Here is a 71,578-nt window from a genome sequence, read left to right on the forward strand (position 1 = left end):
TCAGACAAAACAAGGGAGGGTACCCCCTTCTCAGAAGGTGGCCATTCAGATGTCCGCCTGACTGCCACCCCACCCCCCCACCCCCACGCTCTGGGGAGTTTACGTGCCTCTTAGCAATTGGCTAGTTCGTATAAGCCCTGAACTTGGATTGGACTCGCAGGGAGGGAAGAGAACCCTCAGAGTCTGCTACAGCCGTAAGCTGTATGAGGTCACCACGGAACTGCAGGTTAGGGAACTGCAGGTTAGGATCCACTCGGACTCCGTAGCCACTAAGACCGTGGAGCCACAAATTCGAACCTGAAGCGCAAGCAAATCAGGCTGCTCATTCACTCTCGCACACACTCAGATGCCTCCCACTCCCTGGGAGTCCCTAACTATTAGCTCAATCAAGCATGACTTTCAATAGGCTACGCCCAACAGTTGCTTCACCCAAGCAAGAGGTTCCTCTGTTTCCAATATGGAGTACTAGGACTACTGCTCCGGTCAGGTACAGCTTCAACCCGGCAGAGTCTCTCTAAGGGCATGATCAGTCCCCTCTTCTGCCCTCTGTGGCAGGACCTGACTGGGGTTTGCCCTGGGGCCTTACCTTGTCCGGATGCCTTCCTGGTGAATTGGTCATCTCTCCACTGAGTCCAGTCGGGGTTCCGTCACCTGGGAGTTAGGAATGCCACTCACGAAGGAGGACCCGGAATACCGTTGGGTGGCATGCTGCCTCATTGGGTTCCAGGCTCCCCGGCTCCCAGGCGGCCTTGCCTCCATTCCGGTGGCTCAAAGGGCCAGAACAGTTGGGATCTCGCTGGGGCCTCCAGAAATGTTATGGCAGCTGCCCAGCAGCCCTGCACCACAGCATATCAGCTCTAGCAACAGCCCTGTGACTGTAGTGTACCAGCTCCTGCAGCTCTGTGGCTGCAGTGTATCAGCTCTTTTACCCCATGAGAAACCAAGTGAGCACTCGGAGAGTTGGAGAACTGAGCCCGCTGGCATAATAAACCTGAGTTCTCCAACTCTTCGAGTGCTCACTTGGTTTCTCATGGGGTGAAGGAGCTGATACACTGCAGCCACAGGGCTGTCACCAGAGCTGATACGCTGCGGCACAGGGCTGCTGGGCAGCTGCCTTAACAATACCACAGAATCAAACAGCATGTTCTCTTCTGTATCTGATTTATGTTCTCCATGGATTGTGAGATTTATCCATGGTGTGGGTAGTTCTTTAATTTTCACTGTTATATGAAAGAACCTCAGTTCCCCATTCTACCAATTGTTAAGCATTTGGGTTGCACTCTGCTTGGGGCAAAAATGAATAATGTGGCTATGAACATTTAAGTGCTTGTTGGTGCACTTGTGAATCATACTGTAGCTTCTGAGTTATCTCTTGCTTTCCCAGAGCCTTTCTGTGGCTACTTCCTTACCTCCTACCTCCACCACTCAACACGGTGATATGAAGACCTCCATAAGGCCCCCTCCAGTGACTCCCTTCAATTACACAGACTGAACCATGGGCTGGGAACTACCCCTTATGGTGGCTTCTCCAGCCCCACCTTCCCGTGCCATCCTAGCTACATCCAGATTTCAGTGCCACAGCACCTCAGACCCAGTCTCCTCAAACACTCCTTGAACACCCTCAGTGGACACCACCATCCTTACACTAATGAGCCCTAAATCTCTCTCCTGAGTGCCAGTCCCAGACAATATACAAGCACAAAACTGAGCTCATTGAGGATTTCCTGCCATGGCGCAGAGGAAAGGAACCCAACTAGGAACAATGAGGTTTCAGGTTCAATCCCTGGCATTGCGCAGCAGGTTAAGGATCCAGCATTGCCGGAAGCTGTGGTGTAGGTTGCAGATGTGGCTCGGATCTGGCATTGCTACAGCTGTGGCATAGGCTGTAGCTCCAATTAGACCCCCCCTAGCCGGGGAACCTCCGTCAGCTGAGAGTGCAGCCAAAAAAGAAAAAAACAAAAAACTGAGCTCATTGAATTCCTAGAACAGGGTCTCCTATTGTTGAAAAGGCTACCCCCACCCAGGTGCTTAGGTCATTACCTAGGAATCATTCTAAGACTCCTCCCTTCTCTCCTTCAACTCTGTTATCAAAACCAAGAGTTTTTCTTCACCTTCTCCCAAAGTCACTCACTCCTTTACTCCCATTGCTGAGCCCCCCCAACCCCCTTCCTTCCTGGGTTTAGGATCTCGCAATTCCTCACCGGACTATGTGGAAAGCCTCCTCCTTTCTCCTCAGGTTCCTCACTCTCCCCCACAGACGCACCCAGCAGCAATTCTGATCCACCTTCCACACCCTCCACACCCTCCACTGTCCAGAGTGGCCAATCCCTTCAGCAAGTTCTATATCCTTCAAAAATTGTTCCCTTCCTCCCACTTGGGTCCTTATTACCCTTCCCACGTGCCCCTTCTTCCAGAGCAAGCAAAGTAGTTCCCAAAAAGCGCTATTCTAATCTTCTGGCTTCTGAAGGCTCTTTCTTCTCCTTAGAAAACACCCCACATCACCTCATCTCCAATGACCCTTTTCCAACAACCTACACATCCAAGCTTCAGTGGCTTTAACCTATTTTGGGAAATCTACCCCACCTCCATACCATGCCCAAGCCACAACAGCCACAGACAGCATCATTATCATGACAATGCTTTCATCACTGCAGGGATCCCTTTCTGAGAAGGTATTAGGCCCGTGTAAGCCTCCTGAGGGTAGGGATTGGGGCATTTTACTTCTACAAGAGTTTGTCCCAATACCTACTGAATAAACATTTGTTGAGCAAATGCATCCTAGAACAGGAATGTTGAGCCACATGACAAAAAAACTACACAAGGAGTTTCCATCGTGGCTCAGAGGAAACAAATCTGACTAGCAGACATGAGGACACAGGTTCGATACCTGGCCTCACTCAGTGGGTTAAAGATCTGGTGTTCCTGTGAGCTGTGGTGTAGGTCACAAACATGGCTCGGATCCTACATTGCTGTTGCTGTATTGTAGGCAGGCAGCTGTAGTTCTGATTTGACCCCTAGCCTGGGAACCTCCATATGCAGTGGGTGGGGCCCCAAAAAGACAGAAAAAAAAAAAAGCTGCACGAAATAAAATAAGGGGAGAGGAAGAAATTTTTCAGAGATTTAAGGAAAAAAAAATTTGAAATAGTGGACTGGTCAGGGAGTGCCAGTGCTGATCCCAGTGTTGATGTCGGAGTGCCTTCAGGAGGAAAAGGCGGCATAACTTTTTTTTTCTCACAGCTTTTGCGATGAAAGGAGGCCTGACAACATCCTTAGCAGTTTACTGAACTTGCCAGCCACTGCTTTTCAAATTGTATGTCATAGGTCAGCATAACACATTACTTTTAGGGACTCACAGCTAGGATTTTAAAAATTTTTTCATAGGTAAGATTTTTTTCTTTTTGGTCTTTTTAAGGCTGCACCCACAGCATATGGAGGTTCCCAGGCTAGGGGCTGAATTGGAGCTATAGCCGCCAGCCTATGCCACAGCCACAGCAACACCAGCTCAAGGCCACACCGGATCCTTAACCCATTGAGCAAGGCCAGGGATCAAACCTGCGTCCTCATGGATGAGTCAGATTCATTTCCACTGAGGCACAATGGAAATTCCCTTATACCTAAGTGACATAAAATAGAAAAGAAAATAGCTCATTACAAGTAGTATTGAGTAAATGATATACTGAAAATTTTTTGATTTGTGTGTTCCAGGTCACAGATCCAAAATATATGGGACCCCCTGCATTAAGCAATTGGGGGTGGGGTTACAGGAAGTGCTTCAAAAAGAGGGTGAGAGGAGGAGATCAGATTTGCATTTAGAAAGCATTTAGAGGTCAAGAGATTGGGAGTCTGGCCTGATCCAGTCTGCAGTAGCGGGGTGGGGGGGCGGAAAGGACCTGCAGGCAAAGGTGTAGTTTCCTGCCAAGGGCACTAGGAGGTCCAAGAGTTCAGTTAGGAAAGAGAGGAGGTGGACTTGAGGCAATTGAGGCAAGTAGAGTTCGAGTTGCTGGACGGGCCATTCTAGGTGAATTCAGATGAGGGCCTGGAATTCAGGAAGAATACTGCTATCAGTAACAGGGATTTGAGAGTTCTCTGTGATAAGACAGGAGGCTGAAGAAGTACTGGGGGTGTGGGGGGACTGTTCAGGAAGCACCTGTGAAAGAATGGGGGTGGGGGCAGTTCTGCTAGGAAACTGTCATCCCAGAACATTTAGCCATCAGACAGGACTTAGCTTGTGCTCAGAAGACCATCTTACAGAGCTTGTTACCCAGCACAAGCCAATATAAATACAAATAATGCATTAGAATAACATGTGTGGGAATTCCCATGTGGTGCAGTGGGTTTAGGACCCGGCATTGTCACTGCAGCAGCTCAGTCCACTGCTGTGGCTTGGGTTTGATACCTGGCTGGAAATTTCCACATGCTGCAGGCAGGGCCAAAAAAAAAAAAAGAGTTCCTGTCGGGACTCAGTAGTAATGGACTCGACTCACACCCATGAGGGTGCGCCTTACTCAGTGGGTTAAGGATCCCCAGCATTGCCATGAGCTATGGTGTAGGCAGGCATCAACAGCTCTAATTCGACCCCTAGCCTGGGAACTTCCATATGTCACAGGTGTGGCCCTAAAACAACAACAACAATAATAATAATAATGTGTGTGATCTTTAAAATTCAATGACCTTCAAAATCATTCGGTTAAGTGGTTGCCAAACATGGCCGTGCTCCAGAGCACCTCTCATAGCATTTTTCAGATTCCAGGCAGGGTGCCACACTAAGCCTATGAAGTCAAAATATCCAAGGGAGACTAGAAGATCTGTATTTTCAAACAAGTTCCACAAACTGGTAATCATTAAAAAATAAATAAATAAATAAAAAATAAAGAGGTACTTTATTTGCTGATATTGAACGAACTCCAAGGTACATGAGGTGAAAAAAACTAAGATTCAGGACAGTTTTTGTTTATTTTTTTATTTTTAGGGCTGTTCCCATGGCATATGGAGATTCCCAGGCTAGGAGTCAAATCAAAGCTGCAGCTGCCAGCCGAGCTACAGTCACAGCAACCTCAGATCCTAGCCGCATCTGTGATCTATGCCATAGCTCTTGCCAACACTGGATCTTTAAATCCACTGATGGAGGCCAAGGATTGAACCCACGTTCTCATCAATACCAGTCTGGATTCTTAACCCACTGAGCAACAGTGGGAACTCCAGAACAGCGTTTGTAACATGTTATTGCTATCTGAAAAAAAAAGGTATTTGTGGGAGAATATGTACATTCACTTGTTGTCCACAGACACAGACTCTAGGAGATATAAAAAGAACTGGCCACGGTGGTGACCAACAAGGAGGAAAACAGGGTGGCTGGGGACAGGGATGGGAGCAAGATTTACTCTAGGCCTTTTTTGGTATCCTTTGAAGTTACACCATGTAAATGAATTACCAATTCAATAAATACATACATACATACATACATACATACATAAATGTCAAAGCCCTACAGATAATTATAATGTAGCACTAAGGTTTAGGGACCCTTGATCTAGTTAGGTACTCCTCACCCCCACAGCATCTGCGACACAGGTTATACAAGCCTCCTGGCCTGCTCATTCCATCTTAGAAAGCTCCGTTAGTTCTGACTTCCCTTTTTATTTTTATTTTGTTCCTTTATCTTATTTATTTATTTATTGTCTTTTGTCTTTTGTCTTTTTGTTGTTGCTATTTCTTGGGCCGCTCCTGCGGCACATGGAGGTTCCCAGGCTAGGGGTGGAATCGGAGCTGTAGCCACCCGCCTACGCCAGAGCCACAGCAACGCGGGATCCGAGCCATGTCTGCAACCTACACCACAGCTCACGGCAACGCCAGATCGTTAACCCACTGAGCAAGGGCAGGGACCGAACCCGCAACCTCATGGTTCCTGGTCGGATTCGTTAACCACTGCGCCACGACAGGAACTCCTTATTTATTTATTTATCGGTCTTTTTAGGGCCACCCCCGTGGCATATGGAAGTTCCCAGGCTAGGGGTCAAATTGGAGCTGCAGCTGCTGGCCTACACCACAGAAACATCAGATCCAAGCTACATCTGCAACCTACACCGCAGCTCACAGCAAAACCAGATCCTTAACCCACTAAGTGAGGCCAGGGATGGATCCCATGTTCTCATAGATACTAGATGGGTTTGTTACTGCTGAGCCACAACAGGAACTCTTGACTTGCCTTTTTCTTTTTTTTTTTTTTTTTTCCATCGTTTTGCCTTTTCTAGGGCCACTCGTGGCATATGGAGGTTCCCAGGCTAGAGGTCGAATCGGAGCTGTAGCCACCGGCCTACACCAGAGCCACAGCAACATGGGATCCGAGCCGGGTCTGCAACCTACACCACAGCTCACGGCAACGCCGGATCCTTAACCCACTGAGCAAGGCCAGGGACCCAACCCGCAACCTCACGGTTCCTAGTCGAATTCATTAACCACTGAGTCACGATGGGAACTCCTTGACTTCCCATTTTAAACTGAAACCTCGTCACCTTCAGGGAGGCTGATGCTGCCTCAGGTAAATCAAGCAGAATAAATCCAATCTGGCTACCAGCACAGCTGGGTGAAAAGAGAACCAGGCACAAGTAAAACATTAAATCAGCCAGGGTTATCTTTTCCAAATATAAATCTAAACCTTTCAATTATTTCCTATTGCCCTTGAGATAAAGTTGCAGAATGTGGTCTACAAGCCCCTGCAGAGTCTGGGCCCCTCCCAACCTCCCCTCCCAGGTCTTCTCTGCCACACACAGGGAGGGGACTCCTTCCAGCCTCAGAGCCTTTGCTTAGAGTCTGTCCCTCCACCCAGAACATGCTCTCTTCCACCTCCTAAAGACTTACCCTCCCCGACACTTCCTCAGGAATCCCCTAACAAGCCAGGCCACATTGATCCCTTCTTAAACACTCTCAAAACAGTCACACTTTTTCTTCGCAGCATGTATTCAATCTATGAGTACTAAGGGGTTTTCTGAATCAGGCACTGGGATGGTACTATGGCAGGGAAAAGGAAAGGTGGGGATCTCTACTTTTCTGAGTTTGTAATGATTTGGGGGATGGGATGGGGGAGATGCATCCTGATTAAATTATCACAGAAACAAATATAAACTGGTGGTGCCTGCAAGGTGGGTGGCAACAGAGGAATGCATCAGTAAGGGTATCTGAGGATAGAGCATTCCTGAAAGGGTGGGTGTTCGCCAGGTGAAGTGGGTAAAGGGGTGAGAAGGTATTCCAAGCAAATTTCCAAGGAGATATTAACCCTGTCTGTTAGAATCTAGCAAATTTCTTAGTCAAGACTGAATGAATGAGTGAACAAAAATCAACTTGTCCCAAAGCAGAGCTGGATTTGTACTCAGGACTCTCAATTGACAGGAAGGGCTCTTCCCTTCCCCCAGTGCTGCTCCAGGACTTTGGAGAGCATGGCTGAGGCAGAAAAGGTTTGGTTAAATTATTCTTTTCCTTATGCTTTCGTTTCTCAATCCATGGCCCCAAACAAAGAAAAAAAATCATCCTCAACACTTCATCAGTTTTTTGTTTGTTTTTTTGCTTTTCTAAGGCCACTCCTGCAGCATATGGAAGTTCCCAGGCTAGGAGTCCAATTGGAACTACAGCCGTCAGCCTGCACCGAAGCTCATGGCAATGCCGGATCCTTAACCCACTGAGTAAGGCTGGGGATCAACCCCCATCCTCATGGATACTAGTCAGATTCATTTCCACTGCGCCACAATGGGAATTCCGACCACCGTTTCTTTTAAGATGGTAGAATTAAGAATGATTGTTTAAATTATAACTATATTTTCTAAGGATGTAATTATTTTGCATTATTTGCATAATACAAAACTTTGAAAACAAAAGCTTTTTTTTTTTTTTTTTTTGGGCAGCACTTGCAGCATATGCAGGTTCCCAGGCTAGGGATGGAATTGGAGCTACAGCCGCTGATCTACACCACAGCCACAGCAACATGGGATCGGAGCCGAATCTGTGACCTCCACCATAGCGCATGGCAACGCCAGTTCCCCAACCCACCAAGTGAGGCCTGGGATCAAACACGCATCCTCATGGATCCTAGTCAGATTTAACCCCTGAGCCATGAAGGAAAGTCCTAAAAGCAAAAGATTTTTAAAGAAACATTTAATGAATTTAATGGTAGCCTCTAAGCAGAGGTAGTGGTCCAAATCTCCACCAGACCCTTAAAATAAATATACAATCTAAATAAGCAGAGTGTTTGCTCTAAACAATCTATCTAAAGATCTCTGGGAAGTTCCCTTGTGGCTCAGCAGGTTAAGGATCTGGTGTTGCTGCAGCTGTGACGCAAGCTGCAATGGAGGTGCAGGTTCAGTCCTTAGTCCAGGAACTTCCACATGCCGCAGGCCCTGCCAAAAAAAATAATAATTAAAAAATAAAATAAGTGTTCTCATTGTGGCTCATAGTGACCATGTTGTTTAATCCCTGGCCTCACTCAGTGGTTAAGGATCCAGCATTGCCACAAGCTGTAGTGTTGTTTGCAGATGTGGCTTAGATCTGGTGTTGTTGTGGCTATGGCACAGGCCTGCAGCTGTGGCTCTGATTCGACCCCTAGCCCAGGAATTTCCATACACCATGGGTACGGCAGTAAAAAGACAAAAGGAAAAAAAGAAAGTAAGAATTAAAAAATAAAATAAAGGTGTTCCCGTCATGGCGCAGTGGTTAACGAACCCAACTAAGAACCACGAGGTTGTGGGTTCGATCCCTGGCCTTGCTCAGTGGGTTAAGGATCTGGCATTGCCATGAGCTGTGGTGTAGGTTGCAGAGGAGGCTCAGATCCTGCATGACCCCTAGCCTGGGAACCTCCAATACGCCGCGGATGCAGCCCTAGAAAAGACAAAAATGAACAAATAAATAAGTAAATAAATAAGACAAGACCTCTTTTTTTTTTTTTTTTGTCTTTTTCTAGGACCGAACTCTCGGCATATGGAGGTTCCCAGGTTAGGGGTCTAATTGAAGCTGTAGCTGCAGGCCTATGCTAGAGCCACAGCAATGCTGGATCCAAGCTGCGTCTGTGACTTATAACACAGATAATGGCAAGGCCAGATCCTTAACCCACTGAGCAAGGCCAGGGATCCAACCCGCAAACTCGTGGTTCCTAGTCGGATTCGTGAACCACTGAGTCATGACGAGAACTCTTTTTTTCTAATTTTATTTATTTATTTATTTATTTTTTGGACAAGACCTCTTAAGGACTTATTGCTGTACCTCTGCCTCTCTCATAAAATCATTCATTCTTGGAGTTGCCACTGGTGCAGGGGATATAGCAACAAATATGGTCATCTATGGAGTTTCTGTAGTGGCACAGTGGAAACGAATCCGACTAGGAACCATGAGATTGTGGGTTCCATCCCTGGCCTTGCTCAGTGGATTTAAGGATCTGGCCTTGTGGTGAGCTGCCGTGTAGGTCATAGACATGGCTCCGATCTGGCATTGCTGTGGCTGTGGTGCAGCTGTAGCTCTGATTAGACCCCTAGCCTGGGAACCTCCATATGCCGCGGGTGTGGCTCAAGAAAAGGCAAAAAGACAAAAAACAAAAAAAGCATTAGCTATTATTATATTTATGGTATTGTTATCTAGGAGCTCCTAAAGAAGTAAGAAAGGGTGGGAGAGAAGGAAATGATCCTAACAAAATATTTAAGAGCTAAAATGAAAGTGAGCAAAGAACACCAAGGCCCACAGCCGAAGCAGTCGGGTTAAATCTTGTCGTCAGTGGCTCATGGCCAAGACAGCCAGCTATACCATAGTCTTAGGCTCTGGAATTGGGCCCTGGTTTTCAGGAGGCAGAGCCCAGGCCTTGGATCATTCAGTTCCCTCTTTTCTTATAAAATTTGGGCCTGGCGGCCCGGGGCCGAAAAGAGGCCCGGAAGTCCTTCTCCACTCTCCACCGAGAGCCGATACAGCTTTCGCCTAACGGGTTAAGAGATGACTGGAGGCAGCGCTCCGGGAACTACGCTTCCCAGCATGCAACGGGCCAATAGAGGCCTTCCGGTCTCGTCTGGCCTCCTCGCAGGTTTCGCTGGGAGTTTGTATTGACCTCTACACCCCTCTCATTCGAAGGGGCTCTTGTCCCCTGTAGGCCCCTCCCCTTTCTGAGGAAGGGGGGGTGACCTCGCAGAGTCCCGCGAGCTGTTCCCTTCTTCCCTTCTCATTGGCTCAGCCTGGCTGCCATTCCTAAGCGAGGAAGAGAAGTTGATTACTGATTGGCGGATTCCGTTTGGCGCCAACTTGGACAGGGGGGCGGGGCGGCAGCAGGCCCCTGTGAGCAGCTATTACCGCGAAAAGCCACCTCGGCAGCGACAGCTTGGGAGATAGGTGAAAGCCAGCTTGGTTCTCTGCGTCCTCGGACTGGGCAAGAGAGTGAGAAAAAAGCGAAGAGCTTGTGAGCCCGGGCCGTTGCCTCGCAGCTCTGGCCGCTCTCCCTCCCCGACCCCCCACCCCGTTCGTTTGGATTTAATCTTCAGGTTGCCGGCGCCCGCCCGCCCTCCCGCCGGCCTCGCGGAGTGAGGGGAAACACCCGTGCCAGAAGCTGGCGCCTGCAGAGTCCGAACACCCGCCCGTCCGCGCAGCTTGCCCGAGACAGTCGCGTCCCTGAAACTCGGGGTCGTGTTTGTGTTTGACCCGCGGGCGCTGACGGCGAGGCGCGCGGCCGAGGCCAGTGCCGGCGGGGCGGGGAGGGCGCGGCGGAGGAAGAGGGAGCGGGATCCCTGGGAGGCCGGGCGCCGCCATGGAACTGGGCCCCGAGCCCCCGCACCGCCGCCGCCTGCTCTTTGCCTGCAGCCCCCCTCCCGTGCCGCAACCTGTCGTGAAGGCGCTGTTCGGTACGCCAGCCGCCGGGGGCCTGTCGCCTGTCACCAACCTGACGGTCACCATGGATCAGCTGCAGGGACTGGGCAGGTGAGAAGGGACCGGCGAGCGGTGCCGCAGGCCGCTGGCCTCCCAGATGGCTCTCGGGAGAACGGACCCGGAGAAGAGCGAGACTTGGTCCCTTAGGGGGCGGCCCCGCCGGCGGGGCCCGCCATGTGCACCCTCCCCCCAGCCCCCAGACCGAATGTTGAGCGGGAGAGTCTGTTCGGACCTCTCCAGGGCCGCCCTCAGCCCCGAGCCAGGCCCGGTAGCGGGTGGGGACTGCTATGGTTTCCCACCTTCGCCATCCCTTTCATTTTCCCTGTCCCCTTCTTCTGTTCCTATCCCAGGAACTTTTTTGAAATCTACCTCCACGGAGGGAAAGCAAGTCCTCCTCACTTCCACCCTATGCTGAACCATCTCTCAGGACTTTAGTTGCCTGTGAGCTTTGTTTCCTTCTGAACAAAGCGACATTTGCTGAGAAGGAAACGTCTCTTTGCCCCGGTTTCTTTCCTGGTGTTTGCAAAATTATCTCAGTCCCTCGCCCCATGCTCATTTCCTATGTGCATCCTATGTTTTCCTACGGCCAGATCTTTTTACTCGATTTTCCACACTCAGAAGCTCCCTGAATTTTCTTAATTGCAAAAAATGCATCGCATCGTTTTTCTGGTGAAGCTGCTTTCTCTTCAATCTTAGATATCCCATTTTCTAAATAAGCACGTCTTCCATCCTCTGAAAAGCAGGAACTTGTCCTACTCATTCCTGCTTCTAGCTGGGTACCTAGAACACATGCTCTCCTTCCGGGAAGTACTCCAGTAATTGATCATAGTCATCCTGTGCCAGGCCATGCCAACCCACTTATTTCTCATTTCCTTTTATGCTTAAGTCCTGAGTGGCCAAGTGTTCTGTGATGTGGCCTAGAAGTAATGATGGTTGGTGGCAGCATGGCTACTTGCTAACCTCATGGCCTTCCTCCTGTTTTAACCTTAATTATGTCCTAGAGCTATAGACAGTTATTTCTCTTGTTTTCAGTGAGTATGAACAAACACTGGAGGTGAGGAACAGCAGTCTGCAGAGAATGGGCTCCTCCGAATCAACTGATTCAGGTATTGGTTTAAGACATTTGTCATGTGTCTGCTGGGTGCGGAGCAATACCTAGAATTTGCTGAAATGTGCTTTCACCTAGAAACTTAGTTTGGTGAGTAGTTGAGATAGTAAACAGAAGCATGACTTTGAGTGACAGATACCCTTAAGATACAAAGGAGGCCCTGTGGTACTTTATGTCAAGTGGTCCCAAGGAAGTGTGTGCTTGGTCTTTTTTTTTTTTTTTTTTGTCTTTTTGCCTTTTCTAGGGCCACTCCTGCGGCATATGGAGGTTCCCAGGCTAGGGGTCTAATCGGAGCTGTAGCTGCAGGCCTATGCCATGGCCACAGCAACTCAGGATCTGAGCTGTGTCTGCGACCTACACCACAGTTCACAGCCACGCCAATTCTTAACCCACTGAGCAAGGCCAGGAATCAAACCCACAACCTCATGGTTCCTAGTCGGGTTCGTTAACCACTGTGCCACAACGTGAACTCGTGTGCTTGGTCCTGAGGGTGAGTAGTAGAGTAAAATTTAAACCACTATGAGTGGCATTCAGAAATTTTACTGGTTAAATGCTGGGTCAAATTATTGGCAGTATAATGAAATTATTTCAGTGACCCTGGAGAAAATGTGCCAGAGCATTTTATTCTAACCCATAAGTTCATGCTTTATTTATTTGCATAGATGCTTTAGGTTAGGGAACTACAAGTGAAAAGTCTTAAGATGTAGGCTCCTTAAGAACCACAGATAACGATTCTTATTTATGTCATTGTGGCAAGGGAGAATGTCAGTCAGGAGTAGCAACAAGTTACTTACTGTGTGGGTATCTAGGCATCATGGAGGAAAGGTTGTGGGCTAGGCAACCTTAAGGAGTCTGGACCATGCTGAGCAATGTTTCCTATTGTGCTACCTTGCACTTGACTTGACTTGGTGTTATTCTGTTGAAGGCAATACTTGCCTTGCTTGTCGGATGACAACTGTATTTCCCAAACCCCTGATAAGATACTTGAAATCAAAACTATTCAGAAAATGGGTACTTAATTCTTTCCATGGTTGGAACTCACAGAAAGTTAGCTTGGGTCATCCCTATCTGAATAACCAAGCAGTCGTGAAGTTTGGCCTAAGAAGTTTTAAATTTTTTTGCCCATGCTTGCAGCATGTGGAAGTTCCCAGGCCACTGTCTGGTGTACAGCAGAGTGATTCAGTTATATGCATATATATTCTTTTTCATATTCTCTTCCCTTATAAGTTATTACAAGATATTGAATATAGCTTCCCATGCTATATAGTAGGACCTTGTTAATATCTATTGTATATGTGTAGTGTGTATATGCTAATCCCAACCTCCTAATTTATGCCTTTCTCCTCCCCCTTTCCCCTTTGGTAACCGTAAATTTGTTCCCTTTTTTTTTTTTTTTTTTTTTTGGTCTTTTTGCCTTTTCTAGGGCCACACCTGCAGCATATGGAGGTTCCCAGGCTAGGGGTCTAATTGGAGCTGTAGCTGCTGGCCTAAACCACAGCCTTAGCAACTCAAGATCTGAGCCTCATCTGCTTGTAAATAAGTCATGGGGTTTGGTTTAATTCACTCTCCTCGAATCCTATTTTCTGTGATAATATTTGCAAGTAGGAAAGGATGAATTGATGTGCAAATTGGGGATTTAATACCCCTATGAATTGGGGATCCTAGAGCCTCAACGTCAATTCTGCCGAAAATCTAAGCCATGAGTCTTTATTGACTGCCTTAAAGAAACAGTACTAGTACTATTATTTTTAACTTCCCACAGGCTTCTGTCTGGATTCTCCTGGGCCCTTGGACAGTAAAGAAAAGTATGTATTCACTGCTTTTAAATGTCTGTGCTTAGAAGAAACCTAATTTTTTTTTTCCTGTCTGCTACATGCAGTGACTTGATGTGGGATTCAGTTCCCAGACCAGGGATAGAACCCAGGCTGCAGTGGTGAAAGTCCTAACCTAGGCCACTAGGAACTTCCAAAACTGAATATTTTTTAATGAAATTCCTCATGCTCTGGACTGGAGCTCTGGATTTAGCTACCCCTAGTAAGATTCCTGTATCCTATAAATAGTCTTGTTATCTTTTGAAAATGAGTAGTTTGTATCAGCAGTTTTCAGAACTTTCCTTCCTTTATTTTGGCTGTAATTTTGGTGTTCTGATCCAGTCTCACCCTAACCTTTGTTCTGCCTTCTGATATCATAGTCTTAAGCATGTGTATTTTTTTTTAAGAAAAGTCCAGTGGTAGGGATGCTTGTGAGAGCAGGACAGCTTCAGAAATCTGTTCTTCCATCTTGCCTAAAATGGGAATATGTTTGACTCTTCCCCTACCCCACCAAACTGTAGGTTAGACACTGTGCATCTGCTAATGTGAATATTTCTTTACTTTATTCTCATTATTTACTTTTTGAACTCATTGCAGCCGTGAAAATCCCATGAGGAGAATAAATTCCCTACCTGTAAGTTCTCTTGTTTATTTTGAGCTGATACTTATTCTCTGCCCCTTAGCTACCAGTGTGACCTTGAAAGCAGACCTTAATTTAGACCCAAAGCCTGCTTTTCCTTACTTAGTCTCACTAGCATTCAAAACACTACCTAAAGCCACTTCAGTATTGGCTACTTCTTGGGCTTTTTCCTCCATTTCTAACTATTCAGCTTTATCAAGCCAAGAAGGCTTATTTTTATGCAAATGGTGTTTGATACCTGAGTCCCTCCTAAAAGGGCTGTAGACCTTGTGAAGTTGGTGTAAAGCCATGTTAGTGAGACCCTCTATCCTGTGTTCTCACAAGGTGGAGCCCTAGCCGCATTTACTGGTTACTTAGTACAGTGTGTGAGGAGCTAAGCCTCCCTATCCCACCACTAGCATTTTTTTTCTTTTAGAATTGAATTTCCATTGAGTTTTCATTTATGTACCCTAATTCCTTTTTCCACTTTGATAGCAGAAGCTCTTGGGGTGTAGTCCAGCTCTGAAGAGGAGCCATTCTGATTCTCTTGACCATGATGTCTTTCAGCTGATTGACCAGGACGAAAACAAGGAAAACGTGAGTGTGGCATTAACGTACTAACCTAGGGCAGAGGTCAAACCCACTTGTGTCCAGTTATGGAGAAGTAGCTGGGCTGCTTCCTGGGAGACGAAACCATCACCGAAGTCATGATAGTCTTTGGAGTCCGAGAAACCGGATTGGAATCCTACTGATTGCTATCTGTGATCTTGACTATTTTTAGGCTTTATTTCTTTGTGAAATAGGAGTAGCAGTTAGTCCCTTGTAGTGCTGTTGTGGGAATTACTAAGATAATGCCGATAAAGCATCTCAAATGGTTCCTGGCAGGTAAGAGTTGAACACTTTGTCTGGAAGGGTCTGGCCAGGTCTTTTTTGTGCTGACCCTAGGATGAGTTGGAAGTTTAGGAAAAGGCCTTTTTTTAAATTTTATGATAAGTTTTTTAAAAATAAATAAAATAAAATTTTATGGCTGCACAATGGATTATGGAAGTTCCTGAGCCATAGCTATAGCCTATGCCACAGCTGTGGCAATGGCAGATCTTTTAACCTGCCAGGTCAGGGATTGAACCCACACCTCCACAGTGACCCAAGTCACTGCAGTCAGATTCTTACCCACTGCACCATAGCAGGAACTCCAGGAAAAGGCTTCTTGAAAGAACAGAACCAATAAGTCCCAGGGAATCTCAGAGTAACTGAAATGGCAGCTTAGAGGGTGCATCCAAAAGTCCAAAAACAATGGAGTTCCCGTCGTGGCACAGTGGTTAACAAATCTGACTAGGAACGATGAGGTTACGGGTTTGATCCCTGGCCTCGTTCATTGGGTTAAGGATCCGGCTTTGCCGTGAGCTGTGGTGTAGGTTGCAGACAAGGCTCAGATCCCGAGTTGCTGTGGCTCTGGCATAGGCCTGTGACTACAGCTCCAATTAGACCCCCAGCCTGGGAACTTCCATATGCCGTGGGTGCAGCCCTAGAAAAGACCAAAAAAAAAAAAAAAAAAAAAAAAGTCCAAAAACAAGACAAAGACAAATATCATATGATATCACATATATGTGGAATCTAATAAAAATGATACAGAATAACTTATAAAACAAACTCAGATTTCAAAATCAAACTTATGGTAACCATAGAAGAAACTACTGGGAGGGAATATATTAGGAGGATGGGAATAACATATACATACTACTGCATATGAAATAGGTAATTAACAAGGACCTACTGTATAGCATGGGAAGATCTACTCAATAATCTGTTATAACCTATATGGGAAAAAAGAAAGGATGTATATATGTATAACTTACTCATTTTTTGCTATACCCCTGAGGCTAATACCACATTGTAAGTCAACTATATATACTCCAATAAAACAAAATTTTTTAAAAAGTCCAGGAACACCCTGGTGGGGTGCCTTACATAGGGTAGACACCAAGACTTCAGTGAATCAGCTGTTTCCAGTCTTCTTTCTCACTGTATTTCTGTATCTGTTTTCTCTCCTTCCTCATCTGCTGCTAAAATGCCACATTTTATACTCCTTATAAACATCTGAACTTACTACTTCTGGAACCTACGGCCTCCATGAACTCTCCTAATGATTTCTTTAGCAATTTGTAAGATGTCTTGAGAGAGAATACAGAAATGAGTTTGTTCTGCCTTGAATGCTGGGAACACTGTCAGCCTCCTTGTAGGGCTTTTTATGGAACAGGTCAAAGCTATTGTACTGATGTCTGGTTCTCCCTGCAAGCTTGGCTTCTGGACTTGCCTGATTGGAGCTTCATTCATTCTAGAGGGGAAACAGCGTAAGTTAGAGAGCTCTTGCTCTGGAGTTGTCCAGTCTGGCTATGAAGCCAAATCTTTGACACATCACTTAATCTGTAAGGCCTAGTTTTCTCATCTGTAAAATGAAAATAATTGGGTTGTGGTTGATAGGTAAATGAGCTAATGCACGAAAGTACTTAGCACTCTGTTGACATGTAAATACTCTGTGATATTAGCTATGCTTAGCAACAAGTTCTTTTCTTGGTCTTTTTGTCACTTTAGGGCTAGCACCAGTGGCATATGGAGGTTCCCAGGCTAGGGGAATTGGAGCTCAAGCTGCCAGTCTACACCAGAGCCACAGCAATGCGGGATCCTAGCCGTGTCTGTGACCTATACCACAGTTCATGTCAGTGCTGCATCCTTAATCCACTGAACAAGGCCAAGAATCGAACATGCATCCTCATGGATGCTAGTTGGGTTTGCTAACCACTGAGCCTCAGCGGGAACTCCCTAATTTATTTTTAATTGAAATACAGTTGTTGCTTTAGTTTTTGTTTTGTTCTTGTTTTTAATTTTGATTTAGGTGATTTGTTTAGTTTTGTCTTTTGGGGCTGCACCTGTGACATACGGAGGTTCCCAGGCTAGGGGTCTAATTGGAGCTGTTGCTGCTTGCCTACGCCAGAGCCATGGCAACGCCAGATCCTTAACCCACTAAGTGAAGCCAGGGATCAAACCTGGTACCTTATGGTTCCTAGTCAGATTCATTTCCACTGCGCCACAACAAGAATTCCAATTTTGATTTAGTTTTTGACTACTGGTAATTTGTGTACCTAGCAAGATGTCTTGAGGAAGAATACAGAAATGAGTTTCTCCTGCCTTGAGTTCTGAGAACACTGTCAGCCTCCATGTAGGGGCTGACTACAAATATTCATGTGTTTTTAGGAAGTAAAGCGTAAGAGAGAAAAAGTATTGTATTACAAGTTAGCTTTTGAAGTTCCCCTGTGGTGCAGCAGGTTAAGGATCCAGCATTTGTCACTGCAGTGGTTTGGGTGGCTGCTATGGTGTAGGTTTAATCCTGGGTCCAGGAATTTCCACATGCTGCAGGCATGGCACCTCCCAAAATTTGTATTTTTAAATAAATAAATTAGGAGGGCAGAGCTTCCTTGCCTGCCTGCTTGCATCTCTCACAAGTGTCCTATGTTAATAAATCTATTTCTTGCCTATCAAAATAAATAAATAAATTAGAAATTAGCTTTTGATCATCCTTGAAATTCTTAGTTACACAGATCCAGCATTAGAATTAGGTCAGAAGAGGCAGTTATGAAGGTGATTGGTACCCACTCCCTTGTCTGTCTCCCCCTCAAGCTATAGCTGAGATCCCAGAGTTGGTTTTCATAGACAGTGGATGAAGTCTCGACTCTGCTGTCTTGCAGGAAGCTTTTGAGTTTAAGAAGCCAATAAGACCTGCATCTCGTGGCTGCCTGCACACTCATGGACTGGAAGAGGGTAAAGATCTCTTCACACAGAGGCAGAACTCTGCCCCAGCTCGGATGGTATGTGCCATGGCTTTCTTAGGGAGAGGATTAAAGCACTCTCTGGAGTTAAATCTGGAGTTGAGGACACTGTGGCAGCTCTTGCTGTCTTTACCTTGACTTTGTTTTTTGAAATTCGATTCATATTTTTAGTCAAGAGCAGATGGACAAAAGCAGAGTGAGAGGTGGTATGTTTGAAATATTGGACTTGAGCAGGGAATATTTGACCTTGTCAATTTTGGAAAAATAATCTGCATGTCATGACATGCAATGTCATGTATGGTGGCATTTTGTATGTCTTTTACAGTGTATCCTGAGTGCTGAGAAGTACTTCCCAGAGTGATTTTGTTTGGAGTGAGCATGAGTTCTTCCCAAACTTGGTTTATTAAGAAGTATTGGAGTTCCCATTGTGACTCAGAGGTTAATGAATCCAACTAGGAACCATGAGGTTGTGGCTTTGATCCCTGACCTTGCTCAGTGGGTTAAGGATCTGTCCTTGCTGTGAGCTGTGGTGTAGGTTGCAGACACAGCTTGGATCTCGTGTGGCTGTGGCCCTGGTGTAGGCTGGTGGCTACAGCTCCGATTAGACCCCTAGCCTGGAAACCTCCATATGCCGTGGTAGCAGCCCTAGAAATGGCAAAAAGATTAAAAAAAAGAACTATTACAGAATACAATAAACCCATTGCCTATAAGGCTACTTGAAAGTATGTGGAGCCACATGCCCCAGGGTAATTTCTTTGCCAGAGAACGTCACTACCTCCAGAGTTTCCTCCTGGTCATCTGGTAGATAGTTATGCACTAGAGAGGGCCAACTTGAGCAAAATGACTACATTCGGTTTCCAAGTTTTCCTGGGAACTGGTGTCTGAAAAATGCAGCTTTCTGAATTTCCCTAGAGCACAGCAGGTTAAGAATGCATTGTTGTCACTGCAGTGGCTCAGGTCTCTGCCGTGGTGTGGCTTTGATCCCTGGTCCAGGAACCTCCACATGCCATGAGGGAGGTTTTATCCCCAGCCCTAAACAGTATGTTCAAGTATCTGGTGTTGCTGCAGCTGTGGCGTTAAGTTGCAACTGCGGCTCAGATCTCATCTCTGGCCAGGGAACTCCATATGCTGAGGGGTGGCCAAAAATTTTAAAGAGAGAATGAAACACCTTTGCAGTCTGACTTATGGTCTGAGGTTTAGCTTCAGCCAGTATCTCTGTTTGAGATGTACTGTATGAACCAATATATGTTCTGTCTAGCATTCGCACAAAGCACTTTAATGTTTTCTTGTCTTTAATCTTCATGAGCTTATGTAGTAGCTGGAATTACTCCACTTTACAAATTAGGAAAGTGTGTCCAGGGAGATTGAGTGACTTGCCAAAGGGTATGAATATAGAGAAGACCAGAGCTAAACAATCTGATTCAGAAATACATGTATTCTCAAGTACAAGTACATGAGAGCTGTGTATCTAAAACCAAATGCCTCTAGTGTGCACTTGAAGATCACAGCCCCCAGGGTTTCCCGTGATCACTTGGCCATCCATAATTTAGGTACTGAGGATACAAACTGAAAGAAAGCCAGTGCTAATCTCAGTGGTTTGGCTTTTGATCATGTCAGAGGGTATTTCTTTTGTATCCTTGCTTTTAGTCTCTAGGTACCATCTGTCTTTCCTCTTGATGGCTTCTTGGTGTAGGAATCATGGTAGGTCCTATCCAGAGATTTGTCTGTCATTTTCTTTCTTTCTTTCTTTCTTTTTTTTTTCATCTTTTATCTTTTTAGGGCCACACCGGCAGCATATGGAGGTTCCCAGGCTAGGGGTCTAATCAGAGCTGTAGCCGCCAGCCTACTCCACAGCCACAGCCACTCAGGAGCCAAGCCAGGTCTGCAACCTACACCACAGCTCATGGCAACACCGGATCCTTAACCCACTGAGCGAGGCCAGGGGTCGAACCTGCAACTTCATGGTTCCTAGTTGGATTCATTAATCCCTGAGCCACGACGGGAACTCCTGTCATTTTCTATGGCACATCAGCACCTGGGGATTCCCAGAACCTGGGTTACAAAAATTGGTATCATACTATAATGTGAGCCTTTAGTGGGTGCTACCCTATGATACAAATTACCTGCTCCTAGGCTCTGCTGGCTGAACAACTGCCAATATGCCCATGACTTGCTCAAGTGCACTAGTGGAGGATCAGAGACAGCCCAGAACTTGTTTTATACAGTGTGGCGCAGCTAGTAAGGCCAGAGTAGGTCAGCTGCACAGAGGACCCTAGGTGAGGTATCTTCCTAGAAAGCCAGAGGGCCACTTGAGGATTAATGCATTCATACTTCAGAAATATTGGAACCTTTTTTTAAGTTTTAAAATTTTTATTGAAAAACAATTTACCATGACATTCCTATACCACAAACATAACTCAGGACTCTAAATAACCAACAGAAGTATACAAAGCCTATCCTTAAAATATCTTTGGAGCTCTTAAACATATAGGCCCACGAGGATAGAGTTGAGTAACTTAAAAATGTTAGTCCTTGGTCACACAGACTATATGGTAATTAATAAAGAGGTGCCTTTTAGCATTAGACTGCTAACTGGGAGGGGGAGGTAAAGGTGGGCCAGTGTACTCTTTTCAAAATGAAAAAGAATTTAATTTGAGGATTAAACCCAGGTTTCAAAATCACATAGCTATCTATAATCTTAGGGTCTGGATTTGCTTCATCTCTTTAGGTAACTCCCCTAGTCAGTCCCCCTCCCCAGGGACTTAAAAACACTGGCACAAGACAGTAAATACCAGATTTAAATGAGGTTGTATTTGGGAGGTTAAAAAAGTGTTTAAAATCAAATTTATCTGAAATTTCCAATTACATTTTCTGTATTCAAATGTGGTGGACGGATTCGATTTTTCCCCCTCCCACCCCAATGTGCCAAACCAAAATTTGGCACACATTCATTCATCCACAGACTACTCCAAGCATCAGCCAGGAGCAACATTTCTAACAGTCAAATCATGAACCCCTGAAAATAGGGGGGAAAACCCTGATTCTTAACAATAGAGGCACCAAATAGGCCACTATAATAAGAATTGAGGTAACAGTAAAAGACCTTTTTTGTTTCACAGACTGCTACATGTCACAACTTCTCAAATTGGCATTTTCTCTCAATATTAAATAACCTGACTGGGAGTTCCCGTCGTGGCGCAGTGGTTAACGAATCCGACTAGGAACCATGAGGTTGTGGGTTCGGTCCCTGCCCTTGCTCAGTGGGTTAACGATCCGGCGTTGCCATGAGCTGTGGTGTAGGTTGCAGACGCGGCTCAGATCCCGCGTTGCTGTGGCTCTGGCATAGGCCGGTGGCTACAGCTCCGATTCAACCCCTAGCCTGGGAACCTCCATATGCCGCGGGAACGGCCCAAGAACCAAGAAATAGCAACAACAACAACAAAAAAGACAAAAGACAAAAATAAATAAATAAATAAATACTCTAAAAGAAAAATAAAATAAATAAATAAATAAATAAATAACCTGACTGGCTTAAAAAAAAGAAATAACTCAATAAACACAAGTTAGTGAAACAGATATATCATTAGGGGAATCTTCCATTTGACTCTTGAATTTCAAGTAAAATGACATCGTTGCACAATTATTTACCATAAACATGAAGGATTTCTAAGAAGATGTGCTTATTTTTGGGAATTCATTTTTTCATTAGTCCCCATAAACTACAGTAACCTAAAATTTTGACCTAGACATGAGCTGTTTAATGACTCTTAGCCAGTAGCACGTGCTAGTTGTGTTGATTATTAAGGTAACATTTAAAATGAAGGGGCTGGAGTTCCCGTCGTGGCGCAGTGGTTAACAAATCCGACTAGGAACCATGAGGTTGCGGGTTCGGTCCCTGCCCTTGCTCAGTGGGTTAACGATCCAGTGTTGCCGTGAGCTGTGGTGTAGGTTGCAGACGCGTCTCAGATCCCGCGTTGCTGTGGCTCTGGCGTAGGCCGGTGGCTACAGCTCCGATTCAACCCCTAGCCTGGGAATCTCCATATGCCGTGGGAGCGGCCCAAGAAATAGCAACAACAACAACAACAAAAAGACAAAAAATAAATAAATAAATAAAATAAAATGAAGGGGCTGGCTGCAGCAGGTATTTATAGACTTGCTTATGCCATCTTGCATTGCCATCTGTGTACCTTGACTAAAGATATGCCACTAATTGCCAGATTTCCCTAGTTTGGTGTCTATAACATGAATATAATTTTTGCATTGTAAGGTTTTTTTGGGTTTTTTTTTTTTTTTTTTTTTTTTTTTTTGCCTTTTCTAGGGCCGCTCCCGCGAGGCACGGAGGCTCCCAGGCTAGGGGTCTAATTGGAGCTGTAGCCACTGGCCTACGCCAAGGCCACAGCAACTCGGGATCCAAGCCATGTCTGCAACCTGTACCACAGCTCATGGCAACGCCGGATCCTTAACCCACTGAGCAAGGCCAGGGAGCGAACCCACAACCTCATCGTTCCTAGTGAGATTCATTAACCACTGAGCCATGACGGGAACTCCCTGCAATGTCAGTTTTTGTGATACATCTAAATGAAATCATCCTACTTAAGGATTTTGTTTGTGAAACTTACATTGGGACCACCTGTTGCTGTGGGAGAAAAAAAAAATCTTTGAACTTTTTTCCTGCCTTTAGAAAGTAAAAATAGCATTGCCTAATGAGACATATTCTACTTTTACTCTCTAGGGAGAGCATAGTGGGAAGAAAAACTTGGACTTTGTAGTCAAACAAATGAGCTCTGTGATCTTGGAGATCTCTTTTTTTTTTTTGGCTTTTTAGGTCCGCACCCACAGCATATGGAGGTTCCCAGGCTAGGGGTTGAATCGAAGCTACACCTGCCAGCCACAGCCACAGCAATGCAGCATCGAAGATGTCTCTTCGACCTATACCACAGCTCACAGCAATGCCAAATTCTTAACCCACTGAGCGACGCCAGGAGTCGAACCTGCAACCTCATGGTTCCTAGCCAGATTAGTTTCCTCAGTGCCACAACTGGAACTCCTTTGGTAACCTTTCTTAAGCATGGATTGCCTGATTTGTTAAATAAAAAGGAAAGAATTAACTACCCTTAGTCTGTTGTGAGGCTTAAATTGGATTATACTATAAGGATTATATCATAGTGTGTGGCACGATAATTCCTCAGTAAAAACAGAGCAGCTGTCATTTAAATTCCAGGGCCAAAGAACTAGGATGAACTTTCTAGAACCAAGTCTCCCTTTATCTCCTTCTGTCAGAACTGGTGTTACAGAAGCATTCTCCGGTCCATTTTATTGTCTCCACAGAGTCTTGGTATCATCACCGTTCTTCATTTCAAATTATCACAACCCTCATATTGATCCATGTTCACTAGTTATAATCCTCAGACAAAACCAACCTTGCCCTTCATGAGAGGTAGCCCCAGATTCCACTGTAAGATGAATTGCTTCTGAGAAGAATTTTATGAAGAGGGCTACTTAGCCTAACTGAACTGGGTGGACATCAAATCACTTACAATCTTAGGTTTCTTTCTTTTTTGTTTTAAAGTTGCTAAAACTTACTACAACAAATATAGTATGTTTTCCTCTTAAAAACTAGTGACCTATCCAAGGAAATCAGAGTTGACCATTTATTAACAAGCCATGAATTCTGCTTTGTAGCTTTCCTCAAATGAAAGAGATGGCGGTGAACCAGGGAATTTCATTCCTTTTTTTATGCCCCAGTCACCTGTGACTGCCACTTTGTCTGATGAGGATGATGGCTTCATGGATCTTCTGGATGGAGAGAATCTGAAGGTAATCTGTGTGTGTGTCTTCCTATGCATTTTATTAACTATGTCCTGGAGAGAAGTCATCTGAAAAAGAACAGTGGTTCCCCAGGACTTGAGTTGGCTGATAATTTTGTTCATTTGGTGGGAATTTATTGAGACTTTGCTTCTTGTCTGATTAAATCTTACGGAGGACTTCAAAAGAAGACACCCATGTGATCCTTTTTACCTTGAAGGAGCTGCTAATCATGCAAGAGACATGAAAGAACAGTGGGAGAATAGCTGCCACAGGGTATAAGCTGAGGAGACAGGTTGCCTCCTTACTCCCCTCAGGGGCATGCCTTAGCTCTGTTCAGATATCATCGGAACTGTTAAGTGTTACTCTCTTCTGACCTTAAAATGCTGGGCAGAGGGGAAGAGGGTGAACACTAGATGCTCCCTATCCAGGCTTTAATGGTATTCCTCAGGCAGAATTCTAAAGTAAACTAATGTTGGTCTCTACTGGACCTTTGTGACACAGTTTTTCTTTGTTTAGAATGATGAAGAAACCCCATCCTGCATGGCGAGCCTCTGGACAGCCCCCCTTGTCATGAGAAGAACTACAAACCTGGTAGGTTCTGGTGTGTCATAGGGAGCCATAGGAATCAAAATTGTTTCATTTGAGAGTCTGTCTTTGGGTCTATGGCCTCTCCCTTGACTGGTGTTTTCAGGTGTTCATGCACACTGTTTTTTCAAGGTTTTTGGTGTTCATTGGTACATGTGGAAGTCTGGGTAATGTACATGGATGCAGCTCTTGTTTTTATGATTTCTAGCTCATCCCAGTGATTCTTGGTCAGTTAATGTCTTTTCTATACAACTGTGATGTTTCCATTAACTTCTGGTTAAGATTACCAGGTAATATCTGGGAAATACCTGCCAAATTGAACTTAAGAGGCTCATTTATTCTCTTAAACTCTGTCAGCTGTGTCATTTTAGATCTTAATTGACAGTTTACTAGTGAGCAGTTTGTAGCTAACAAGGAATTTGATCTGAGGCAGCAGAAAGAGACAGACTTTTGTTGCAGGCACTATCCATACCCACTCAGCCCCCGCCACCATGGCCCTGCAGCAGACAGCACCACCCTCCTTAGGAGTATTGACTGCAAAACTCTGGCCCAGAGCAGAAAAGGGCGATGCCAGCCCTGGCCTGTTCTGATTAGGAAGGAGAGAACACTCTGGACTGCCATATTTTTTTACTTTGCACTGCTCAGAGAATGGGGAGTGGCTGGAGCACATTCAGAGAACACTCAGTAGAATGAGGAGACTCAGACTGTGATAGCTATTATGGACAGAAAGGGTTCTTTTGAAGAGGAATTAATTAGTCGTAAATGAAGAAAAAAGAACAACCAGGTTTGGATTAAAGAACTTTAGCAGAGCTATGTGGTGGCCACTGTAGGAGCAGGCTAGGTTCCTGCAGCTGTTCCTTTTTGAGCCAATAAGATACGGCAAGAAAAGAAAGGCTGGGTGGTCTTCCAGTAAGGGAGGTTGTGAAAGTTAAACCAGTTAGGGGTTTGAGATTCCACACAGTGACAGCTATTGAGGGTTCCTGACATTCCCACCTGTGGATGCAGGTATGGATGGCCTGGGGCTGTGGCCCTGAATGAGGCAGAGTTAATAGGCCAGACCTTGGTTAGCGTCAAGACACACCTCCCAGAATTCCCATTGTGGCTAGCAGAAACAAATCAACTAGTATCCATGAGGATGCCGGTTCCATCCCTGGCCTCGCCCAGTGGGTCAGAGATCCAGCGTTGCTAGCCTGGCAACCTCCATATACCACAGGTGCGGCTCTAAAAAGAAAAAAAGAAAAAAAAGGGAAAATCCTTGGTCTCTGCACAAGCCAATGAGAAAGTGACATACCCACTGGAGACTATCAGGATCCTTTCAAAAAAGAGGCAACATTGAAAATTTAGGGTCAGCTTGAAAAGGGGTCTGAAAGGACATTCTTCCCAAAAGGAAGGGCTGGACCAGTGCACACTGAGTTGTGAATGGACTGAGATGAGTTTAGAGAGCTGAAGTCAGACTGTCTCTTCCACTAGTCAGGTTGGCTGCCCTCACACTCTGAGAAATTAGTCTTTAAAAGGCCAAGTGGGGTTTCCCTGGTGGCCTAGCAGTTAAGGATTCTTTGTTGCCACTGCTGTGGCTTGTGTTCAGTCCCTGGGCCAGAAATTTCCACATGTCGCAGGTGCAGCCAAAACAAAACTAAAAAAAATTACTGTGGTACATCTTGTATTTCCTTTGGCTTTGTAAATCTTTTATTGATTGACTGATTGTTTGATTGTGGGTTTTTTTTTTTTTAAGGACCGTACCCACGCATGTGGCGATTCCCAGGCTGGGGTCGAATCGGAGCTGTGTCTGCTGGCCTACACCGGAGCCACAACAATGCCAGATCCTTAACCTACTGAGTGAGGCCAGGGATCAAACCCGAAATTTCATGGTTCCTAGTTGGATTCATTTCTGCTGCACCACAATGGGAACTCTGAGAAGGACTTTTGAACACAGTTTTGGAGGCACTCCTGCCCACTGTAAACTTAAGACTTTTTTTGTCACTTTAACTGGCTCTAATTTATAGTATAATCCAGCTACCTCACACCTTTTCTGGATTTAGGTAGAGTGTTAAACTATCAAGCTGCTCTAGCAAGGTGCAAGTAATAAACTAGAGGGGAAGAAGAAGCCAAAAATGTGTTCCTGGCTAAAAGGTAACAGTTGTTTGACTCTTAGGACCTCGTGCAGACATTAAGTCTTTTGAGGGTATGGATAGTCTTTCTCATTTCCATAGGATGTCAGATTTAGAACATGTTCATCGAGCACCAGTGGACAGTGTCTGTTTCCTAATTTGGGATGGATTAATCTAAAGCATCCCTGGAAGCCTTTGGTCTATTTTCTACCATTCAAGAGAGTGGATTTTAATGAAAGATGGGTCTCTCTTGTTACACCTAAGGGCAGTCGATGCAAGCTGTTTGACTCCCCGTCCATGTGTAACTCCACCATCCGGTCAATGTTGAAAAGACCAGATCGATCACAGGAGGAGTCCCCATGTGGAAACAGGAAGCGGAGGAAGAGCGTGGCTGGGGCCAGTCCAGAAGAGGCAGCTAGTCCAGAGAAGCCTCAGGAGGTTAGTTCTGCAGATTCCTTTTTGTTCAAAGACTATGATATTATATCTTTCAGTTCTGAAATTCTCATTTGGTTCTTCTTTTTCTTTGCTGAGACTTGATGGTTTTCTCATTTGTTTCAGCCATACTTCTAATTGCCTGTTGAAGCAGTTTTTGATGGTTACTTTAAAAATCCTATCAGAGGGAGTTCTGTTGTATCTCAGTGGTAACAAACCCAACTGGTATCCATGAGGACACAGGTTCCATCCCTGGCCCTGCTCAGTGGGTTAAGGATCTGGTGTTGCCGTGTCTGTGATGTAAGCTGGTAGCTCTGATTCGATTCGAAGAACTTCCATATGCCAAGGGCGTGGCCATAAAAAGAATAAAATAAAGTCCTGTCAGATAATTCCAGTATCTGTGTATTGGTTGTGAGTTTCCGTTGATTGTCTTTTCTTATTCAAGCTTTAATTTTCCTGGTTCTTGGTATGACAAGTGATTTCTCAAGTCTTATCTGTATACTCTGGGTGTTGAGACTATGTAAAACTTGTTTTAGTAGTCCTCTCGTACTGCGGGGGGGTGGTGGTGGAAGTTTAGGTTCCCCAGCACAACCTCCCTTGGTACACCACTTAGGGTGAGAGCAGGCTTCATGACTGCTGGGCAAGAGTGGGAGTTGATTTTTTTTTGTCTTTTTGCCATTTTCTTGGGCCGCTCCCACGGCATATGGAGTTCCCAGGCTAGGGGTCTAATCGGAGGCGTAGCCACCAGCCTACACCAGAGCCACAGCAACGTGGGATCCAAGCCGCATCTGCGATCTACACCACCGCTCACGGCAACGCCGGATCCTTAACTCACTGAGCAAGGCCAGGGACCGAACCCGCAACCTCAAGGTTCCTAGTCAGTCGGATTCGTTAACCACTGAGCCACGACGGGAACTCCAAGAGTGGGAGTTTTGACTCCCTACTAGGCCTCCATCACCATGCTAGTAGAGATTGGGACCCTTTTTTTTTTTTTGTCTTTTTAGGGCCGCACCACCCACAGCATATGGAGGTTCCCAGGCTAGGGCTCTAATCGGAGCTGTTGCTGCCAGCCTATGCCACAGCCATAGCAATGCCAGATCTGAGCCATGTCTGCGACCTACACCACAGCTCATGGCAATGCTGGAACCTTAACCCACTGAATGAGGCCAGGGATCGAACCTGCAACCTCATGGTTCCTAGACAGATTTGTTTCTGCTCTGGCATGATGGGAACTCCAAGACTGGCACCCTTAATTACAGCCTGGCAAAGGTGGAAGTCTAAGCTCCCCCCTTGTTTATGGGCCGTGGAGTAGGGCTATAAATTTTTTTCATTGGTGTTTGTTTTTAATTTTTCTTGTGTCCTAATCTATGTAGATCTATAAATTTTTAGGTTTGTCTCACAACTTTGTAGTGTTTTTCATTGTCAGTTAGCTCTGGGTATTTTAGCTATTTTATTTCCTTATGTGTACATTTTGACCACCTTTATACAGGCCCCCTCCCCTACTGCCTGCCTCTGGTAACTACAAATCTGATCTCTTGTTCTATGAATTTGATATTTGTGTTGGTGGTTGTGGTGGTGATTTGTATTGTGAGAAAGGTTTTTTTATTTTGTTTTTTTCTTTTTCATTTGTACCTGCAGCATATGGAAGTTCCCAGGGCAAGGATCAAATCTGAACTGCAGCTACGACCTATCCACAACTGTGGCAATGTCAGATCCTTAAACCATTGTGCCATGAGGGCGCTCCTGTATTGTATTATTTAAGCTTTTAAGTGATGTCATACAGCATTTGTCCTTTTCTGACTTGTTTCTCTTAGCATAATGCCCTCAAGGTCCATCCATGTTGTTGCAAATGGCAGGATGTCCTTTTTTTTATAGCTGAATGATAATCTATTATGTATGTATCACAACTTCATTATCCATTCATCTGTGGTTGAATACTTAGGTTACTTCCATGTCTTTAGCTCTTACAAAAAAGGTGTTCTAAACATGTGGGAGCAGGTATCTTTTTTAGGACCCCACCCTCGGCATATGGAAGTTTCCAGGCTAGGGGTTGAATCTTTGAGCTACAAGCTGCTGGCCTACATCACAGCTCATGGCAATACCAGATCCTTAACCCACTGAGCTAGGCCAGGGATCGAACACACATCCTCTTGGATACTAGTTGGGTTTGTTACCACTGAGCCACAACAGGAACTCCCAGATGTCTTTTTGACGTATTGTTTTCACTTCCTTTACATATTTCCCCAGAAGTGGAATTGCTGGATCATGTTAGTTCTATTTTTGATTTTTTAAGGAGTGTCCATACTGTTTTCCATAATGGTCACACCACTTGACAATCCCAGCAATATTGTACAAGGGTCCCCTTTTCTTCACATCCTTGTCAACACTTGTTTTTTCTCTTTTTTGATGGTGTTTTTTTGTTTGTTTTTTTTGTTTTGTTTTTTTGGCTGCTCCCGTAGCATGTGGAAGATCCCAGGACAGGGACTGAACATGCATCACAGCAGTAACCAGAGCCACTGCAGTGACAACCCACAGCACATGCTTAATGCATTGCTCCTTGTGAGTGTAATGTGATAGCTCATTGTAGTTGGATTGAATCCGCATCTTCATGGATATTAGTCAGGCTCTTAACCTGCTGAGCCACAACAGGAACTCCCAATCATTTGTCTTAATGAACAGAAGCTTTTCAGTTTGATTTTCTTGCTATACTTTAGGTATCAAATCCAAAAAAATCATTGCAAGACCCATGTCAGGGAACTTTTTTCCTGTGTATTCTCCTAGGAGTTTTTCGGTTTTCAGTCTCCTTTAATCCATTTTGAGTTCCTTTTATGAGTAAGTTAGGGATCTAGTTTCATTCTTTCACATGCGAATATTCCATTTCCCCAGCCCTATTTATTAAAAAGATTTATCTTCTCTTCATAGAGTATCCTTGGCTCCCTTGTCAAATACTAGTTAATGATATTTGTACAATTTTGGGAGGGTAAACATGCACTTTCATTTCTTGTGGAATTGTTGGGTCATAGGCTAAGCATGTTGCTTATTAGCTTTAGTAGACACTGCCATATAGTTTTCCAAAGTGGTTTTCCAGTCAGCCCTCCATATCTGGAGGTTCTAGATCCAGATTCAAACAACTTTGGAACCCAAGGTCATTGAGCACTGACTCTACCACACACTATTTTATGTAAGCATTCTTTTTTTTTTTTTTTTTTTTTTTTTTTTTTTGCCTTTTCTAGGGCCGCACCCGCACGGCACATGGAAGTTCCCAGGCTAGGAGTCTAATCGGAGATGTAGCCGCCGGCCTACGCCAGAGCCACAGCAACGTGGGATCCAAGCCTCACCTGCGACCCACACCAAAGCTCACGGCAACACTGGATCCTTAACCCACTGAGCAAGGCCAGGGATCCAACCCGAAACCTCATGGTTCCTAGTCGGATTCGTTAAACACTGAGCCATGATGGGAACTGCTATTTTATGTAAGCATTCTTGAGGGTCTTAAAGCCAGTCTTTCATGGATACCAAGGGACACCTGTACTCACAACAGTGTGTGAGAGTTCCAGTTCTTCCCTGTCCTTACCAATATCTGGTGTTGGTCATCCCTTTAATTTTAGCCATTCTGGTGAGTGCCTGGTGTCTGATTTTAATCTGCATTTCCTTGATAGTCATTTTTCTTGGTCCTAGATTTTCCTCTAGGTGTCACTAACCATGTTTCTAGCCCATATTTCTATTAGGTTGCCTCTTACTTCTAGGAATACTTTTTATAATCACAGACGAATCTTTCATTGAAATGAATGTACATCTGCCCACTCTGGCTTACCTGTTCTTGTTCTTTTTTTATTTTTATTTTTTGTCTTTTGTCTTTTTAGGGCCGCATCCGCGGCATATGAAGGTTCCCAGGCTAGGGGTCGAATGGGAACTGTAGCTGCCAGCCCACGCCAGAGCCAGTGCAACACCAGATCAGAATCTCGTCTGCAGCCTACACCACAGCTCACGGCAACACCCGATCCTTAACCCACTGAGCAAGGCCAGGGATCGAACCCGCAACCTCATGGTTCATAGTTGGATAACCACTGTGCCACAACGGGAACTCCATGTTCTTGTTCTTTTGATCAACAGAATTTCTTTTGCCCTTTTTTTTGCCTTTTCTAGGGCCGCTCCTGCAGCATATGGAGGTTCCCAGGCTACGGGTTGAATTGGAGCTGTAGCCACCAGCCTACACCAGAACCACAGCAACTTGGGATCCGAGCCGCCTCTGCAACCTACACCACAGCTCATGGCAATGCCGGATCCGTAACCCACTGAGCAAGGCCAGGGACCGAACCCACAACCTCATGGTTCCTAGTCAGATTCGCTAACCACTGCGCCACGACGGGAACTCCAGAATTTCTTAACTTTTTAACATGTTTCTGTTTATCAAGCACTTTTTGTGCACCAGGTAAGAAATCCTTACCTTGCATGATTAGCTCTTTTGATATGCCTTTTGAAATATGAGTGCTTCCTTGCTATTGTGACAGGGTGTTCCAGGGTTACCTTGTGCATTTCTTGTCCCAACCTAGAGTCAATCAGTTCTTCAAAAAGCCCTGGTTTCCTTTAGTGGAAAATACAGTTGACCCTTGAACAACATTGGTATAACTATAGTACTGCACAGTCCATGGTTGGTTGGATCCAGGGGTGCAAGATGGTGGTCCTGACTAACCCTGTGTTGTTGAACGGTCAGCCATCATATTTAGAGAGAACAGTGACCTAGGGGAGCTCACTGCACCCCTATAGCTTCTCAATGGATAGACCATATTCTTTCTTTCCTTTTTTTTTTTTTTAGGGCCACATTTGTGGCATGTGGAAGTTCCCAGGCTGCGGGTTGAATCCGAGCTGCAGCTGCCAGCCTGTGCCACCGCCACAGCAATGCAGGATCTGAGCCATGTCTGCGACCTATAGCAGTTAATGAAGCTGACTAGTATCCGTGAGGATGTGGGCTCGATCAGTGGGTTAAGGATCTGGTGTTGCCTGCCATGAGCTGTGGTTTAGGTTGCCAATGCAGCTCTGATCTGACGTTGCTGTGGCTATAGTATAGGCCGATTCAGCCTCTAGTCTGGGAACATCCATATGCTAAATGTGTGGCCCTTAAAGAAAAAAAGACAAAACTGCTTTATTTGCTTAATATAGATGTTACCATTTCAGTCTCCTCCTTTTGATGTGTTCTGGGTAAATGTTTTCATAACTTCTGTTCAGAAGCCTGGCCTCATTCTCCACCTTTGGCTTGTTACAGATTTTACATCAGTCTTTATCCCTGGCATCTTCTCCGAAAGGGACCATTGAGAACATTTTGGATAATGACCCAAGGGACCTTATAGGAGACTTCTCCAAGGTAATTGCAAGAAGAACTACTCTGTGATGCAGGATTGGAGGGTTACCTAGAAACTCTCCCTCAGGCTTCTTCCCTCCCTCTTTTAGGTGGCCCCTCAGCTATTCCCCCCTGCCCAGGGACACAGTTTGAAATTTCTTTAAGATAAGGAAACAAACTTGTAATCAGGTGTATCTTGGTCTCTGTGGGACTGTAGACCTTACTGGTACTGATCAGAGGTTTCTAGTAAGGAGCCATCCACCAGCCACCTTGACCTCAACCCAAAGACCAGGCTCTCTGGGAACTGTGTTTGTGATTATGAAAGTAGTGATGCAGATAAGTATAAAGAAACAGAAATAGACCTCTAGCCTCACTGTATATAAGTCTTTATATCAGAAGGTCACCTTAGAAGGTCCAGGATTGAGACTAAATCTCTCCATTTTTCAGAGGAGCAGGGCCCCCAGGGAGGTATAGAGGAAAGCCTGCTGACAGCTGGTATGGGTTGGCTGCCTTTGAGCTGTGGTGAAATAGAGGGAGGGACAGGGAAAGATGTCATTAGCTTGTTTAGCTGCATATGACTTGAAGGTTCCCAGACCAGACTCCTCTGCACTAACATTGCTAACACTTATTGAAGCATGTATTATGTGTAAGGCAAAGATTCCAAAAATGAGGCAGTTCCTTCCCACAAAACACTGAACATGTGGTCAGTAAGACATGTCAGGTGGCCATGAACCACATGTATCACAAGGTAACTTGAAGTAAACATTAGTGTAACACAAGCAGCAGACTGAAGAATGAGAGGAGGGGTTGTCTCAGCCCAGCAACTGGGGGAGGTTTCAATCCGGGCTAGATATTTCAGCCAGGTGGGAGAGATAAGTGAGTTAAAAATAGAAGACAGATGCAGTCTGAAGGGAAGAGCAAACAAAGACTTGGGTGTGGTATGTCCTTGTTGGTAGAAGCTTGCACTTGACCTAAAGCTGTTGGTTATGTTTGTCATAATGATCTTGCACACGGCCACAGGGATGGGTGAGCCTTGAGTGCACCAGTCACCCTAATGAGTAATGCTGAGGTGCTTGTCTTCCCCTTCAAGGCTGGGTTGGGTCTCACTCCTTCTACCTCAGTGTCTAGCACTGTGTTGGACATGGCAAATGCTCAGTAAACCAGGGAAGTTATTCTTGGCTGTGTCCTTTAAGTGCTGAGGTGAGGGTTCCTGACAAAAGCAGGAGAAAAAGGAAATCACCTGAGGTTTCTGTATTGCAGGCTGGCCTATTAGCTGGCTAACCTTGAACAAAGTGTCTGGCTTTGACATCTGGAAATGGGGATAATGTGCCTTAAAGGTCTGCGAAAGTTCAGTCAGGATGTTAATGAAGCACCTACACAAATAACCAACATGTACTATTAGATTATTTTTTTTTTGTTTATTTGTTCGTTTTCTTTCTTGTCTACCCCATGGTATATGGAGTTCCCAGGCCAGGGATCAGATCCAAGCCACAGTTATGACCTGAGCCACAGCTGTGGCAATGAATGGTGGAACTTTAACCCACTGTGCCAGGCTGGGGACTGAACTGTGTCCCAGCACTGCAGAGATACCACCAATCCCATTGCACCACAGCGGGAATTCCAGTATTACCTTTTTTTTTTTTTTTTGGTCTTTTTGTCCTTTTAGGGCCGCACCTATGGCATATGGAGGTTCCCAGACTAGGGGTCCAATCAGAGCTGTAGCTGCTGGCCTACACCAGAGCCACAGCAATGCCAGATCCGAGCCCCGTCTTTGACTACACCACAGCTCGTGGCAACACCAGATCCTTAACCCACTGAGCGAGGCCAGGGATCAAACCCGCAACCTCATGGTTCCTAGTCGGATTCATTTCCGCTGTGCCATGACGGGAACTCCTCCAGTATTGCATTTTTAAGCTTTCAGATTTACTAAGTGTTTCTCTTCTCTCTCTCTTTTTTTAAGGGTTATCTCTTTCATACAGTTGCTGGGAAGCATCAGGATTTAAAATACATCTCTCCAGAAATTGTAAGCCATCCTTTTGGAACCTGCCACACATGGGGTATTGAAATCTCATTGTTCTTAGCAGCCAGGGTTAATTCTCCTCGGTTCTCTTTCCACAGATAGCATCTGTTTTGAACGGCAAGTTTGCCAACCTCATTAAAGAGTTCGTTATCATTGACTGCCGATACCCATATGAATATGAGGGCGGCCACATCAAGGTATGGATTCCTAAAACTTGCCAGTGAGTCCTCTTGTCATGGGAGCTATGGCAGCATTTCTGTGGGTGTTTTGTTTTTTAAAGGGGGAGGTAATGTTTGGCTGCTTATAAAGCTTATATGCTGGTTATCATAAGTGTACAGAGAGGCAGTGGTGGGAGTTCCCATTGTGGCACAGCAGAAACGAATCCAACTAGTATCAGTGAGGATGCAGGTGTGAGTGTGCAGCCCTAAAAAAGTAAAACATATGAAAAGAGGCAGTGGGCATGAAAGGCATCTGAGTCCTGGTACACAGAAAGAATGCTCCCTTGTCTGTACTAATCCCTACCACATGGCATAGCAAATGCTCCCTGTTTTGTCCCTTACGCCATCACCATCAGGGGCATTTCCAAATAGTGCCCACTAATTTCATGACTGAACATGAAGCCAGAGGAGAAGCCAGTCTTTGGCAACATGTCCCCATTTGTGCCACACCTAGTGATGCCTCATAAGTTTTAGAGTTAAGTTAAGTTGCCTGGTTAGGCCAGTGTTGGAACGCTTTTCCAGAAAGAAGATAATTGATTGTGCCATTTTAATCTTTTTTTTTTTTTTTTTTTTTTTTTTTGGGTCTCTTTAGCCTTTTCTAGGGCCGCTCCCACAGCATATGGAGATTTCCAGGCTAGGGGTTCAATCAGAGCTACAGCTGCTGGCCTACACCACAGCTCATGGCAACGCTGGATCCTCAACCCACTGAGCAAGGCCAGGGATCGAACCCGTAACCTCATGGTTCCTAGACAGATTTGTTAACCACTGCGCCACGATGGGAACTCCTGTGCCATTTTAATCTTTTAACCACTAAAATAGTGTTGAAATATGGTAAGGAGGTACTTTAATCACAGCGTTAATGTTTGCCACTGTCTTATGGCTGTGAAAGCCCCACATTTACCCCCCACATTTACAAATACCACTCCTAAAGCACATGTGGTCACAACGGAATTTGAGGTGCCCATTTGAATCATTACTGTAAATATGAGGTGAGAGTCTCTGGTGCCTTCACAGGGTGCAGTGAACTTGCATATGGAAGAAGAGGTTGAAGACTTCCTACTCAAGAAGCCCATCGTACCTACAGATGGCAAGCGTGTCATCGTGGTGTTCCACTGCGAGTTCTCTTCTGAGCGAGGCCCTCGCATGTGAGTGGGCTCTGGGACTTGGAGCACATCACAGGTCATTTACATGCCTTAGCCTATGCACATGGTGTGTAAATACATGGGGTTTTGTAAAGTATCAATTCATGTGTAGCAGATGTTCTCTCAAATTCTTACCTATTTAGCAGTCAGTTGATTTCATGAATAGCTTCCTGGAGTATAGTTCATAGGCTTAACCTAACAGTTTCTGTTGTGAAGGCTTTTCTGGTTTCCCCAGGGCAGCCTGTAATCCTGATATCTTGCCCATACAATATCTTTCATAGATCTGGGCTCTGCTTCATCACTCCCACTTCTGAGTTAGTCGTGGCTCACTGTTCAACCTTTCTTTATATTAAACTCTGGCTCTTCCAATTTCCCCTATTGTCTTTAGCTGTTCTCAGGCCACTGTTTTCAGGTGATATCCTTCAAGTACAATGTGGTTACTCTATGCAAATGCCAGAAAAGTGTGACATCCTCACAGTAAAACTTGATGTGACACTTTCAAACATTTGTGAAATCCATGTTTGCAAAGGAGTGGGTTATATTACCTTCACATTACTGCTACATTAGGGGTGAAAAAGAAATGCCACCACACACACACTCCCTCTCTCGCTCTCTGTCTCTCTCTCTCTCTTTTTTTTTTTTTTTTTTGGCCATTTGTTGGGCTGCTCCCGTGGCATATGGAGGTTCCCAGGCTAGGGGTCTAATCAGAGCTGTAGCCGCCAGCCTACACCAGAGCCACAGCAACGCCAGATCTGAGCCGTGTCTGCAACCTATAGCATAGCTCATGGCAACGCCGGATCCTTAACCCACTGAGCAAGGCCAGGGATCAAACCCACAACTTCATGGTTCCTAGTCGGATTCACTAAAACCACTGAGCCACGATGGGAACTCCTCTCTCTCTTTTATTAACAAGAATTTCTATTAGGGCTTTGGTGTGAAAGGCCCTGTTTTTGGGAAGGGTACATTTTATACCAAGATAAATGAAAATATAACTACAGTAAAACAACATTCACTTAAGATCCGAAATAATCATCTGGTACTCTTAATAGCATCCTTCCACATTCTCACTAATAGTAACTGGACTGGTGCCAAAAATATGGTGAGCAGTGAGTGATAGTTATGAAAAGTGGTGGTGGTGGGGGGGCAAACAGCCACCCATCCATTGTCCAGGTCCCTTCAGAAAGGACTGCCACACTGGACATGTCAGGGGCTATTGAAGCAATGAAGGTACAGCAGTGAGGGGACCTGCCCCCGGGGAAATCACAGTGGAGACGGAAGGTGGTAGTGACAGGTGCTGAGCAAATGGGGATAGAGGCGCAGGGAGCAATTCAGCTTCTCTAGGGAGGTCAGAGAGACTTCTCATTGGGCCAGATTCAAGGTTTTTTTTTTTTTTTTTTTTTTTTTTTGCTTTTTAGGCCCATACCTGCGGTATATGGAAGCTCCCAGGATAGGGGTCAAATCCGAGCTATAGCTGCCAGCCTGTGCTAGCACAGTGTGTCACAGCCACAGTAACTCAGGATCCTACACCACAGCTCATGGTAATGCTGGATCCCTGGTCCACTGAGCAAGGCCAGGGATTGAACCCTCATCCTCATGGATACTAGTTGGATTCGTTTCCACTGAGCCACAGCGAGAACTCCCAGGTTTAATTTCTTGTGCCATCTTTTTTTTGGAAGTAGTTGAAGCGCAGAAGGAACACATGCTTCCCCTGAATTCATCAAATTTCAATATTTTGCTAAATTTGCACACATATAACTCATAAAAATGTTTACAATACACTTGCATATGCACAACTACAAGAACTTGGTGTGTGTGACCATCTCTCCAAGTCCTTCAGCACCTATCTCCTAGAGATAAGGACTTTGCCCCACATTAGTCCAAAACCATAAATACATGAAGAGGTGGGCTTTCAGCGAGACCTAATGTTTATTCACAAGTGGAATTATTCACTTTGCACACTATTACTTCACATGTGCCAGGTACTGGGGAGAGTAGCAGTGGACAAAACAGACAAAACCCACTGTCTTCTAGGAGCTTACATTTCATCTTATCTGGGCAGGATATGTAAACTTGTGACATGTTAGAAGGTGCTAAGACCAGAGATGAACAGCAAGGGGACCACAGTGGCTGAGGCATCAGGGAAGCGGGGGATGACACATTGTAGGCACTGTGAGGACTCTAGCTTTTGTACTAAGAGTTGAAAAGGAAGGGGGCACCAGTGGATGAGGATATCTGTATTTAGTCCAGGTATAGGATACAAATAGTACCCTGAGGCAAGAGTCAAGTTTAGCCCATTTAAAAAAGCCACAGGAAGAAAAATGCCTTCCTAGGAGGTGAGGGAGAGACACTGGTTGAGGAGAAGGTGGAGAATGCAGTGAGAAGCATGCTGAGAGGCTGTCTCTGCTGATGGGGTGCTGGGTAGAAATCAGATGCTAGGGCTGCTCAACTTGGAAACTGGAAAGAGGCCCTCTACCTTCCAATACAAGGCTGTGAACACTTCCTAAAGATCACAGGTAGCCAGGAAATCCCAACTCGGCACTGTTTCGAAGAATGAACATAAGGTTGCAGAGACATGTGTAAGGAGCACTTAAACCACAAACAACCCACAAGTGCTGTTTTCTGAAACTGTAGAGCTAACCGTGCTCTGGCTTTCCGTCCCCTCTGTAGGTGCCGATACGTGAGAGAAAGAGATCGTCTTGGGAACGAGTACCCCAGACTCCATTACCCAGAGCTGTATGTCCTGAAGGGTGGATACAAGGAGTTCTTCCTGAAATGCCAGGTAAGATGGGCTCTCTGGAGGATGTGGCCCTCCCTCCCCTTGCCTAGGTTGGACAGTTAGACCTGGCTGGTGGTTACAGCTGTTTCTTCCCAGGGATTTGGGGATTTGCCCTGCACGTAGAAGGGCCCTAGAACCACTGACCAGAGCCTTGCAGCCCCTGGCAGGGAGGGAGCAGGAGAGTGCCTGTGAGGCAGATAAGCCCTGACCTCATCTTGTCTGCCCACCAGTCTCACTGCGAGCCCCCCAGCTACCGGCCCATGCACCACGAGGATTTTAAAGAAGACCTGAAGAAGTTCCGCACCAAGAGCCGGACCTGGGCTGGGGAAAAGAGCAAAAGGGAGATGTACAGCCGTCTGAAGAAGCTCTGAGGGTGTTGGTGCCAGACTGCAGCAGCCTGAGCCTCCCTCCCTCCCCCTCTTTCCCCCTTAGAGAAAAGGGGCCAGCTGTGTGACGTTTGGAGAGAAGGCCTGGGGCTTCCATGCCCTAAACCTACCTCCCACACTCCCAGGGTTGGAGCCCAGAGCATCGTGCAGGTTCTTCTGTCCCTGTCAGTCTTCCCTCCTACAGCGGGATGGTCTGCCACAGCCGTCACGTACCACAGCACAGTTCCAAGCACCAAGTCAAGACGTTCTGCCTCCTCATCCTCCACAGTTGGATGGCCACCTGGGGCCTCCCTGGGCATTGGCCTTCTCTCCTGAGGGGGTGGGGTAGGAGAGTCAGAGTGGAGAAGAGTAACACAAACGGAAATGCTGCTGGCCAAATACCAAAGAGGCCTGGGACAGAAAGGTCTTTGTGGGACAACCCATATCATTAATTTATTCAGTTTCATCAATCACTTTCTTTTCTTTTTTTTTTAAATTAACTCCCGGAGACTTATTTAACTGCTTCTATAAGTTACAATACTGCCATTCTAGGTAGGGTTTTATCATCCCAGGGACTACCTCTGCCTTTAATTTAAAAAAAGAAAAGACAAAAGGAGGGGGAAGAAGAGTGACATGAATTGTGAGACAGAACTAGAGGCTCTGTCACCCCCAGGAGGCACTGCAGTACTGGGACTGCTGCTATTTACAGCCAAGGACTGAGATACTGATGGGAGCAAGCACCAGACTTGGCTACAGGACATAAGCTAATCCTCCCAGACCTACCTCGAAGGCCCCTGAGATCTGAGAGGGTGACCCTGCTCTTCCTCACCCCACTTCCCTGTGATGTTGCCTGGTATAGGGATCACATTCGGGAAAGCACTTCAGGCAGCTGCCATTGCACCACCTCCAGGTCAGTGTTGGAACAAGGTAGAGTAGATACCCCAGTGTAAGGGGGGCAGGGATGGGGGCACTCTGGGGGCTAAGGGAAGAAAGTATATGTTGAGTGTCTTCCTTCTATTACTCTGATACTCTTTGATAACTTCTATTTTAATTTTTTAAAAATAGTCAATTTATGAGTCAAAGAGTATCAAATCAATGTTGGCTGGGCCACCAAGGGTGGGGAGAGGAGCTGGAAGCTCCGGGCATTAGAAAGGGATGGTTGCTGGCAGAGATCTCAACTATAGAATGTGTTTTTCAGGAGGCAGCAAGGTCATTTTGAAGGTAAAACTTTGAGTTTATCATGTTTTAATTTGAGGGACAGGGAGAAATGGATCATCACCAGTTGCCCCTCATCTAACGCCACAGAAGTGGAGTCTCAAAGGAACACCTCCTGAGGAGCTGGGGCTGAGTTAATTGTAGACAGGCCTGTTTGGTTCCTGCTTATCCCCACCCTGAGGCACCAGCTTCCTCACCATCTCTGCTCCATTGGGGTGTAGTCCAGTTTTTCTTACATATGTAAGAGTCAAGTCTACCCTCTTGCCTCCTGTTCTGGGAGTGGAGAGGAAATCAGTGATACTGGAGGTGACTGGTTGCTATGTCATGGGTTTGAGTTGCATTTGGCTGTAACACAATCTTGTTAGAAAAAGTATGTGGGGAGAGGCAGAGAGGGAGAAGGCCTCTCCCCACACACACAGTGAGACACATCTTAATTGGTCTCTAATCTTGTTTGTAGGGATTCTGTTGGTTGAATGCCTGAAGAGGGAGGTGGGATGGCCTTCAGATTGTACCAGCTCAGCTAGCATTGCTAACCAACTGTTGCAGGCTCTGAAAATAAAAACAATCTTGAACCCATGCTTTCTGCCTACTTGATGGATTTAAAGGTAATTTTGAGTCTCTTTAAAGTTCTGGGACCACATTTGACTAAAACCAGTAGCTGGAACTGCCACATTTCCTCAAGCCAAAGGGTCATCATGTGGCCTGGCTTCAGGAATGGCATAAGACCTCCAGTAATTACCCTGAGTCCAAAAACAAACTTGTGATTCAGGTTGCTTTGCAAGATGAAATAGGGACATCAAAAGCCTACTCAATAGCAAGGTCCTGTAAAGGAGATTTTTTTAAACAGGAGTTCCCACTGTGGCTCAGTGGTTAACGAATCTGACTAGGAACCATGAGGTTGTGTGTTCAATCCCTGGCCTTGCTCAGTGGGTTAAGGATCCGGTGTTGCCGTGAGCTGTGGTGTAGGTCGCAGATGCGGCTCGGATGCCATGTTGCTGTGGCTCTGGCGTAGGCTGGCGGCTACAGTTCCGATTTGGCCCCTTGCCTGGGAACCTCCATGTGCCACAGGTGTGGCCCAGGAAAATGGCACAAAAAAAAAAACTAAAAAATAAATAAAAAATTTTAAACAGCCTGCCTGGACCACTGACAAGATGTATTAATTCATAGGATTAAGCAACAGGCCAAAAGAGGGACCACCTTAAAGGAAATGAGAGTTTCACTTTTGTTCTGAAGGAGCTAGAGAGGATACTGCAGAATGAAATCAGGCAGATGGTGAGTCATGGTTCTGCTCACATGGTCCCACCTCAAGTATCCCTTCTGATTTGCATCTCTAGTAGATGCATTATGGAAGAAATTATAATACTGTGAAGAAGGAAAGTCCAAGAGTGTGTGTATGGGGAGCTCCTGTCGTGGCACAAGGATTAATGAATCCAACTAGGAACCATGAGATTGTAGGTTCAGTCCCTGGCCTTGCTCTGTGGGTTAAGGATCCAGCATTGCCATGAGCTGTGTAGGTCACAGACGAGGGTTGGATCTTGAGTTGCTAAGGCTGTGGTGTAAGCCAGTGGCTACAGCTCCAATTCAACCTCCAGCCTGGGAATCTCCATATGCCACAGGTGCAGCACTAAAAAGAAAAAAAGCTTTACATAAATATCTACATTTTGTGCACATTCTTCTGTAACTACTACTCTGCTTCTCATGCTGGACCACAAAAGGCACTTGGCTCCAGGACAGTCAAAAAGCGAGCCAGTGGTGACTCACTGGGCCAACTTCTCCAGGAGAGGTACCTGCAAGCAAGCCACTTCTTCCTCTCTGGGGTCTTTTCTCACGGATAACAAAGGACATTTGTAAGCAGATGTCCTGTAGCCACCTCTGTCCCAGCAGTCTGTGGCTCAGGTATTTGGATGGCCCTTGGGACATGCCAGTACCCACTTTAGGTCTGCTGGGAAGAAGGGCCTCTGCAGAAGAAGAGCTGGTTTTTTATGTGCTCATTCAGCAGACGTTTTCAGGCTTTCCCTCAAGGAGCTCACCCACTAGTGAGAAATAGTCACTAAAAGATCAGGAGTCCTTAATTGAATCACTTTGCTGTACAGCAGAAATTGTTAAAACATTGTAAATCAACTACATTTCAATCGAAATTTTTTAAAATGAAAAAAAAAAAAGGAGTCCTTGGGGGTAACACTTGCATGTAACAGAAGCTGGGACAGACACATATCCATAGGAAGTAGCAGGCACTCAAGAGTGGCGGGAAGCATACCACAGAGGTGACCTTTAAGCCTAATCTTGAGAAGAAATCTCAGGAGAGGGCATTCCAGGGAGAAGGAATAAGTGGTACAAAGGTGAAATGGCACACATTCATGCATATAGGTGTGGGAGTGAAGCTTGGGGGTCTGGGTTGTGGAGAAGGACACTCCTTCATGTGGAGCCAAGGGATCTCTGAGAGCAGCACTTCTCACACCTAGCAGATGTAAAGATGGGACCTGAGATTCTGCATTTATAAAAAACTCCTAATGCTGAAGGTCCTTGGACCACACTTGGAAATGCAAGCTGTGTGGAACAGTGCAGTCATTGAAGGCAGGGTGGAGGACAGCTAGCTGGTGAGGAGTGATGAGGTCATGGAAAAGAAGGGCCTTGGGCATAAGGACCTGGTGAGGACTGGATGGGAGGGTGGCTCCCAGGGCAACTAACATCCAGGCTCCTAACCTGAAGAACTGGGTAGATCTTGGCACTTAGAGAAAAATGTGCAGGAGGAAAGAAAGTATCTTAGTTGAAGAACTTTATGGAATTACTGGCCTGTATTCTTTTTTTTTTTTGTCTTTTGAGGGCCACACCCATGGCATATGGAAGTTCCCAGGCTAGGGGTCAGGTCAAATCGGAGCTGAGCTACAGCTGCCGGCCTATGCCAGAGCCACAGCAACACCAGATCCGAGCCCGGCCTGCAAACTACACCACAGCTCACGGCAACACTGGATCCTTAACCCACTGAACGAGGCCAGGGATCAAACCCACAACCTCATGGTTCCTATTTGGATTCATTTCTGCTGTGCCACAATGGCAACTCCCCTGGCCATGACATGGACATTCTTCATAAATGTCCATGTCACATGCAACAGAAAGGCTTAGGAACTGTTTAGATTAAGGAAATTCAAGAGACATGAAAAGTACATGAAATATGTGGGATCTGGGACCAAGCCAAAAATTAAAATTGCTAGATAGCACATTTTGGGGACAATTGACAAAGCTGAAATATAAACTATTGATTAAGTTAAAATATGGCCTTTTGTTAAATCTCCTGAATTTGATAATTACATGAGGATATTCTTATTTTCAGGAAATGATACACTGAAGTTAAGGCTAAAGACTATGATGTAACCTATCTCCAAATGGTTCAGTAGAAGAATGTGTGTGTGTGTGTGTGTGTGTGTAATAGAGACAAAGAAGAATAAGGAGAGAAGAAAGCAAATGTGGCAAATGTCAAAAAAAATGATTTGGGGAGTTCCTGTCGTGGCGCAGTGGTTAACAAATCTGACTAGGAACCATGAGGTTGCGGGTTCGATTCCTGCCCTTGCTCAGTGGGTTAAAGATCTGGCGTTGCCGTGAGCTGTGGTGTAGGTTGCAGACGCAGCTCGGATCCCACGTTGCTGTGGCTCTGATGTAGGCCGGCAGCTACAGCTCCGATTAGACCCCTAGCCTGGGAACCTCCATATGCCATGGGAGCAGCCCAAGAAATGGCAAAAAGACAAAAAAAAAAAAAAAAAAAAAGGCTTGGTAAAGGGTGGAAGGGAGTACCTTGTCCTATTCTTGCAACTTTTCTGTAAGTATATTATTTCAAAAGAAAACATTTTAGAAGTAGGGGAGGGCAGTGCTGAGCTCCCTCTATGTGGACCTGTCGGGTTTGAAGAGTGAACTGTCCAGATGCCCAGATGGTCAGGGGATAAAAGTGAAGGGATTGCCAGTGAAATATCCAGGCTGATGATAGCAATTTGTCCCAGGCATGCAAATAGCAGTTGAAGGGACAGGTTGTAGAAGAGAGGTCCCAGTGGGGGCAGGGGACCATAGGGAAGCAGAGCTGGAGTGGGAAGAGAGGTTTCCTCAAGGGACCAGAGGTGGGGGAGGAGGAGGGAGAGGGCATGGAGCCTCAGGCCAAGTACTCCAGGGAGGGTTAGAAAGATAAGGGAAACTCTACAGCCTGTGGCTGGAATGTGGCTGAGACCTTTTTAAACAAAGCCTGCCCATTCTTGGGGCGGGGGTGGAGGAGCCTCAAGGAGGGAGGCAGCGGCAGCTTTTGGTTAGCTGGGTGATCTTGGGCAGTTCTCAGCCTCTCGTACCTGTGACCTGGTGGCAGGGGGGGTGGAGTGGGGATTACCTTGATTCTAAGATCTTTGTCCTTTCTGGAGTTCCCGTTGTGGCTCAGTGGAAATGAATTTGACTAGCATCCATGAGGACGCAGGCTCAATCCCTGGCCTCCTTCATTGGGTTAAGGATCTGGTGTGAGCTGTGGAGTAGGTCGCAGATGCTGCTCAGATCTGGTGTTACTGTGGCTGTGGTGTAGTCCAGCGGCTACAGCACCAGTTCAGACCCCCTAGCTTGGGAACCTCCATATGCCACCGGTGCGGCCCTAAAATGTTAAAAAACAAAAACAAACTTTGGCCTTTTTTATTTCTAAGGGATGAAACCTGGAGGTCCTTTATAGGACTTCCTGCTTGCATACTCCCAGGACAGCCCTTCTGGAAATAGAGTGGGTCATCTCTTCTCCCGACAAAGTCAAATCGCCTGGAGCCTCTACCCACACTTCCTTTGTTCTTTCATTTTGCCCCTCTGGGCTTGCTGGCTGCAACCGCTGCCAGAATTGGGGTATGCCACCAGGTGGCGACGGTGCCCCAAAGTTAGCTTCCTCAAGCGCTGGCCTTCCAGCCTCTCCTCCCCAGAATGGGCAACTGGGAGGAGCTGGGGGTCTGTGGGAGCCCCTGACCAAGGCCTGGCTTCCAGCTGCATTCAAGGACACCCTGCCTGCACTGAGTGTAAGCAAAGCTGTGGCTGTTCCTCATTCAGGCTATGGTTCCTGAGCCTAGGACCTATAGTTCCTTAGTCCTAGTCTGAGCCTAGGACCACAAAGCAGAGGCACCAAAAAGGAAAACAAAGAGAGGAGGACACAGGTGGATTATCAGTGTATATTTTTAAGAAATACGTCCAGGTAGTCATCATGGAAAAACATCAGATCTTTGTTGGGTTTTCCATACTTCATTCATGGTTTATTTTGGATAACAAAGGGTGGAATCCATCCCAGTCTTTTCAGTGTCTAATCCCTTCCCTCTTGAACGGTGCTTACCAATTGCTAGACTCTAATCAAGAAATAAGGAGTTCCGGGAGTTCCCATTGTGGTGCAGTGGAAAGAATCCGACTAGGAACCATGAGGTTGTGGTTCTATCCCTGGCCTCGCTCAGTGGGTTAAGGATCTGGCGTCGCCATGAGCTGTGGTGTAGGTTGCAGTCGCGGCTCGGATCTGTCATTGCTGTGGCTCTGGCGTAGGCCAGCAGCAACAGCTCTGATTAGACCCCTAGCCTGGGAACGTCCATATGCCATGAGTGCGGTCTTCAAAAAGAAAAAAAAAAAAAAAAGAAAAGAAAAGAAAGAAAGAAAGGAAAGAAGTAAGGAGTTCCGGCTGTGGCGCATGGGGATTGGTGGCGCCTCTGCAGCACTAAGACACAGGTTCATCCGCAGTCTGGCACAATGGGTTAAAAGATCCAGAAGATCAGTATGTAGCAACTGCGCTGGAGATCTGATCCCTATGCAGCAGGGTGGCCAAAAATTGGGAGGAATGCAGGGGAGAGGAAGGAAAAAACAAAAAAGAAATAAGGACTGCATTCCAATTCTGGCCCCGTCCCTAACTAGCTGTGTGACTCTGAGCAAAACATGTCTCTGGAATTCGGAGTTCTCATCGGTAAGGGCTGGGCTTGGGCAACTCCCCCATCCCTCTGATCCCAGGACTGCTCTTCCATTCTTACACACAGCTACTCCTTTGCTGACACCTCTGGGGAATGCCCTTCTTTTAGCAAGGGGACTCATTTTTCTTGTAAAAGTAAATATATAATTGTTGAAATTCAAAACTCAATTGATAGGTTAAACTACAGATTAAACCCAACTGAAGAGACAATGCACAGGAGAAATATGTTAGGAAATTATTTAGAATGTAATTAAGACAGGTACTTATACGATCAGGAGAGTAGGAAATAAATGGAAAGAGAGAAGAAACAGAACATAATGAGAAGTTCTCACTACACCCAATTTGAGTTCCAGAAGGAAAGAATAGAGAAAATATAGAAGAGATAATTTGTAAAGAAAGAATGCCTGATAAAAAAAAAACTTGAATCCACAAACAATAAGTGCTAGAGAGGGTGTGGAGGAAAAGGAACCCTAGTACACTGTTGGTGGGATTGTAAATTGGTACAACCACTGTGGAAAGCAGTATGGAGATTCCTCATAAAACTCAAAATAGAACTATCATTTGATCCAGCAATCCCACTCCTGGGCATCTATCCAGAGAAAACCGTGACTCGAAAAGATGCATGTACTCCAATGTTCATTGCAGCACTATTTACAATAGCCAAAACATGGAAACAACCTAAATGTCCACCGACAGAGGAGTGGATCAAGAAGATGTGGTACATATACACAATGGAATATTACTCAGCCATTAAAAAGAATGAAATACCGGCATTTTTAGCAACATGGATGGATCTAGAAACTATCATGCTAAGTGAAGTCAGCCATACAATGAGACACCAACATCAAATGCTTTCACTGACATGTGGAATCTGAAAAAAGGACAGACTGAACTTCTCTGCAGAACAGATGCTGACTCACAGACATTGAAAAACTTATGGTCTCCAGAGGAGACAGTTTGGGAGGTGGGGGGATGTGTTTGGGCTGTGGGATGGAAATCCTGTGAAATCAGATTGTTATGATCATTATACAGTTACAGATGTGATAAATTCATTTGAGTAATAAAAAAAAAAGCTAAAAAAAAAAAAAACCTTGAATCCACAAAAATCAAGAAAACCTAAGAATCCTAAGCAGAGTAAATAAGAAATCCACAGCTGGACACGTACCATAGGCAGAATACCAAAGACAGAGGATCTTAAGCACACGTGGAACTGAAGGCCAGAAGAATTAACAAAAGGTCAACTTGGCAGCTGCTCACCAGCAATAATGGGAGACTGAAGACAGTGGGGGTCTAAAATGTAGAAAGTCAACTTAGAATGGTGTAACTGGCAAAGCCACCTTGCAAGAGTGAGAGTGAAACAGATAAAACTGCAAGTTCCCATCAAGAGAACTGAACTATGTGAACTTCTAAAGGATAACACTTTGAAACATGAGAAAGAATCCCAGAAGGTCAGTAATGCAAAGGGGCAGGGAATAAGCATAGTGGTAAGTGTGGGAACAGGGTAGGTGCGCTTCCCCTGCTCACATGGCCCCTATAGATCATGTGCTCCAGAGACCAGGGACTATGAACTAATAGCAGACAAACTGATGCTGATGGTGACCCATAGCATCACAGTACTTCCATTCAAAATCCACCCAGGAGTTCCCACTGTGGTGCAGTGGGTTAATGATCTGCTTGTCTTTGTGGAGGCACTGGTTTGATTCCCAACCCAGGGCAGTGGGTTAAGGATCCCACATTGCTGCAGCTGTGGGGTAGGTTGGAGCTCTGGCTAGGATTTGATTCCTAGCCCGGGAAACTGACCTTCCATATGCTGTGGGGATGGCTGATAAAGAAAAAAATAAAATAAAATAAAAACTAAAAGTTAGAATTATAAAAATGATAATAATAATATATTTTTTAAAATCTGCCCTAGAATCTGTACCACTCTATTCATTGGAGGTCATTACTAGAGTTATTTCCAAAGAGGGGACCGGTCAGATAAACAAAGGTAGCTCTGATATCTTTCTTTCAGGATTTTTTTTTTTTTTTTTTTTTTTTTTTTTTGCATTTTAGGGCTGCATCCAGAGCATATAGAAGTTCCCAGGCTAGGGGTCAAATCAGAGCTACAGCTGTGAGCCTACACCACAGCCACAGCGATGCAGGATCCCAGCCATATATGCAACCCACACCACAGCTCATAGCAACGCCAAATCCTTAAACTAAGCCAGGCCAGGGATCAAACCTGCATCCTCATGGATACTAGTTGGGTTCATTACCACTGAGCTACAACAGGAACTCCCAAGATTTTTTTTTTTTTTTTTTTTTTTTGTCTTTTTGCCATTTCTTGGGCCGCTTCCTGCAGCATATGGAGGTTCCCAGGCTAGGGGTCGAATCGGAGCTATAGCCACTGGCCTACACCAGAGCCACAGCAACGCAGGATCCGAGCTGCGTCTGCAACCTACACCACAGCTCACGGCAACGCCGGATCGTTAACCCACTGAGCAAGGGCAGGGACCGAACCCGAAACCTCAAGGTTCCTAGTCGGATTCGTTAACCACTGCGCCATGACAGGAACTCCTCAAGATGTTTTTTAAGTGGTGTGTTATATGCTATTGTGATCTTCAATATTTTTTAAGTACCATCAAGCAAGAATAAAAAGTGATTTTATTTAGAAACCGAAAGCAATGAACCTGAGAATCCAATAGACATATGGTGCTTATATTCATAACAAACACCCATGGCTTCAGGTTGCAAAAGACAAAGGCTTTGAGTTGACTACAAAAGAAAATCCATCCTCCTCATCCTAGTTTTAGTGATTTTTTTTCTACCAGTTAAAAAGTTTTTCAGGAGTCCCTGTTGTGGCTCAGTGGTAACGAACCCAACTAGTATCCTTGAAGACTTGGGTTGGATCCCTGGTCCCATTCAGTGAGTTAAAGATTCGTGTTGTCATGAGCTGAGGTGTAGGTCATTGACTTGGCTCGGATCTGGCATTGCTGTGGCTGTGGTATGGGCCAGGATTTGAAGTTCCAATTAGACCCCTAGCCTGGGAACTTCCATGTGCTGTAGGGGCAGCCCTAAAAAAACTGTAAATAAATAAATAAATAAATAAATAAATAACATCTTTTTTTGGAGTTCCTGTCATGGCTCAGCGGAAATGAATCTGACTAGCATCCATGAGGACAAAGGTTCAATCACTGGCCTTGCTTAGTGGGTTAAAGATCCTGCATTGCTGTGGCTGTGGTGTAGGCCAGTGGCTACAGCTCCAATTGGACCCCTAGCTTGGGAACCTCCATGTGCTGCAGATGCAGCCCTAAAAAGCAAAAAAAAAAAAAAAAAAAAAAAGAATTGGCCTCAGAAACAGCCATAAAAAGACATCTTTTTCAAAATTTCAAAAGTCATGTACACTGTAAAAAATAAAAACAGCAGAGAAATGATGGCCAGTTTCATTGTCCTTCCCACCCTTCTTCCTAACCCCACATCCCTCTGAAGAAATAGCCCCCCTGTTAATTTTGTTGTGTCCCTTTCTGGACACTTTTCTATGTATTTATAATATATAATATGTAGTACATATGGATGTGGATGTATGGCACTTCTATTTATATATACACACACACACCCTTGTATAAATATATGTATATATGCATATTTACATATATGTATGTTACATATATATTACATATGTGTTAAAGATTGTGCAAATATTACACATATTACATATGTGTTATATTTTATACAAATACATGTAGATATATGTATATATCATGCATCTCTATATATTTATTGCTCACTCATTTATATTTAAGGTGTGTATTATATATGTACACACACACAAAGCTTAATTTTTTTTTTGTCTTTTTGTCATTTTTTGGCTGCACTGGGCATATGGAAGTTCCCAGGCTAGGGATCCAATCAGAGCTGTAGCTGCCAGTCTACACCATAGCCCCAGCAATGCCGGATCCGAGCCATGTCTTCAACCTAAACAGCAGCTCATGGCAATGCCAGATCCTTAACCCACTGAGTGAGGCCAGGGATCAAACCCACATGCTCAGGGACAACAGGAACTCCGACATTCTTGTACCTATATTAAGTACAAGTACTTAAGTAGGATGAGTTCCTAGAAGTGAAGTTGCCAGATCAATTGGTAGTTTTTTGTTTTATTTTTTGTCTTTGTCTTTTTAGGGCCGTGCCCAAGGCATATGGAGGTTCCCAGGCTAGGGCTTGAATCAGAGCTACAGCTGCCGGCCTATGCCACAGCCACGGCAACACGGGATCCCAGCTGTGTCTGTGAACTACACCACAGCTCATGGCAACACTTGATCCTTAACCCACTGAGCAAGGCCAGGGATCGAACCCACAACCTCATGGTTACTAGTCGGGTTCGTTTGTTCAGAGTTTACTAGCCACGACAGGAACTCTGATCAATTGGTAGTTCTAACCAGTGTAGTCAAACTGCCTTCAATGTGGTCATGTCCATGTCTACCTCCACCCACAGTGTAGGAGCATGCTCAGGGCTCACCTGGTTTCCAACCTGGTTTCCAGATTTCTTTCTCCTTAGTTGAAACCTCTCTCCCACAAAAGTGGATTATTTGCCATCCAAACACCATGGCCACCTAATGTTTGCATAAAGGGCACTCAGAGCACCACTTCCCAGAACACTTTTTTCCTGGGCCAGGTTTGGAAAAACACTGTACTAAACAATTTCCACCTGCTTTCCTTATTGCAGGCCTTCTCCAAATCCTTCACCTGCCAGCACACGTTTCAAGAGAGGAGAGAGTTCCAAACCTATTTGTCCCCAGGAAACTTTTTACAGAGAGCTGAGTTCCTAAGGACTGACTTTGCAGATATTGGTTTCTCTCCTGTGTGGCCATTCTCGAGCAGTGGGGTTACCTCCATTTCAGGGATGAGAATACTCATGCTTAAGGATGGGTGAGTCATTTTTTCTTATTCGGCTACCAAACAACAGAGGTGGAAGAAGACCTTGCCTCTTCAGGTTCCAAATCCAAGTCTCTTTCCTGACTTTCTCCTCCCACGTCCAAGCCACCTTCCTAAGACCTTCAGTTCTGAATTTGGGCTTCAGCTTCTTGGGCTCAGCAGCCACCTCTGGCTGAATGCAACATTGCTGAATTCCGGAGAGACTTAATTTCCTAACTTACGCTGGGAAGCCAGGCTTTCTCTCTCTTTCCTGGGCTTGTGATGAATCCTGAACAAATGGTTCAGAATAAGGGGAGAAGTTGGGACCACTTGATTTAGGTTTGAAGGTGGAGGTAAATTGTGCCAAAGGACAGCTCCCAGCTACTCATGTTCCAAGGATGCCAGGGCTCTCTCTGGATCCAGCTAGACACGCACAGGAGTTTTGGTCCCCCCACCCCCCAGAGCCCCAGTTCTAGATGAGTTCATGCTGTGATTCAGCCGCAGTTAAGTCTCAGCAGTTCTGAGCCTGGGAGACACCCTGTCTCTCCCCTACTCCCTGCCCTACGCCTACACTGCACCTCAAGGGAGAGAGCAGCTGGGCCAGCAGAAGCTGCAGCTCCTCACCTGGCTGGCATCTGCCAGCACCCAGACGAATGGGTGGCGGGGGAAGCATGACAAGCCTTGGCAGCTGCCGAGCTACCCAGGCAGTTGGGGAAGGAGGACAGACAGGGCTGAAACAGGGTGTGGCAACAGGTCTGGGAGCCACAGGTCCTGCCCAGACACCTGGCTGGCTCTGGAGGCTGGGTGTGCTGACAAGTGTGGGCTGACCCAAAGCCCAGGCCACTGGGCACCTGGCAAGCAATGCTGGGTGAGGGAATGGGCGGATGAAAACCTCACATTCATTATCTGCAAAATGCAGATAATAGCAGGGTGGTTTGAGAATGAAATGACAATGCATGAAGGAACTTAGAGCAGTTCCAGTAAGTACTCAAAAATGCTAGGTCTGACTGGTATGAGTCCAACACAAAGGGTACAGCCAGGTTCAGGGTTTGGTTCATCTCTTATTGTCTGCATAACTCAAAAACAACAGAGAAAATCAAAAGAGCAACAAAAATCACTTTACACTGAGTCCTTAGGAGACCACTTTTTTTTTTTTTTTAATTTGCCGCACCCGCTGCATGTGTAAGTTCCAGGTCAGGGATCAAACCCACGCCACAGGAGTTCTCATTGTGGCTCTACATGCTAAGAACCCAACTAGCATCCATGAGGATGCCGGTTCGATCCCTGGCCTTATTCGGTGGGTTAAGGATCTGGTTGTCACAAGCTGCAGCTTCGATCCGGTGTTGCTGTGGTCGTGGTGTAGGTGGAAGCTGCAGCTCCAATTCTACCCCTAGCCTGGGAATTTCCATATGCTGCAGGTATGGCTGTCAAAAAACAAACAAACATACAAAAAACAAACAAACAAAAAAACCCACCATGCCATAGGAGTGACTCAGGCCACTGCAGTAACATCTCTGGGTCCAAAACCAACTGTGCCACCAGGGAACTCCAAGAACCCCCATTACTGAGCCCATTTTATAGATGAGTAAACCGGCCTGGAGGAGCTGGGACTCACCACAAATAACAGCTGAGGTTGGCACATAGCAAAAGGACCTGAACCATACCTGGCTCAGGTAGAGCTGGTTCTTTCCCTCCCTCCACACTCTCCTGACTCCTACCAGCTGAGGGAAGCCAGCTGAGGCAGGCAGAGGAAGCTGCCTTTCACAGAAACGGGACCCTGAGAGGTGGGGTAGCGCTGACATTCCTTCCCCTAAGGGGCCTCTCCAGGTGGCTTATACTAGAGTGTCCTCACTCCTAAGCCCACCTCCCACCACCCCCTCCACTTCTGCCCTCCCTGGTGGGCCTCTCTTACTCTGGAGAGTCTTCCCCCTACCCCCAACTCAGCTGCCCGGGGAGCTCTGGCAGCACTCTGGTGCTGGGCAGCACCATGGAAACGGAGGGAGCCCCATCCTCTTCCACGTGACTTTGGTGAACCAGGGAGACTGGGAGTTACTTCCTGAGGTGTTGGTCAAAGCCCGGGGACAACCGGAAGAATTCTTTACAGAAAGCTTCATCCAACAGCTACGTCACTGAGCACCGAGGCACATGGGCCCTGACACTGAGAAGCCTCAGTCCGGGGGTTCCTTGATGGTGGCTCATTCAAGGTGTTAGGCACGTTGGCTTAGGATGGCATTATGGTGGCCCAGAGCAGGGTCCTAGATTTCAGATCTTCAGATCAGAAGAGTGAACTCGAAGTTCCCTTTGTGGCTCAGTGGTAATGAATCCGACTGGTATGCATGAGGATGCAGGCTCAATCCCTGGCCTTGCTCAGTGGGTTAAGGATCCAATGTCGCAGTGAACTGTGGTGTAGGTCACAGACATGGCTCCGATCCCAAGTTGCTATGGCTGTGGCAGTTGCAGTTCCGATTCGACCTGTAGCCTGGGAACTTCCATATGCCGTGGGTGTGACCCTAAAAAGCAAAAAAAAAAAAAAAGAGGCAGAAGAGGGAACTCTTTAATAAACTCCAACTTGCTTCCCTTCATGTAAAGGGGTCCTTACCCTTAAGGAGCTGGGCTGGCTCTGTTACAGTCCCATGGTCCCTTCTGCCCTGCTCCCTCCTTGCTCAGGGCTAGTACCCTAAGAAAACCATGGCTCTGTGTCATGCCCGCACCCATAGAACAGGCTGCATGATGTGGAGAAAATGCATGTAAGCCTCTGGGCAGAGTGAGCACTCCATACACAGCTTGATTTCTCAGCACAAATGTTCATTTTCCTTTCAAATGCAAAATGGCTCAAATTCCCAAGCAGTTTGGTCTCTGTCTGAAGGTCACAAAAAGGCCTCATGTTCTGGTTGGCCCTGCTGGCCTTTCCTGCCTGCTTCCTGCCTCCCCTCCACCCTCTGGTCCCACCAAATTTCTCAGTGATCCTCAATGATTGACCTCTTCATAGCACTGTGTCCCTGAACACGCTATTCCTACATGTGAAACACCTTTCCTTCCCCTGCTTTTCACAGAGTTCTGTCATCTTCCCAATAGTCTCAAGCTCCTGGGGCAGCATTAATCACCTCTTCCTCTGCTTTCCCAGGGGCTTGTCAGTGTCATTCTTTCATGTTTGTCTTAGCTGCCATTTATCTTATCTCTTCATGTTTTTCTGGCTCTTTCTATTCTCAACAGAGTTGGCCTTAGAGAAACTGAGCTGGGTAGAGGAGTTGTGTACTAGTTAAGGTATTAGAATGTGGGGAACAGGATTGTCTCTGAAACCCATAGCTCAGCTGGGTGTTGTTTGCTGGAATGCTTGGTGTCAGACTCCATGACTCCTCCCAAAGCTGATGTCCAGGCAGGAGCTGCATTGGACCTCTCAGTGTTGAGGCTCCCACCTTGCCTGGGGCAGCTGAATGCCAGTGAGTCCTGCTCGTGCACCCGGGTTTGGCAAGGCCAGGAGACCATGTGTCTCCGTGCCTATGCCAGGTAAGGCCTTCTGGCCAGGAATCCATCTGAACATTTTTGTCTGTCAAAATTCTATTTTTTTCTTTTTTTTTTTTTCTTTTTGGGCTGCATCTGTGGCATGTGAAAGTTCTAGGGCCAGGGAGCAAACCCGTGCCATAGCAACACCAGATCCTTAACCCACTGAGCCACTAGGGAACTCCCTTGAGTTTATTTTTGTGTATAGTGTGAGGGAGTGTTCTCATTTCATTGATTTATATGCGGCTGTCCAACTTTCCCAATACCACTTGCTGAAGAGACTGTATTTTCCCCATTGTATGTTTCTCTTCCTTTGTCAAAGATTAACTGATCTTAGCTAAGTGTATGAGTTTATTTCTGGGTTCTCTATTCTGTTCCATTGATCTATAGGTCTGTTTTCATGCCCAAACCATACTGTTTTGATTTCTGTTAGCTTTGTAGTATTGTCTGAAGTCTGTAAGGGTTATGCTTCCTGCTTTGTTCTTTTTCTTCAGGAGTACTTTGGCAATTCTGGGTCTTTTATGGTTCCATATACATTTTAGAATTTCTATTTCTAGTTCTATGAAAAATGTCATGGGTAATTTGATAGGGATCACATTAAATCTATAAGTTGCCTTGTATAGTATAGTCATTTTGACAATATTAATTCTTCCAGCCCAAGACCATGGGATGTCTTTCTAATTTTTTGAATCATCTTCAATTTTAGTTATTAATATTTTGTAGTTCTCAGCATGTAAGTCTTTCACCTCCTTGGTAAGGTTTATTCCAAAGTACTTTAATTAATTAATTAATTTATTATTATTATTATTATTTTTTGTCTTTTTGTCTTTTGTTGTTGTTGTTGTTGTTGTTGTTGCTATTTCTTGGGCCGCTCCCGCGGCATATGGAGGTTCCCAGGCTAGGGGTTGAATCGGAGCTGTAGCCACCAGCCTATGCCAGAGCCACAGCAACGCGGGATCCGAGCCGCGTCTGCGACCTACACCACAGCTCACGGCAACGCCGGATCGTTAACCCACTGAGCAAGGGCAGGGACTGAACCCGCAACCTCATGGTTCCTAGTCAGATTCATTAACCACTGCGCCACGACAGGAACTCCTAATTTATTTTTGATGCAAGTTTAAAAGGGATTCTTTATTTACATTCTCTTTCTAATATTTTATAGTTAGCGTAAAGAAATGGAATATATTTCTGTATGTTAATCTTGTGTCCTCCTACCTTGCTGAATTCACTTTTTAGTTCTAGCAGGGTTGTTTTTTTGTTTGTTTTTTGTTTTTTGTTTTTTCCACACCTGCAGCATATGGAAGTTTCCCAGACCAGGGATCAAACCCACACCATGCAGTGACCCAAGCCACTGCAGTGACAATACCAGGTCCTTAACCCACTGTGCCACAAGAGAACTCCAGTTCTAGCAGTTTTAGTGTGGGATTCCTTACTCTTTAATTAAGCTAAATGTATATAGGTCTCCCCACCAGCCCAGGTTCAGATTCAGGCCAGGACTCAGCACATGTGGCATTCTCTCTGGCTTCCCAGAAACTTCAAATGCTCTCCTGTGCTGTAGACTCCTCCACTCTAAGTCCTCTAGGCCCTGGCAGCTGAGAACCCAGATGGACTCCAGTATCATCCAGATGCCATATGGTGTTTTGAGTAGGTTCCCCAAATACAGAGATGAATCAGAACTGGTAACTCTTAACAGGACCTGGGGCAAGACTACAATGAGGGGAGGTGGCCTGTTCTGGTGGCATCAACCATGGAGACTAGTAGGGCGGGGCCCTGTCTTACTCATTTATTAATGACCCTGTCCTTCTGGCAGTGAGGTGTCCTATAAACTGGATTGAATGTCTGAACACCTAAGTTGGAGGCTGTTGTGCCACTTCTGAATTGGTATATTTGGCAAATCACCACATTCTCAGAGCCTCTGTTCTCTTATCCTGACCCTGAAGGTCATGGGAAGGCAAAACAAGGCAATTCATGTAAAAGAGTTTTGAAAACAGTCAAGTACTGTATAAATCTTCACTTTATTATTTTTTTTAGTGCATTTTATGGATTCTGGCACACTGTTGGTACTTGAAGGTTTTTTTTGAATGAAGAAATCAATGGACGATCGAATGGATAGCAGGAACTCGAGAAACGCTTTATTATTTTTTTTTCTTTTTAGGGCTGCACCTGCAGCATATGGAAATTCCCGGGCTAGGGGTCAAATCAGAGCTGTAAATGCTGACCTACACCACAGCCACAGCAATACCTGATCAGAGCCACAGCTTGAGGCAACACCAAATTCTTAACCCACATAGTGAGTCCAGGGATTGAATTCGCATCTTGATGGACACTATGTCTGGTTCTTAGCCCACTGAACCACAAAAGGAACCCCAGGAAATGCTTTATTAAAAATAAAACAATGGAGGAGTTTCCGTCGTGGCTCAGTGGTTAAGGAATTGGACTAGGAACCATGAGGTTGCAGGTTCGATCCCTGGCCTTGCTCAGTGGGTTAAGGATCTGGCATTGCTGTGGCTGTGGTGTAGGCCGGTGGCTACAGCTCCAATTAGACCCCTAGCCTGGGAACCTCCATATGCCACAGGAGTGGCCCTAGAAAAGGCAAAAAGACCAAAAAAATTAAAATAAATAAAAATAAAAATAAAACAATGGAGTTCCTGTTATGGCACAGCAGAAACAAATCTAACTAGGAACCATGAGGTTGCAGGTTGGATCCCTGGCCTCGCTCATTGGATTGAGTATCCGGCATTGCTGTGAGCTGTGGTGTAGGTTGCAGACGTGGCTTGGATCTGGCGTTACTGTGGTTCTGGCGTAGGCCGGCAGCTATAGCCCCAATTGGACCCCTAGCCTGGGACACTCCATATGCCGCAGGTGCGGCCCTGAAAAGACAAAATAAAATAAAATAAAAAATAAAAATAAAACAAGGAGTTCCCTGGTGGCCTGGTGGCTAAAGGATCCAGCATTATCATTGCAGCAGCTCAGGTTGCTGCTGTGGTGTGAATTCGATTCATGCTGTGGGTGCAGCCAGAAATTTTTAAAAATAAATAAATAAAAATAAAACAAAAAATAAAACATAAACTATAAAATTGCCATTTTTGGCATACTTTAACTATCAGCTAATGAGCTAAGAACTTCACCTACATTCTGTCACTTAATTTTCATAGTAACCTTATACGATGATTACTCCCATTTTATGGATGAGGAAACCAAGGTCTAGAGATGTTAAGTAATTTGCCTAGGGTCACACAGCTTGTAGGTGACAGGGCTAGGATTCATCCTCCAGGCCTTCATTCTCAGTCACTTCTTAAATCCTGTTTGCCTTATATGCATGAGCATTTACCAACAGTTTTGGCCTAAGTCATCCAACCTCTCATTACTACATAAAAACACAATTATAATCCACTGCTTTGATGCACTTTTTTTTTTTTTTTTTTTTTTTTTTTGTCTTTTTGCCTTTTCTAGGGCCGCTCCCACAGCACATGGAGGTTCCCAGGCTAGGGGTCCAATCAGAGCTGTAGCCATCGGCCTACGCCAGAGCCAGAGCAACGCAGGATTTGAGCCTCCTCTGCAACCTACACCACAGCTCACAGCAAGTCCAGATCCTTAAACCACTGAGCAAGGCCGGGGATTGAACCCACAACCTAATGGTTCCTAGTTGGATTCGTTAACCACTGAGCCACGATGGGAACTCCTGATGCATTTCTTTAACTCCTGGCAGAGCCACTGTTTGACTTGCCAAATCTGGAGAGAAGTCAAGGATGGCAGTTCCTGAGAGACTATTTCCCTGAAAGGGTTCTTGTTTCTATCCTCCCTGGTGCCAGGAGTGAAGTTTTTTTCACTCTCTGAATTCCTTTGACCTGGGATATATGCATCCCCCACAGGTTTTCCAAGCTGTGCACCCAACCAATTTCTTCTTGTTATCTCATCTGTACCTGGTGGCTGGTGGGATGGAAAACATCATCCTCATTGTAAGTAAAGAGCCTGGAGTCACTGCTGCCACAAGTCCACATAAGAATGCAAACTCAGATCTTTGTGAGGTTTTTTGTTTTTTTTAGGGTTTTTTTTTTTTTTTTTTTTTTTTTTTTTGTCTTTTTGTCTTTTCAGGGTCGCACCTGTGACGTATGGAGGTTCCAGGCTAGGAGTCTAATTGGAGCTGTAACCACTGTCCTAGGCCACAGCCACAGCAACACCAGATCCAAGCCATGTCTGCAACCTACACCACATATCACAGCAACACTGGATCCTTAACCCACTGAGCGAGGCCAGGGATTGAACCTCATGGTTCCTAGTCAGATTCTTTTCTGCTGCGTCACGACAGGAACTCTGTAGACTCAGATCTTTGAACTCTGAGTCCAGAACCTTCTCTACCCAATGGCATGGCTTAAGATTTGAGCATGGGGAGTTCCCTTTGTGGCTCAGCAGTTAACAAATCCGACTAACATCCACGAGGACATGGGTTCGATCCCTGGCCTCCCTAAGTGGGTTAAGGATCTGGACTTGCTGTGAGCTGTGGTGTAGGTTGCAGATGCAGCTTGGATCCTGCATTGCTGTGGCTCTGGCATAGGCCAGCAGCTACAGCTCTGATTGGACCCCTAGCCTGCGAACCTCCATATGCCGCGGGTACGACCCTAAAAAGACAAAAAAGAAGAAAAAAAAAAAGATTTGAGCGTGGAAACTGCCTGGACCTGGTATAGGTTTAGTGGAACTGGAGAGGGGAACTGGCTTAGAACAAAGAGTCTTGGACAGTCAGCCTTTGCTCTATCGATCCCTCTGGAGCCCTTACAAAGGACAGTGTAAGTGTCCAGGATAACAGCTTTGGTGTCCCCCTTGTGTGGCAGATGAAAGGGCTTAGAAGTGGAGCAGGAATAATACTTTCCTATACACCACTTGGGATGTCCCTGAGAAAGAAGGAACAGAATCTAGGTGTTTCAGACATGAAGTCAGCCATGACAGGGAAGCTGAATAGCAGCAAGAGTCAGGGGCATTGGGTAGAAGGCCAGTGTTTATGTCCTCAGTTTGCTCTGACTGCTGTGCATCTAGAGAGGATGCTACTTTTGGACTAAATAGTGCCTCTCTCATGAGGACATCTAGGCCTAGTGATGCTCAGGAGGGATGAGAAGCCCCACGACCTTCAAGAGATCTGGGTCAATCCTGTTTTCATTCTCTTCCCTGCTTGTGGCTTTGAGCAGTTTATTACATCTGAAAGGCAAAATCCTTTAATCAGCAGCCCTAAATCAAGACATGACATTTGGGATAAAGGCAGGGGAGGGAAACAAGTGGATTGAATTGGAGCTGCAGTTCCTGGCCTACACCACAATCACAGCCATAGCAATGCAGGACCCGAGCTGCATCTGTGACCTATGCCTCAGCTTGCAGCAACGCCAGATCCTTAACCCACCGAGAGAGGCCAAGGATCAAACCCACATCCACATGGATACTAGTCAGGTTCTTAATCCGTTGAGCTACAACAGGAGCTCCTATGGTTTACCTTTAAAAAGAGTGTTTGAAAACATCTGTCACATAAGAGCTTGCGTGTGAGTGTTCATAACAGCATTATTCATAATACCAAAAACTGGAAATAATTCAGGTGTCCGTCACTGGCTAGTGGCTAAACCAACCGTAACACACCCACACAATGGAATAATACTCAGCAATAAAGAGGATTGAACCCCTGATACATGTTACAGCATGAATGAACCTCAAAAATGTTGTGCTGACCAGAATAAACCAGAAACAAAAGACCACAAATTGTATGAGTCCATGTATATGAAATTTCTAGACAAGGCAAAACTTAGAGACAGAAAGCAGATCAGAGGTTGCCTAGAGCTTGGAGTGGACATGGATTGACCACAGATGGCCCGGGGGAACTTTTTGAGATGGTGGGAATGTTCTAAAACTGGATTTCAGGAGTTCCCGTCGTGGCGCAGTGGTTAACGAATCCGACTAGGAACCATGAGGTTGCGGGTTCGATCCCTGCGCTTGCTCAGTGGGTTAACGATCCGGCGTTGCCGCGAGCTGTGGTGTAGGTTGCAGACGCGGCTCGGATCCCGCGTTGCTGTGGCTCTGGTGTAGGCCGGTGGCTACAGCTCCGATTGGACCCCTAGCCTGGGAACCTCCATATGCCGAGGGAGCGGCCCAAAGAAATAGCAAAAAAGACAAAAAAAAAAAAAAAAAAAAAAAAAAATAAAACTGGATTTCAGAGATGGTTGCACAATTTTGTAAATTTACAAAAACTTATCAAACTGCACACTTAAAACAGGTGAAAGTTTTTTTTTTTAAATGATTTTTTTCCCCACTATGGCTGGTTTACAGTGCTCTGTCAATTTTCTACTGTACAGTAAGGTGACCTAGTCGCATATGCATATATACGTTCTTTTTTCTCACATTATCATGCTCTATCGGGTGAAGTTTTTGATGTGTCAATTATACATAATAAGTATTTGAAGTCCTTACTTTTGACAGGTCCATCCCAGGGCTCCCCTGCGTGCCAGGCTGGGAGGAGAGACCTTCCACCTCTTCCTCACAAAGGAGATGAGGGCTGTGCACAGCTGTTCTCAAAAAGTAGCCTCTGGGCCACTGGTGCCACAGCCTCTAAGTGTTTGTTAGAAATGCAGATCTCAGAACTGCTAAATCAGACAGTGGGCAGGCCCAGCAATAGGCCCAGCAATAGGAACTGCTAAATCAGACAGTGGGCACTCCAGCGGGGTGAGAACCATGGTCCGATGCAAGGAAGAGAGGAGAGCAGGAAGGTCATGGATATTGAGCACCCACTGTGTGCAGCCTCTGGACATGCCCTGAGTGACACCATCCTCACAGTAACCTTGTGATGTCAGTGTAATTGGCCCCATTTTACAGACTGGGAAACTAAGGTAAGGAGAGCCTGAGGGACTTGTTTCAAGACAAGAGGGCAGAGCTGGGATCAAACAACCAAGCTTCTGTCTTGAAACATACCCTCTGCACTGGTGTGGACTTTGTGAACATAGGCACACCATTCCTGTGCCTGGAAGCCCAGAGAGGGGACAGGAAAATTACATTAAACACAGCCCCCTCAGGTTCTCTCTTAGCACAGAGTTTGGGTAGGAAGAAGTAAACAGTAAGCAGAGCCCTGAACGTGGCCCAGTACTTTCCTCAAGGCTGAGGCAGCAGTCTTTGTTTAAAGTTATATTGTTTACTCCCAAGGGACAAGGGGGTGGGGGGAATTTAGAACAAGTTGCTTGGATGGAAGCCCAGGAGGTCCTAGCTCAGTTCCTTGGGAGCCTGGAAAATGAAGGGTTGGGGAGACAGAGAGAGCGGAACTCAGGGATCCTGGCCAGAGAGCCTGAGAGTTGCTGGGGACTCAGGAGGGCGGGTCTGAGGTTTCCAGATGCACAGATGACATAACGTCTGCCTGGCCTGCAGACACCAATGCTGCTCAGAGTGGCCTTTCCAAGCAGCAGTGCCATAGGCCCTGGATCAGCTTTGTCCTAGAGCTACTCAGGAAACTGAGGCTAAGCTGGGGCCTCCCTGCTTAAACCCAGCACTGCCAGAAGCTTGCCTCAATGCCATACCTCAGGCCACCCCACATGAGGTCTCTTCCTGTGGTATTTCAGTGCTGCTTGCTGCTGTCTGTTTGCCCTGTGTGGCCCTCCCACACAAGGTCCACATCCCCTGTCTTCTCTACCACAATCCAATTGACTGTGAAACTTGATCAAATAGAAAAACTCTTTGAGCCCAACTATTTAAATGGGCAGAGAAGGTAGGAACCTACTCTAGGTAAAGGGAGGGCCAATGCCAGAATCCAGAACTTCTGGCCAAGGAGCTATTTAATTATAATAATACATATCATTTGTGTAGAGTTTTTGTGGTGTTTTTTTCTTTTTTCTTTTTTTTTCTTTTTGGCATATGGAAGTTCTCAGGCTAGGGGTCAAATCAGAGCTGTAGCCTCCAGCCTACACCATAGCCACAGCAACACGGTATCCGATCCTCATCTGCAACCCACACCACAGCTCATGGCAATGCCGGATCCCTAACCCACTGAGCAAAGCCAGGGATCGAACCCTGTCCTCATGGATACTAGTTGGGTTCGTTACCACTGTGCCACCACGGAAACTCCTCCTGTAGAGTTTGATCATTTACAAAGTACTTTTCATGTGTTATCTCCCTTGACCCTCTCATTAACCCTGTGCTTGATTTATAGATAAGCACTTTGAGGCTTATATGTTTAATCAACCCACTCAAGATCACCCAATGGTAAGTGACAAAGCCAGTGCTCACGGCCGGATGTTTTAGCCCCAAATTACTCACACAGGTCTTCATTCCTGATGATGCTGGCAATGGCCCCAGCACCCAGAGCCCAGGGAGGAGCCAGAAGGATCACACTAAGCACAGCCCCCTTACATTCTCTCTTGGAACAAAGGGTGGGACTTTTTCTTGCTAGTGGGCTGAACAGGGTCTTCTCAGTGAATTTCCTGTCTAAACTAGGCAGGTGAGCCCCTGGCTTGAGCAAATAACCTGGGTGGAGCTGCTTGTGACTGCTGAGAAAAGGACTGGTGAGGGTATAACCTGCCCCCCAGGTCCACAGAGGCCTGGAAGAATCCTCTGCTCCTGCCCACCATGTTCCTTTCCATCAGCCTTCTCTGGTTTTTCACATGCAGATGATAAAGCCCACGACCTGTCATGTCAGTCTCCTCTCCCCTCCAGTAGAGCTGAAACATGATGATGATGCTCCTTGCATTTACCAAGGGCACGCTGGGTTCCGGTGTTTTTATACATCATCTAAAGACCTCACAGCTCATAATGAAGGAGGCAGTGAGGCAGGAGACAGATGGGTTCCAGAACAGACATTTGCAGCTAGTCTCATATTTATACTTCTTGAGGGAGGAGATAGGTACAACTAGCCTCTTATTTATACTTCCTGAGGCAGAAGATAGGTGGGCTCCAGAGTAAACATTTACAATCAGCCAAGTATCTATACTTCAAGGTAGAAATAACAACAGGCACAAGGCAAATAACTGGTACTTGTCTTCAGTGAACTTGTTAAACAATGGCAATGACAGGATCAGAAGAGGGGCTAAGCCCTGCTTGGGCAAAAGACCAAGAGGTCACATACTCCCCATCCTCGGGGTCAGGGAGACCCCCAACTACACATGCATACGCAGAACCCTCTGGGAGTTGGCACCAGGCCATAGTAAGTCTAGGTAATCCTCCTACAATGCCTTGCTTTGGAATCCTTGGCCAAAAGGCACACACTCCTATTGGGGAAGGTCCTGGATCTGGTCAGGTGTGAAAGATAAAATAAGGTAACTGGGAGGTCCTGTTGTAGCTCAGCAGGTTAAGAATCCAACTAGTGTCCATGACAATGCAGGTTCAATCCCTAGCCTCACTCAGTGGGTTAAGGATCCAGCCTTGCCATGAGCTGTGGTGTAGGTTGCATATGTGGCTCGAGTCATGCTTTGCCGTGGCTGTGGTATAGGCCAGCAGCTGTAGCTCCAATTCAACCCCTAGCATGGAACCTCCATATGCCTCGGGTGTGGCCCTTGAAAAGCAAAAACAAAAACAAAAAAACAAGATAACTGGTCAAAGGAAGACAAAGACCCAGAAAAACTGTCCTATATAGGTGATGTAAATAACCTTGGCGGTGTATTCCTCCTTTAGGGGGACACCCACACCCTTGCTCCTTTGGGTTTTACTGCTTTACTTCTGCCTTAGATAGACTACCCGGTGTGCTCTCCCACACATTGTATTGTGTTTTTTCTTTTTCTTTCTTTTTTTTTTTTTTTTGGTATTTTTGTCTTTTTGTAGGGCCACACCCACAGCACATGGAGGTTCCCAGGCGAGGGGTCCAATTGGAGTTGTAGCCACCAGCCTATGCCATAGTCACAGCAACATAGGATCTGAGCCGAGTCTGCGGTCTACACCACAGCTCACAGCAACGCCAGATCTTTAACCCACTGAGTAAGGGCAGGGATCGAACCTGCATCCTCATGGATGCTAGTCAGTTTCATTAACCATGGAGCCACGACAGGAACTCTTGTACTTTGTTTTTAACAATAAGCTTTATACCTGTTTTTACATCTTTGCCCCTTTGAAACATTCTTGCTATCAACAGGGGGCAAGAATCAGGGCAATTCTGCTTTCATCCTCAAGCTAGTCTATTGGCTAGGATTCCTGGTTTTCCACTAAGCTGCCCAGGTGCAGAGAATTAAAATCTCACTTCAAGCCATCACTCACTTCTGTCTCTCCAAAGTCACCAAGACTGGAGCCAAGATACAGGGTGTTGGTGGTGTGTACAGCATTGTACTTCTCACTCATCCTTTTAAGGAAGGATGCTGAGCATACCCTGTGGGTCTCAGGTCTGGGACAGGCACGTACAGAACCTGGTAGCTGCATCCCTTTGTGAGCTCTCAGATAAGTTCTCTGGAGTGGGGGCTTCCTTCCATACATAAACTGTTAACCATGCTTCTAAGCAGTGTCTTTCTCACCTGGGCGCCTTGAGGAGCCAGACCAGGCTACCATGTCCCTCTCTGCAGGCTGGGTCTTGGACATGAGTGCCAATTGCCTGGGATTCCCCACTGACATCATTGCCAATCTCTGGCTGGTTCTGGGGTGATGTGTGCAGGGAGAAATGCCTGGAGGTGGTTTTCACCCAACCTGCCTGAGCACAGAGGGGTGTGGCCTGTCATGATGAAGAATCAGATGTGTGTGCAGCCGCATATTCATTGCAGCACTGTTCACGGTAGCCAAGACTTGGAAACAACCCAAATGGCCATTGACAGATGATTGGATTAGGAAGATGTGGTATATATAAACAATGTAATACTATTCAGCCATAAAAAAGAATGAAATAATGCCATTTGCAGCAACATTCATGGAACTAGAGACTCTCATACTGAGTGAAGTAAGTCATAAAGAGAAAGACAAATATCATATGATATCACTTATATCTGGAATCTAATATATGGCGCAAATGAACCTTTCCACAGAAAAGAACATCATGGACTTGGAGAATAGACTTGTGGTTTCCAAGGGGGAGGGGGAGGGAGTGGGATGGATTGGGAGCTTGGGGTTAATAGATACAAACTATTGCCTTTGGAATGGATTAGCAGTGAGATCCTGCTGTGTAGCACTGGGAACTATGTCTGGTCACTTATGATGGAGCATGATAATGTGAGAAACTAGAATGTATACATGTATGTATAACTGGGTCACCATGCTGTACAGTAGAAAAAAAATTGTATTGGGGAAATAACAATTAAAAAAATTACTAGTGAGAACATCACAAACTATGCACTAAATAACTGCACAATACAGGACAGAACATCAAATGTCTTCAAAAGAAATACAAATAAAATGGAGGAATCTAAAAAAAAAGTCAAATGTGTATTTTAGCTATGGCTTCGGACTTCCTGAGTTCATCTCCTTCAACTCCTGGTGCCTCCTTTTATTTTTATTTTTATTTTTATTTTTGCTTTTTGGGGCTGTGCCCACAGTATATGGCTAGGCTAGGGGTCTAATCAGAGCTACAGCTGCCAGCCTGCGCCACAGCCACAGCAATGCCAGATCCAAGCCACTTCTATGACCTACACCACAGCTCACAGCAGCACCGGATCCTTAACCCACTGAGCAAGGCCAAGGATCGAACCTGCAACCTCCTGGTTCCTAGTCGGATTCATTAACCACTGAGCCACAACGGGAACTCCCCATTGTGTCCTTTTTTTAGATTCCACATGTAAGTGATAGCATTTGATGTTGGTGTCTCATTTTCTGACTGACTTCACTTAGCATGATAGTTTCTAGGTCCATCCATGTTGCTGCAAATGCTGTTATTTCTTTCCTTTTAATGGCTGAGTAATATTCTACTGTGTATATGTACCACAGCTTCTTTATCCACGCCTCTGTCAATGGACATTTAGGTTGTTTCCGTGTCTTGTCTATTGCAAGTAGTGCTGCAATGAACATCGAAGTACATGTGTCTTTGTGAGTCACAGTTTTCTCTGGATAGATGCCCAGGAGTGGGATTGCTGGATCAGGTGGTAGTTCTCTTTTTAGTTTTCTGAAGAATCTCCATACTGTTTTCCACAGTGGTTGCACCAATTTACAATCCCACCAACAGTGTACTAGGGTTCCTTTTTCCCCCACACCCTCTCCAGCACTTATTGTTGATAGACTTTTTGATGATGGCCATTCTGATCAGTGTGAGGTGGTACCCCATAGTAGTTTTGATTTGCATTTCTCTAATAATGAGTGATGTTGAACATCTTTTCATGTGTTTTTTGGCCATCCATATGTCTTCTTTGGAGAATTGTCTGTTTAGATCTTCTTCTTTTTTTTTTTTTTTTTGTCTTTTTGCCTTTTCTTGAGCCACACCCGCAGCATATGGAGGTTCCAAGGCTAGGGGTCCAATCAGAACTGTAGCTGCCAGCCTACACCGGAGTCACAGCAATGTGGGATCCGAGCCGTGTCTTCGACCAACACCACAGCTCACGGCAACGCCGGATCGTTAACCCACTGAGCAAGGCCAGGGATTGAACCTGAAACCTCATGGTTCTTACAACCACTGCGCCACGACGGGAACTCCTGTCTGTTTAGATCTTCTGCCCATTTTTTGATGGGGTTGTTTGTTGTTTTGGTATTGAGCTATAGGAGGTGTTTATAAATTTTGGAGATTAATCCCTTGTCAGTCGATTCATTTGCGAAGATTTTCTCCCATTCTGTGGGTTGTCTTTTTGTTTTGTTTAGGGTTTTCTTTGCTATGCATAAACTTTTAAGTTTAATTAGGTCCCATTTGTTTATTTTTGTTTTTACCGTCATGACTCTAAGAGGTGGATCTGAGAAGACGTTGCTGTCGTTTATGTAGGAGAGTGTTAGGCCTGTGTTTTCCTCTAAGATTTTTATAGCATCTGGTCTTATATCGAGGTCTATAATCCATTTTGAGGTTATTTTTGTGTATGAAAATGATTAAAATGGTTTGTTTGTTTGTTTTGGCTTTTCAGGGCTGCACCGGTGGCATATGGAAGTTCCCAGGCTAGGGGTCCAATCAGAGCTACAGCTGCTGGCCTATGCCACAGCCACATAGTATCCGAGCCTTGTCTGAGACCTACACCACAGCTTACAGCAACACCATATCCTTGACCTACTGGGCGAGGCCAGGGGTCAAACCCACAACTTCATGGTTCCTAGTCAGCTTCATTTCTGCTGCGCCATGAGGGGAACTTTGTACAATGGTTAAGTTTTGAAGTTCCCTGTTGTGGCGCAGTGGGTCAGAAGACAACCTGGACTTGGGACTGGCATCTGGAAAGACTGGGGAGCCGTCTTAGAGGACTGAGCCCTTAACCTGTGGGATCTGACTAATGTCAGATCTCACTAGCACCAGGTAGATAGTGTCAGAATTCAGTTGGATTGTGGGACACCCATCTGGTGTCAGAGAACTGGTTGATGATGTGGGGAAAAACCCATATCAGAATTGGTGTCAGAATCAAAGCACTAAACAGCTTGGGGTCTATCCGTTGATGAGATTGGATTAGTTTACTCAGTTTGTGTGCTGTGGGTCTCCTCTGACAGCACTGGGCTGAACACGGGGTTATTAAGGTTTCATTTGTTTTATTTAATTAAGGTATATTTTAGGAGTTCCTGATGTGGCTCAGTGGTTAACGAATCCAACTAGGAACCATGAGGTTTCAGGTTGGATCCCTGGCCTTGCTCAGTGGGTTAAGGATCCGGCATGGCCGTGAACTGTGGTTTAGGTTGCAGATGCGGCTTGGATTCTGGGTTGCTGTGGCTCTGGTGTAGGCTGGCAGCTACAGCTCTGATTGGACCCCTAGCCTGGGAACCTCCATATGCTGCAGGAAGCGGCCCTAGAAAAGGCAAAAAGACAAAAAAAAAAAAAAAAAAAAGGTATACTTTACATACAATAAAACACAGTAAGATTACAGCCCAATTAATTTTATCTACATAGACAACCATTTAACCTAGATCAAGAAAGTTCAGCAGCCCAGAAAATTCCCTCACTTTCCTCCACCTTCAGCAATACCTTTCCCCAGAGGAAATGATTAGTTCTGCCTGTTTTGTTCTGGTCATGCCCAGCATGCAGAAGTTCCTGGACCAGGGATTGAACCTGAGCCACAGCAGTGACAATGCAGAATCTTTAACCATTAGGCCACCAGGGAATTCCTAGTTCTCCTTGTTTTGAATGCTGTATAAATGGAATCACTTATTATTAAATTTATGAACTCTTTTGTGTTTAGCTTTTTACTCACTCATTCCAATGTTTTTGAGACTTATCTATGTTTTTGCGTGTACCAGTACTTTGTTCTTTTTTTACTGCTGTGTAGGGTTCCACCTATACCATACTTCATTTACCCATGCCTTTGTAGATTTTCGGTTAGTTCTAGCTTTTGCTTGTTACAGGTAAATATGCTGTGGACATTTTTGGATAAGTCTGTTTTGCACACACACCTATTTCTCTTAAGCATATGCCTAGGAGAAGAATTGTTGGATCATAGCTATGTTGTATGATTAATTTATTAGAATCTAATAGTATAGCTCATTATCTTTCCTGCTCTTTCTCCCGGTGATGTGTGCTCTTCTTCCCCCTCTAGACTCCATATCATTGCATTTTTCTCTGTTGACATTTAGCTTGTTTTTGTTATGTTGTGGTCAAGTCACTCACCTTTTTAATGTATATTTCCTTTTTTTTTTTTTTTTTGTCTTTTGTCTTTTTGTTGTTGTTGCTATTTCTTGGGCCGCTCCCATGGCATATGGAGGTTCCCAGGCTAGGGGTTGAATCGGAGCTGTAGCCACCGGCCTACACCAGAGCCACAGCAACGCGGGATCCGAGCCGCATCTGCAACCTACACCACAGCTCACGGCAACGCCGGATCGTTAACCCACTGAGCAAGGGCAGGGACTGAACCCGCAACCTCATGGTTCCTAGTCGGATTCGTTAACCACTGCGCCACGACGGAACTCCTATTTCTTTTTTTTTTTTAGGGCTGAACCAGGCTAGGTGTCAAATCAGAACTACAGCTGCCAGCCTACACCACAGCCATAGTAACACTGGATCTGAGATCCAATGCTGGATCATTAATGCACTGAGCGAGGCCGGGGATGGAAATCACATCCTCACAGACACTATGTTGAGTTCTTAAGCTGCTAAACCACAGCAGAAACTCCTGTACATTTCTTTTTTTTTTAATAATGATTTTTATATTTTTTCCATTATAGCTAATCTGTGCATTTCTTGAATGCTAACTATGCACATGGCACTTTGTACACTGGTTATGTGGGAAATACACATCTTCCCCCAAGGAGACTATAGTAGCTAATAGGGGAGGTTATAAACATAAATAATCATAGTACAAGAAATATGTTAAGGAGTTCCCATTGTGGCTCAGTGAAAATGAATCCAACTGGTATCCATGAGGATGTGGGTTCCATCCCTGGACTCCCTCAGTGGGTTGGTGATCCAGTGTTGCCATAAGCTGTGGTGTAGGTTGCAGGTGCGGCTTGTATCCCATGTTTCCCTGGCTGTGGTATAGGTTGGCAGCTGTAGCTCTGATTCCACCCCTAGCCTGGGAACTTCCATATGCCTTGAGTGTGGCCCTTAAAAGCCAAAAAAAAATAAAAATAAAAAAGAAGTTCAGGATATAGCTGTAAGGAGGGGTGCAGGAGGGGCTGGGGCAGGCTCTCTGGATGGAAGGCATAATGTGGGCCAAAGCAGGATCTGTAAATATCGGGACAGTGGCCATGCTGGTCTAGCTGGCTCACTCCCACATCCCCAGCATCTGGCCTGGGCTGGCACACATGGTACTCAGCAGAAATGTATTCTTTTGAACAGTGAGTGGTTCAGTTTGGTTGGAGCACAGGGAACTTATTGAGAGGCAGTGGGGAGAAGGATAATGTCTCAGTTATCCACTGCTGTGCAACAAATTACCCAAAACTTAGTGGCTTACTTCAACAAGAAACATTCATTATCTCTCAGTTTCTGAGGATGGGGAATTTGAAGATGGCATTGCAGGCCAATCTTGCCTTGGAAACTCAAGCATTATGGTTACAAATGGGCCAGGCCCTCAGTCATCTGAAGGCTTGATTAAGGCTGGGGGATCCCCTTCCATGGGGCTCACTTACTCACCTGGCAGGCTGGCGCTGACTTTGTATTAGGGAAGTGTAGTAGGGAAGTACCTTTGTATTCCAAGTTAATCACTAAAGGGACGTTGCCAATAAGCTTAAATTATACATAATGGCCCATTTCTGGGAATCCAACCTCCCAGGTAATGAGCATTAAGCTAAAATCCCTAAGTTTGACACACAGAAAACCTTTTGAGCAGGCCCACCTGTCAATGGCTATATCCCTTTCAGAGGCTGATGGGAACCAGGAAGTGTTTGGCTTTACTTCCTCCCTTTTTAGTATAAAGGAAGTCTGAATTCTAAGTCAGCTAAGATGCTTCTTTAGGCCGTGAGTCTACAATCGTCTTGGTTTGCCAAGAAGCTTTCCAAATAAAGTTGCTGCTCCTTGCCCCAGCTACTCGTCTCTCAATTTATTGGCCTGTTGTGCAACAAGCAGTATGAGCCTGAAGTCGGTAACAGTGGGAGACTTCACTTTCTCCCCACAGAGGCTCCTCCACATAGCTGCTCAGTGTCCTAAAGACCTGGTAAGTGACGCTCCCCAGAGTGATTAGTCTGAGGGGAAGGAGCTACAAGGAAGCTATAACCTTTTTATATCTTGGCCTCGAAAGTTGTTTCTGCTACATTCTATGCAGTAGAAGCAAGTCAATAAGTCTGGCCAACATTCAAGGAGAGAGGAATTAGGCACAGATTTCCCATTGTGGCTCAGTGGGTTAAAGACCCGACTTTGTCTCTCGGAAGATGAGGGTTTGATCTCTGGCCTCGCTTAGTGGGTTATGGATCTGCTGTTGCCACAAGCTGTGGCATAGGTCGCAAATGCGGCTGAGATCTGGCTTTGCCGTGGCTGTGGCCTAGGCTGGAAGCTGCAGCTCCGATTTGACCCCTGGCCTGGGAACTT

At 45.6% G+C, this 71,578-nt stretch overlaps 1 protein-coding gene across 5 annotated transcripts; it reads left to right on the top strand.

The window, feature by feature from the left end:
• The first annotated feature begins 10,270 nt into the window (after positions 1-10,270).
• CDC25A (cell division cycle 25A) lies at positions 10,271-40,830 on the top strand. 5 transcript variants are annotated; one of them, XR_002341214.1, is made up of 16 exons: positions 10,272-10,935; positions 11,917-11,990; positions 13,755-13,797; positions 14,401-14,437; positions 14,918-15,019; positions 18,166-18,285; positions 23,929-24,063; positions 24,571-24,645; positions 27,012-27,185; positions 32,443-32,541; positions 34,478-34,540; positions 34,636-34,734; positions 35,770-35,900; positions 38,565-38,676; positions 38,904-39,948; positions 40,711-40,830. XR_002341214.1 is itself a non-coding variant. In XM_021081936.1 (15 exons), exons 1-15 carry the CDS (start codon positions 10,766-10,768, stop codon positions 39,042-39,044), a joined length of 1,575 nt encoding a protein of 524 aa, XP_020937595.1. In that variant the 5' UTR covers positions 10,272-10,765; the 3' UTR covers positions 39,045-40,830. The 5 variants fall into 5 exon arrangements, 4 of the variants coding, with proteins under 4 accessions (XP_020937597.1, XP_020937598.1, XP_020937595.1 ...); XM_021081936.1 differs by having other exon boundaries at positions 38,904-40,830; XM_021081937.1 differs by having other exon boundaries at positions 10,702-10,935; positions 14,921-15,019; positions 38,904-40,830.
• The last annotated feature ends 30,748 nt before the right edge of the window (positions 40,831-71,578 follow it).

This window comes from Sus scrofa, unplaced genomic scaffold (assembly GCF_000003025.6).
Source record: "Sus scrofa isolate TJ Tabasco breed Duroc unplaced genomic scaffold, Sscrofa11.1 Contig2662, whole genome shotgun sequence".
NCBI classification, from domain to species: domain Eukaryota; kingdom Metazoa; phylum Chordata; class Mammalia; order Artiodactyla; family Suidae; genus Sus; species Sus scrofa.

Coding starts and splice junctions, on each gene's coding strand:
- CDC25A (XM_021081936.1), top strand. CDS start 10,766: ATGGAACTGGGCCCCGAGCCCCCGCACCGCCGCCGCCTGCTCTTTGCC. Junction 18,286..23,928: donor ACTCTGCCCCAGCTCGGATG/GTATGTGCCATG, acceptor TCTGCTTTGTAG/CTTTCCTCAAATGAAAGAGA. Junction 32,542..34,477: donor TTATAGGAGACTTCTCCAAG/GTAATTGCAAGA, acceptor TCTTTTTTTAAG/GGTTATCTCTTTCATACAGT.